Here is a 53,876-nt window from a genome sequence, read left to right on the forward strand (position 1 = left end):
AAAAGAAAGAAAGAAAGAAAGAAAGAAAGAAAGAAAGAAAGAAAGAAAGAAAGAAAGAGAAAGAAAGGAAGGAAGGAAGAAAGGAGGAAGGAAAGGAAGGAAGAAAGGAAGGAAGGAAGGAAGGAAGAGCAAGCAAACACTTGGCAGCATCAAGTGCTGGTGAGGGTGCAGAGCACCTGGAAGTCTCTTCTGTTGAGGTGGGAATTGAAAGGTGACACAGGTCCTCTGGAGAAGTGGCAGCGTCTTTTAATGCTACACATTCACTACCATGCAATTCAGTAATCCCACCCCCAGAGAAGTCAAAACTTACCTCACAGAAAAATCTGTGCACAACTATTTATACCAGCTTTATTCATGATCACCCAAAGCTGGAAACAACTGAATGTGTCTCAGCAGGTGAATGGATGAAGTGTGGACACCTGCACAAGGGGATACTGCTCAGTAACAAAAGGAACTAGCTCTCCATGTGTAACAACTTGGATGAAGCCATGGACACCCTCTGGGCGAAAGAGGCCAGTCTAAAAAGGCTCATGTTTTGTGACATTTCACAAAAGGCAAAACTTTAGAGATGGGGAAACAGATGCGAGTTTCCAGGAGTTTGCGGTGGCAGAAGGGTTTGACTCCACCAGGGAAGCCCGAAGGAAGTTTCTGGCATGATGAAATTATTTTGTGTCCTGATCATTTCTTTTTATTAGAAAAAAGTAAGTTTTGTGGTATGCATATAAATTAACCAAATTAAAATGAAAAGGAAAGAGTATAAGTTTTAAAAGTTTCAGAAGTGTTGTCAATATTGGCAACTAACATCTCAGCCTGTCCTTTTGATTTGCATTTTGGATCCTGTTTCTAAGCTGTCAGTTTACGTTCTGGGTTCAGATTCTGAATTCCAAGTTCTGTGTTTAGAATCTTGACTCCAAACGCAGATTCCAAATTCTGTAGTTGACGTCTCCCCACCGTTTGGTTGTCTGAGGCTAATTCTGTAGCACAGAGCTCAACAAACCATGACTCCTGGCGAAATCAAGCCCCCCACTTGTCTCTATGAATCCCCAAGGAAGACCAGTTTTTTATATTTTAGGTGGTTAGGTAAGCATCTTTATAATATCTTCAATTTGCCTCTTGACCCATAGAGCTTAAAATATTTACCATCCAGCCCCCAAGGCAACGTTGGCTGACCACACGCGCGGATTCCCTGAGTTCTGAGGGGTTCGGGTCTGCCTGTGGCCCTTCTGTTAGCAATGTGGGTCAGTTGGGCAGGGCGTAGGGTCCCTGGCCTAGATGCTCTTTCCTTGGTTATCTTAAATATGACACTCCATTACCTTCTGGCAAAAAAAAAGAGGACTCTCTGGTTTTCTTTCCTTGAAAAGTGACCTGGGTTTTTTTGTCTTCTGACCAAGTCATTTCTCTTCTTCTTCCAAGTCCACCAGTTTTGTTAATAGATGCCTCAGAGCCGGTCACTCTGGCTTGTGTTTCCAGCACTTGATGTCCTCTTTCCACGCGTGACTTCCAGTGAGGTGTCTTCTTTGGGACAGTTTCCCGGACTCCCAGAGTTGCAGAGGCTCCCCCAGGGGTACGTGGACCTGCCTCTTCCCCGCCTCTCCCACATTTGCAGTCACCGTGTGGACAGAGCATCGCTGTGGCTTCCCACATCTGTGCTTCCGTGTCAGCTTCCCCAAAGTTGGGGACTATTTTGAATCCCTTCCTGAGATCAGTCGTCTGGCTCCCAAAGGCTGACATTCCGCGCCCTCCCTTCTCAGCCGCTCTAGCCACGCTGCCCTTCCAAGGCTTCTACCGCTTGCTTCTCTCCAGCTCCTTTTACATCGTGGTTTCACCAATTTTCTAGTTCGGTCTTATGATGTGCCGGCTGAATTTAATGACACGCAACCTTCAGTGTGGGTTAGAAATTATCCCATGAGTCCATTCTAGTTTACTTCAAGAAGTAGAAAATGAACTGGTTGAATCCAATTAATATTACCAATGGTAATAAATCAGCTATGAGTGTGTGAACGACTAAATTGAGAGCCACTACAAATTGAAAGACACCTGCTTACATATTTCAATTATTTGCCTATTCTGTTTCTTTAGGGTTTGGCTCCGAATCTTTATTTACTCTTCTAATACCTACAGTTATTTCTATGCAAGTGTATTAAACTTACCAGTTGACTATTTAAATAACTAATGTAGCAAGGGTGCCTGGGTGGCTCAGTTGGTTGAACGTCCGACCTTTGATCTTGGCTCAGGTCATGATCCCAGGGTCTGAAATAGAGTCTCACATAGGGCTCTGCATTGACAGTGTGGAGCCTGCTTAGGATTCTCTCTCTCCCTCTCTCTCTCTCTGCCCTGTCCCCCTTGAATGAGTGTTCTCTCTCTCTTTCAAAAAAAATAAATATTTAAAACCAAACAACTGATGTGACATTTATTTAAGAAAACTAAATTAAATACATCTTTGTGTACAACCTGCCATTGGTCTGGTATGCTGTGAGTCCACACAAACATGAAGAAGGATGAAGGCCACCGGATAGGTAAGTGGGGAGGTGGATTCAGTGGAGGTCAGCAGAAGAATAATTTCAGGTACGAAGTCGGGGGTAGAAAGGATGAGGACAAATTCTCAGTTGGCACTTTGGTTTCGGGAGGTGCTGATGCCAGTCAGTGGGGGCCCGGTGGGTGAGTGCATCACCCTTGCACAGCTGGCCAAGGTGCCACCCACCTGACCCCAGTGCACCCGGATGAGCGCCTGGCTCTCCCGCGATGCTCAGATGCCGTCCTGCACGGTCCCCGGTGTAAACAGTTAACCCTGGTGTGGTGTAACCCTGTCTAAACCCTGCCTCCCGGATCGGGTCTATCCTGTGCGTATTCAAAACCACAACGTGCCCGGCACCTGTGTTCCTCTCCTGTTCCCGTCTCTTGTTTCCATGGCACGGCTCAGCTTGTGGCACACTGTAGCGTTTCCTGATGCCACGTTCCGGCCTCTGCTCAGTGGAAACAAAGCCCCACTGTGTGGCCAGCGCCTAGAACAGGCACTCGTGAACACCTGTTGAATAGGTGAATGAAGGCTCCTTCCACAGAAGGAACTGGCCTCACCCACCTGTCTTCCGTGGGTACAAGCAACCACAGAGTAGAGGTGTCAGGAAGCAAGGGGAGTCAGGGCTGGCGAACAGGCCGAAACCGCCAGGAGGGGCTCCAGGGCACAACTTTCTTGGAGGTCCTGTCCGCTCATTTCACGTCTCAGTCACTTTCCTCCGCAGGCCATGTCCTGCAGCACGAACCTCCTTAGTGTTCCAAGAAGACTGATGTGCTAGCATATCGAAAGCGTCTCAAACACCTGAGAGATGGGTGAGAATTCAGGTGGTGCCTGTGGGTCGGGCCGGGCCCCACGCATGGGCCAGGTGTCACGGCCTCACAGGGACTTCAAAGATTCGGGGAGAAAAGGGGCAACCGAGGCGCAAACAGGTGAGTCAGCCTCATTGTTCTGTGTAACTGAGACGTCAACTGGGTCCAAAGTAAAAATATTTATTTAATGAGCAAAAATGTGTGGCTAATTGGTTTTTAAAAGCATACTGCTTCCTGCTCCTTGAGACTGAAAAGGGACCTTTGAAAAAATATTTACAGGGACTGAGTTCTGAAAATGGTTTTTGGCAGTTAAATGAGTACAGAAAACAGTGTATAAGCCGCAGGAGACAACTCAGGCTTTTGCGGGCGTTGGAGGAAAGTGGAGTAAGGTGGCCCCACATGACCCTCCCTGCCCTCCAGGGGTCTCCATGGGAGGCGGTCTCCATTAGTGGGGAAGAGCTCAGGGCAGGAGGCAGAGCTGGGTTTGGATCTGAGCAAGTTTCATGGCTCCTTCCAGCCTCAGTTCGCTCCCCCGTAGAATGGGTGTGGGAGAGAGGATCTTCCATCTCGTAGCACCTTCATGGGATCCTCATGGCTGCTGACCAAGACAACACGGGCAACCTGCCTGGCCCAACACGGGGGAATCGACCCCTGACGGCCTGCTTCTCAGCCTCCTCTGAGGATGGCTCTGCCCTGTCCCGAGGTTGGTCCTATTGCCCAGTGTCCTGGGACACTTGTCAGGGGCGTGGTCTCCCCGCCCTGCCCGGGCTCTCCTGAGATGTGGGAGGAGGCAGACCCCGTGGAAATGTCTTCCTTCAACCCACCATACAACACAGACTGGACAAGAGCACCACGGAGCAGTGTCCTCGAAAATAAAGACAACTGACCATCTTGGGAGCTTAGGTAAGGCATTTCACACCTGCAAAAATCAACTTTCTGCGTATGAAGGGGCTGATGAAGGCAATTTCTGAGGTCATTTTGTATTTCGACTCCCGTGGCCGCTGTGAGCAATCACCACAGACTCATGGCTTAAAACAACACAAATCTACTCTCTCCTGCTGTGGGGCCTGATGTCTGAGGTCAAGTCACTGGTGGGGTTGTGCTCCCTGTGGAGGCTCCAGGGAGGGTACTTCCTGCCTCTTCCAGCTGCTAGTGCCCCAGGCGTCCCTGGGCTCCCCCTGGCCGTGTCCCTGTGACCTCCGCCTCCCTCGTCCCATGGGGGCCAGAGTGTGTTTCTCGCGTCTTCTCTTCTTTTACGTGATTGCATTTAGGGCCCTCCAGAAAATCCAGGACAAACTCCTCCCAAGATCCTTAAATTAATCTCATTGAGGCTCGAGAGATTTTACATGGATTTTGTTGGGGGGAGAGAAGAGTACTTCTAGTTTCATAAATGTTTTCCCAAAACAGCCTTTTCGGGTACCCACTATCAGCTAAACTATAAGCTCTTTGTAGGCAAGACCTTCCGCTTTGGTTTTGTTCTGGGCAGTACCCACAGTGATAAGTGGAGGCTTGGTCCCTGTTCTGGGAGTCTCGTCACTGTTTGTCTTAACTGTTGGTGATTATGCACGAAGGGCAGGAGGCCTGGATGTCGGAATTCTCGCTCACTTTGTAGCCGGGAAACCAGTCAATTGTTTCCGGTTTCTGCTTACCGGATGATAATGATGGCCCCGTCTGCTCCATCATCTACACAAACCGCCTGGACTTGGCCAGGTTGGAACTGAGCTCAACCCCAGAGCAGAGGGAGGGCCGTGCCCACCCCAGGCGTCTCTTCCTCTCTGACTGAGCCTCAGGTACAGGAGAGCCCCTTCCTCCCCACTCTGCTGGCAACACCCACCTCCACGCCCCGTCCGCCCCTCTTCTGGGAGCCTGTCTCTCTCCCCCAGGCAGAAAGGGAGCCCCTCCACATCCGCCTTGCGGAATATCATGTCTTGGGGACATCCTTGACTGCACACTCACCACCCGGCGCAGCCCGTGCCACGCGTGGCTCGCCCACCACAGCAGGGGGGGATGCGTTTGGCTGTAGCAGGGTCACTGCACACTGGGGTCTTCTCACAGCTAGAAGGCTCGGGGTAGCTGGGACTGGCATTGGTTTGGAGCCCAGGCTGGGAACCTGTGCAATGCCAATTTTCCCCTCATTGTCCCCAAATAACTGCTGCAACCCCAGGCATCACAACTGTGTTCAAGACAAGGAGGGGGGGTGGCGTGGCATGTGCCACCTACACTTATCCTTTTTTCCAGAAGATCAAAACTCTACCCCAAAATGCCATGGCAGCCTCCTGCTTACTTCTCGTCAGTCCGAAATGGAAATCGGCAAAATTGAAGAGGTAGGGAAGCGCCGGTTGCCTCAAAACCCTGCTAAGTTTTTAGCGACGGGGCAATCTGTGGTTCGGAGAGCGGCTTGCCCGGCCACACAAACTCGTGGGCCTGCCCACGGCGCCTGCTGGTTCACAGGCCGGCTGGCCTGCTAGAGACGGTCCCTGCCCCCAGCTGTGTCGCACAACAAGAACAGCATCTCGCAGACGGGTGTTCCCGCCCTCCATGCTGCCTGCTTTACGGTGGACGTAACACACGAGCCGCAAGAGTGGGCAGCACCTGACCTTTCTCCTTGTGTTTGCCAAGCTCTGCCACGTGATGACTCTCAGCCCAACAGGGAATCCCGCCCCGTGGGGATCTGCGGAGATCGGTGCAGGCTGGGGGTGGTCAGCTCTCTGGAGACGTTAGGGCTGGCTGACCTAGGCTCGTGGGCAAAGGACCAGGGTGGGGGGCAGGGGCTCCGTGTGGCCACACTCTGCCTGGTCCAAAGGAACCCTGAGCCCTGTGCTCACTAGAGTCTCAGAGGTAGAGAGCGGGCTGCGGGTCCCCAGACCCAACGGAGGTGGGGTGACACCTGAGGTCCATCCCTCACTTGTCCTGCATCTCTCCCTTAGCAGCCGAGTAGGTAGTGGGAGGGAAGGCAGGGGGTGGGCGCAGAGGCAGCTCCCACTGGGAAGACCCTAAGTCCACAGCAAGAAGATGCAGGGTGGTTATGGGATGCAGTGTGCCCATGGGATGCAGTGTGCCCGCAGTGGAGCTGGCTGTCCCAGATGGTGGGCAAGGTCCCTGATCTCTGGGTAAGGGCCAAGGCTCAGAGGACTGGGGAGCTTGCAGGCCTGTCCCTATGGTGCCACTGCTGCTTTGCCCCCATGCTGCTGTAGTGTGCAAACATAGGCCCAGTTGTCCCGTGTCCCCTTCCAGAAGGAGTTGGAAGTCCCCATCTTCCTGAGAAGTCTTTGGATTTTAGGTGTTGGCAACCACAGGACACCGGAGCCTCTGTTCCTCTCTCCCCCTCTGAAGCCCTGACCGGGACAGGGGTGGCTCGGGGACACAGGGCACCCAGCCCACGGACAGAGACTGCTGGATGGGGGGAGGCTCCCCGGGCTCTGTAGGCGGGGTGTAGAGGCAGGGGTTTCCACTGGACATGGACAGGAACGGGTCACACTCGGCCTCATGGGAGTTGAGCTGCGGCCAAGCATCTGGACAGAGATGCGGTTGCCGGCAGCAAAGCTGAGCTCGCCCCGCATGAGGGGTTCTGCTTGTGTCTCATCCAGGGCTTGCATTGCGTCTGACACCTAAAGTCGGTAGAATGTTTGCCGGCGCTCCGAGGTGAGACAAAACCCCCGCCCACGCTTCCCAGGGCTGGTGCATTTTCCTGCTCCAAGGACCTCACTCCCCCAGAGGAGGCCCCCTGGAGCTGCAGGCCTCCCCGGCAGAGGCCTGGACTCTCACCTTCCCGGAAATGAGGGGCAGAGTCACATGCCGTGAGTGCTTCCCAAAGACAAGTGGAGTCCACACAGCTGGACTTGCTCCCGGCCTGGAGCCGTGGCCACCCACGGCCCGTCCCCCTGCCTGCCTGGACAGCCCCCACAGCCTCCACCCTGCTGGCCACACGGCCCGGGGCCAGAGCAGAGGCAGCACCACCCGTTCCTCCGAGTTACGATTAGCCACGTACGAGGTTAGCATACTAACACGAGCCCCCCAAACTACCCTTGATAGTTGACCTTAAAACAGCCCAGAAGGGGCCTCACACCCCATCTCATTTTACTCCGAGGAGAGGGGTTAGTTGGCAAAATGATGCATGGACAATTCACAGGTAGCAATGCTGCTCTTGCTGTTGGAAATACGGCGGGGGGTGGGCTCTCGGTTTGTGGGTGAGCACGAGCCAGCCCTCGTCAGATGCTTCTTCAGGAGGAGGAGCTGGTGGGAGGTGGGGAGGACCGTGCCCGCTGGGCCGCCTGCCCCTCCCTCCCTCCCAGCGTGGCCCTCAGGAGACACCAGTAGCCACATCAGACCACAGGCACGTTCCATGAAGTCTCTGAATGAGGTGTGTTTGCAGGGCACCCGCTTTGTCTGGGTGGGGGGGTGTCTCCAGCCTGGCCAAGGGTGGGTTCCATCACCCGGCTGGGGAAGGCCGTGTGTGTGAGGGTATGTGACTGTGAGCGTGCAGGTGCACACGCGTGAGTCTAGTGGGCTCGCTAGAGACTGGCGAGGTGGGCTCATCCTCGCCGCACAAGAGCCCCTGTGTTTGCTGGACCTGGCACAAAACTGGCACAAAAGCACAGGTGTGGAGCCTGTGCCCTAAAACTGCACCCAGGTGGTCACTCTGTTTCCTTGCCAGTGAAACAACACGATGCTGGCTTACACCACAGGATGGAGAGGGGACACCTCATAGTAGGTAACAGAGCACTTCAGAGGCACACAGCGAGCACCCCTCAGCCACTCTGGTTCCCAGGGATGGGTAAGCTCCCCTGTCTTGAGGAAAGTGGGAAATCACCCCACATCGCAGGTCTCTTCCCACCCCCACCCCTTCCCTGGCAAGAACCGTGATTTAGGAAAAGTCCAGACATCCCAGGGCACCTCTCCAGCTGCCCAGCACAGTGGACATGGGCACATCCTCAGATTGGTCTGTCTCCTTCTCTGGCCTCATCTCTAGGGATGAACTGACCCCAAAGTTGCTGCCTACGGTTTGGGGATTGAGGCTGAGAGGCCCAGAAGCCTCCTTGGAATGTTCTAGAAAGCTGTGGAGGGCTGCAAGCAATGGAGAGCTCGGTGCACAGGGGGGCCCTCCACCCCTGTGTCCAGTGCCTAGCCACCCGGGCTCCCCCCAATTTCTCCATGCAGCCCCTTGCACTGGCCACGAACACGCTTTCTGGGTTTTAGTCTCCCTGGGTGGATTTAGTCTCCCTGAGCTGGATAAAGGCATCCCCAGAGTTGAAAGGCAGTTTCCTTGGGTCTCTGGACAGGCAGGTGCTGAGCTGGGACAGGGCTGTGTTCCCTCAGTGGTTTCCACACACCTGTTGGAGACTATTCCGTGAAACCCAGTTCAATGCAGTCAGGTGTGCCAGGACTCAGGACAGGATGCCATGGAGTTTCCTGCTGTCTCCCTGGGGGTGAGTGGGGGCTATGTGGGCCAGGGCTTAGGCAGTCCCTGCCTCCCCTTCTAGATCCTTCCTGCTCTATGGTTTCATGGTGCCAGCTCCAGGCTCCAACACTCCTGGCTCCATCCAAAGAGCCCCAAGAGGAACTTTGAAACAATACTCCACCAGACTTGTCAATGTAAGGAAATGGAAACAGGTGGAAGGTCCAGCAATGGAAGGTGGGTCAGATGAACCTGGGTTTGGTTTATGATCCGATGGTCCATTACAATGGATGTCTGGGGCAGCGGGCGGCTAGGTGGCTTAAGCATCGACTTCAGCTCAGGTCACGATCTCACGGTTCGTGATTTTAAGCCCCACGTCGGGCTTGCTGCTGTCCACACAGAGCCCGCTTCGGATCCTCTGTCCCCTCTGTCTCTCTGCCCCTCCCCTGCTCACGCTCTCTCTCTCTCAAAAATGAATAAACATTAAAAAATTTTTTAATGGAAGTTTAAGAAATGATGTTGAAGAATATTTAGTGATATAAAGAGTTCTTACAAAGTAAAAAATACACGTGTATATAATACGAGAACAGTCAGCATAGTCTCGTTTTTGTAAAATATACACAGGCTTGGAAAACACACTTGAAGGACACATGTGGAAACATTAACGGTGCTTTTCTCTGCGTGCTGGAATACTTAATCTTTGTTCTCCTGTATTTTGCATTTTTCCTCCAATGAATATGTGATACTTCAGGAAGCAGAAAACACGATTTTCCAAGCTTTCTTGATGCGTCCGTGACGGCAGAAACACTGCCTCTGTGGTGCTGTCCTGCAGGGTGTGCGCAGAGGTCCACTGTCCAGCCTCAGGACCCGTGAGCGGAGGAAGCAGTGGGTGTGTGGAGTGTGGGCCGCCCCGACCAGCCACTTCCCTCGGGCGGCGCCAGCTGAAGACTTTTGTTGGCCTTTCTTCGCTTCTGAAGCAGGACGTGGGTTCGCTGTTTGTCAGTGTCTTGCCTGCACAAAGTCCCCCTCAGCGGACCTGGTGCGGTGACCACACCCTGGCCCTGGGATGTGCCCAAACCCGTAGAGAGGGGAGCGCGGGCAGTACCTGGAATGGGACCTGTGTCAGAGTCCCAGGACAAGCCCGAAGTATTACCGAGTGTTCGCCAGTCTCAGTAAATGACTCGGCAGCACAAGGGCCCAGTGCGCGAGGTTGGAAGCTCTGCTCTGCTTAGCAGAGATGCGGTAGCCTGTACCCCACCACCCTGTGTACACCGCCCTACACCACCACCCCCCGGGCAGTGACATGCCACGTGACCTTGCCAAGGAGCCGGTCACATCTGGGGCGAGGGGCAGCAGAGGTGGTCCCATATACCAGGAGATGGAGAAGAGGGTGACTCCACGGTTCTGGCTGGTTGGGGCAGATGGGGCCGAGTCTTCCCTAAACCCTGCAGATCTCAAGTGCTCCTCCTGACGCTCAAAGGCCCTAGAGGGACTGACAGGCCACGAACCTCCGGGTCAGAGGGAGAGCCACAAGCTCGGACCCCAGATGTCACCGGCCGCCTCCGAGTGACCCTACGTGCGGGGTCTCCCGGTGGGTTAGGCTCCCCACGGCCTGGTAGGCTTTCCTGGGGAGGGCACTGCTCTCAGCGAGGGCAGAGCAGGTGAGCTCAGAGATGGAGGCCCGAATCACCTCGCCCCGCCCCTCGCCCCGCCCCTCGCGGCTCCGCGGCGGCCCCACTGCGCAGGCGCGGACACAGGTGCGTGCCGTTTGAAAGTATGGCGCCTGCGGGTCCGTGGCTGGTGCTGTGTGAAGAGAAGATCCGGGAGAAGAGCGGCCTGGCGCCTCACCGCGACCTGTGTGCGTGGCGGTGACGGCGGGCAGGCTGGGGGCGCGAGCTTCCCGCCGCGGGGTCGGCGGACGGGGTCCGGCCAGAGACGCGGCACCCGGACCGCGTCTTCCTGAACCGTCGAAGGCGGGTGTGAGGTGGTGGGGAAAATGGGGTGGGAGCGAGGGGACCCGAGTGGGGCCGGGGGGGCCGAGTGGGGCGCGGAGCCCGAGTGGGGTGGGGCCCGGAGTGGGGCGGGGGACCCCAGTGGGGTCGAGGGGGGCCCCAGTGGGGCGGGGGGCCCCCCCGGGGGGGAGGGGGGGCCGAGTGGGGCGCGGGGCCCGAGTGGGGTGGAGGGGCATTCTTTCACCCATAAATAAGGCGGTTCCAGGTTGGCTTTTAATAAAACCTTGAACCTGCGGTCTTCATTCCTGGGAAGACGTGCCCTCCGCCCCTGTTGCACAATTGTCCCCTGAGTTCTGGTCTCCCATCTCTCTGTGCTGCAGAGTTTTGTGTGTATATTCATGGGGGACATTGGTCGCTGGTTTTCTTTTTGTCCTGTTTTTCTCTGGTTTTGGCATCAAGGTAAAGCTGAGCACCTGAAATACGTTGGGAAGTGTTGCTTCCTCATGTGCATTCTAGAAGAGTTTGTGTAGATTTGGTGCTCTCTGAAACCATATAAGCTTTGAAGTTTTTTTTTTTTTTTTTTTTTTTTAATGTTTCTTTCTGAGGGGGGGAGGGAGAGGGACAGAGGATCAGAAGCAGGCTCTGCACTGACAGCAGTGTGCCCCATAGGGGCTGGAGCTCACAAACCCCCAGCTCATGATCTCAGCCGCCCAGGCGCCCCTATATTTGAAGCTTTTAAATTATACATTCAGTTTCTCTGTCTGTTGTAAAACTATCCTTATTATCAGTTTCTTCTTGGGTGAGTTATGGTTGGGATTTGTAAAATTGATTGTTTTCTAGAAGTTGTTGAACTTATGTGTGTAGAGTTGTTTACTCCCTTACCAGCCTCTTAAATGTTTTTGGGGTCTGTGGTGGTAACCCTTCTTCCATTCTTGATATTGGTCATTTCTGTCTTCGATTTTAGACTTGGTAAAGGTTTGTCGATTGTATTAACCTTTTCAGTGAGTCAGCTTTTGGTTTGGTGGGTTTTTCTCCATTGTTTCCTAGTTTCAAATTTTATTGATTCTGTTCTTTATTATTTCCTTTTGTCTGCTCACTTTGCATTTAGTTTTCTCTTGTAGATTCTTGAGGTGAGAGTTTAGATTACTGATTTTATACTTTATAATTTAGTGACAGAAGTTTTCCTCTAAGCACAGCTTTAGCTGCATTCACAAATTTTGTTATATGTTCATTTTCATTAAGTACAGTGCATTAAAGGTTTTCCTGGAGACGACTTCTCTTTGACCTGTGGATTGCTTGGGGGTGTGTTTTCTCATTGTGTGTTTGGAGATTTTCCTTTTTTCCCCTTCTTTTATTGATTCTAGTGTGATTCCATTATGGTGAGAGTACATACTCTATGATTTTAATTCTTTTAAATTTGTTGAGGTTTGTTTTGGGTCCAGGATCTGGTTTATATTGGTGAATGTTCCAAGTGCACCTGAAAAGAAAGTTGTTGGGTGGAGTATTATGTGAATATCAATTAGACCCTGTTGGCTGATGATGAGGTTTAGTTCTTCTGTATCTTTGTTGATTTTCTGTCTAGTGATTGTATTAGTTACTGGGAGGGAAGTGTTGAAGTCCATAACCGTAATTGTTGATTTCTCTGTTTCCCTTCATATGTTTTGACACTGTGCCTACATATTTAGGGTTTGACGTGACCCTTGTAACATATGTGCTGTTGCTCTTTGTCCCTGATGATTTTCTTTGTTGAGGCATGTAGTGTAGCCACTGCAGCTTACTTTTGATTAGTGTTTGCAGGGCATATCTTTCCCTTCTATTTACTGTGTAATCTTTAAACTTATCTATATCATTATATTTGCAGTGAGGTTCTTATAGGCAGCTTATAGTTGGTTCATTTTTATTTACTCTGCCAATCTCTTTTTTCTAGTGTATTTAGACCATTTACATTTAATGGAATTGTTAATATAGGATAGTCGGAAGTATGCCATTTTATTATTTGTTTTCTGTTCCTTCCCTGTTCCTGTCTTCTGCCGTTTGAGTATTTTTTTAGTGTTCCATTTTGACTTCTCTATTATATTTTTGAGCATATCTCTTTGTATACCTATTTTTAGTGGTTGCTCTATAAGTTACAATGTATTATGTAATTTAACACCGTCTACTTGTGTGGACATTTTACCCCTTCCAGTGAAATGTAGAAACCTTACCCAATGTGTCCTTTGGTTTTATTATCCTTTATAATTTAGTGACCTTAAATATTTTCTTTGCATACCTTGAGAACCACATTAATCACTTTTTTCTTTTACAGTCATCCAAAATTGTAAATAACTCAGGAGGAAACATTTTTACTTACATGCTTACCTGTTTCATTATTCCTTCATTTCTGATGACCTAGGTTTTCTTCTTTCATCCTTCCTATTTATTTGAAGAATTTTCTGTAGCAGTTGCCTTAGGGCAGGTGTCCTCATGACAGATTCTCTCTGTGTTTCTTCATTTGAAAATATCTTTATTTCACTTCAGTACCTAAGATTGTTTTTGCTGGGTACAGGTTTCATGGTTGAAAGTTCTTTTCTTTCAGCACATGGAAAATGTGGCTCTCCTTCCTTCAGGCCTCCTTGGTTCTGAAGGATAACCACCTGCTTTGTGAGTTGTTTTTTCTCTATGGGTAATGCCTTTTCTTTCTGGCTGTTTTCAAGATGCTTTCATTGTTTTTAATTTTTTTTAATATTTATTTATTTTTGAGAGAGACTGAGCGTGAGCAGGGGAGGGGCAGAGAGAGAGGGAGACACAGCTGTCAGCACAGAGCCTGATGTGGGGCTTGAACTCACAAACCACGAGATCATGACCTGAGCTGAAGTTGGACACTTAACCAACTGAGCCACTCAGATGCCCCTCTTCCACTGTTTTTAGATTGTAGAAGTTTATTTCTGATGTATCTGGGCATGGCTTTTTTTTTTTTTTTTTTTTTTGTCTTTATTCTGTTTGGGGTTTTCTCAGCTTCTTGAATATATAGCTTTATGTCTTTTGCCAAATTTGGTAAGTTTTCAGCCATTATTTCTGTAATTGCTAAACATTTTTCTTCTTAGTCATACTATCATTCTCTTCTTGGAACTCTAATTGGGACTGCATGGGGACTCATGACAGGAATGTTAGGTTTCTTTTTCCATGGGCCCCTGAGGCTCTGTTCATTCATTCTTTCTTTCTCCTCTTTTTTAAGTCTCTTTTCTCTCTGCTGGTCAGATAGGACAATTTTGACCAGTCTATCTTTGCATTCACTCTTTGAATTTTTTCTTTTGTTATCTCCATGCTGTTACTGAGCTGCTTCTGTGTGGTACTTTTGTTTTGGTTATTGTATTTTATGTTTCTGAAATTCCTATTTTTTTCTTCTTTATATCTTATGGGGTTTTTTTGCCAAGACTTCCTATCTTATCGTTTGTTTCAGGAGTGTTCATAATTGTTCATTAAAGTATTGCTTTAAAATTCTTGTTAAATAATTCTGCCCTGTCAGTGTTGGTGTTGATTGTTTTTCTATTTAAATTGAGATTTTTTCAGGTTTTGGTCATTTTTTTCTTGTGTCATGGACATTTTGGGTATTGAGAGACTTGTTTCTTATTTGAATCTTGTTACACATTATTGGCACTGAGCGGGCGCTGCCTTGTTCCTAAGGTAGTGGCCAGGCTCCTGTCACACACGCAGCCTCTGTAGATGGCTGTGGGCCGCCTCCTTGCAACCCAGGTGGTAACCAGCATCCTCTCAGTCTGTCCCAGGGCTGGCCACTGTGCAAGGTCAGGTGTGTGGTGTGTTTTTTTGGTGGTGGTTTTTTTTTTTTTTTTTTTTTGCTGGCTCTTGAGCTAGAGTGGGGCTGATTTCAGGAGTCCTTCCTCCACCACTGCCCCTTCCTGGTCCTTCTACCACGGGCAGCAGGCTTATCCTTACTTTTCAGTCAGTGTCCATGGTGTCTGTGTGTCACCAGCTTCTTTGGCACTCATATTGGGACATATGGGAGACAAAAAGGACCCCAAACCAGCACAGGGCCCTCACTGCTGGACTGTTTTCTTGAGGTCCCTAAACAGTTGGCCTTCTGTTCCCCACCCTCCAGATTTGTCTGGTGCTTGTTTCATATATTGTTTTCCAGGCACTTAGGTGTAGTACCTGAGTAGGAGTAGGGTGAAATGGGTCTACTCTGTCTTGTCTGGAAATGGAAGCCCACAAATCAATTTTAAATTTAATTAAGATGTGTTTTAAAACATAATTCTTCCTGGGAAAGTACTGGTGTGCTCAAACCCAAACTGTCTTTTTGATCACAGAAACTTATTTTTGTAGCAACGTTCATTTAATGGCTGCCATTCATTTAATGGCACGCAGAGGCGTATGGTGCATAGAGCACACACTGTGCCCTTGCATGTAACTGGCAGGGAGTTGTCACGTTAGCTCACCATTGGTTTTCAAATTGTGATCCCTGCATGGGGGCTCCACAGGTGACAGAGTGAAGCAGCCACAAGTCGAAGTGGGGGCCCAGTTGGGAAGATATTCCTGGTGGGAGAGTGTCTGAGGGGAGAAGCAGGGGGGTGGGGAGCAGGGCATGCGTGGGCATGGAGGCATTTTGGAGATAAACGTGAGCTGGAAGCTTGCATGCATTTCTCCTGTAGTATCAGTACTCAGACTTGGAGTTACATTGTTCTTGTGACTTTTCAGATTCTGAGGTTGCTGTAGCTCATTCTTTTTTTTTTTTTAAATTTTTTTTTTTAATGTTTTTTTTATTTTTGAGAGACAGACAGACAGACAGACACAGAATCCGAAGCAGGCTCCAGGCTCTGGCCTGTCAGCACGGAACCTGACTCGGGGCTCGAATTCACGGACCGTGAGATCATGACCTGAGCTGAAGTCGGCCGCTTAACTGGCTGAGCCACCCAGGCGACCCTGCTGTAGCTCATTCTTATTACAGTAATAAATTTTCACTGAAAAGGAAGGTGAAAATCTCATGATTTTTCTATTCTTAGCTGAACTTCAGTCATTATCTATTCCTGGAACTTACCAAGAAAAGATTACTCACCTAGGAAATTCTTTGATGAACTTAACTGGCCTAAAATCTTTAGACCTCTCACGCAACTCCTTGGTGAGTCTACAGGTAAGTTTTAGGTTTTTTTCTTGAAAGAAATTTTATTGCTGTCAGTAGCAGTGGAAAGTACATTTATAGTAACAATGCAGTATGTTTTATAACTTTGCTTATAATGTATGTAGACTGTACACTTAACAACAGTTGCAATATTGCGTTTTTTCTTGTGTTCGTTATGACCTGTAGATTTCATACACATCTCATTACACCTTTAAACTACTTTGACAACTGAAACTCATGTCTCCGATGAAGACAGCTGTATCTTTAAAGGCAATAAAATAAGGCCCGAAAGACTAGTGTTTGTGGGCTGGTCACTGTCCATCCCTGTCTCAGCTGTGTTTTTTTCCATCCACATTCTGCAATTCACATCTGGCCTCAGACCCTTAAGTGGCAGTGCCGTGTGTGCAGGGCATCCTGGGAAGCCCTTGGTCCTGGTGAGGGAGTGAGAAATCACCCAGGTGGTGGCGGGGGGGGGGGGGGGGGATTGTGTAAACACTGCCCACGACTTCCTGGAGAGGAGGCTTCTGCCTCACGTTATAGAGAGCGCTTGGAGCCTGGTTGGCGTCACCTGGGAGTTTCAGTCCAGATCACACCCGGGGCCGGCCCCTTGTTCAACCTCCCCGGGCTGTTTTCTAATCTGTAGAATTGGAGCAGTAACAGTTCTTAGTGTGCGGGGTTGTGTGCGGATTGAATGAAGTTGTGAGAACTCCGCAGATACGGGCTGTCCTCCGCGGTCTGCGCTGCTGCAGACGTGGCATCCCGAACCTGCACGGCACGGGGCGCCTTCCGTCTTTGTGCTCCTCCTGGCAGTGGCATGTGGTCGCTTGCGGGTGCCTCTGTTAGGTTGGTGTTGGTTCGTATTGTTTATTTTTCAAAGCATAAACTAATGCTGCATTCTGCCCCGTTGGCAGGGCATTCAGTACCTGACTGCGCTGGAAAGCCTCAGTCTCTACTACAACTGCATCTCCTCGTTAGCCGAAGTGCTTCAGCTCCACGCCTTGACGGAGCTTACAGACGTGGACTTCCGGCTGAACCCTGTGGTGAAGAACGAGTCTGATTACCGCCTTTTTGTCGTGCACATGCTCCCGAAGCTCAGGCAGCTGGGTAGGCTCCACAGCTGTGCTCACACCCTTGCTCATGGGAGCCCTAATAGGTGTTCTGTGCTCTCAGAAGTTGACTTTCTACTCCCCTGGTGGAGTCCCTGTGTCTCTCAGCGTGAGTCTTGTGGGAGCGCTGCCTGGGGGGATGGCCAGGAACTCTGGCCACAGACACCTGCCGGGGGGGCCATGAGCAGAGGTGTGGGCCAGGCTGCTCTGTCCCTTTCTGGCCCTCCACTTTCTAGGTGATTGGCTTGGACGTGTTCTCTGAACATCCGGTGCCATTTCTGTGTGTGACTCCCTGGGCTTCATCTCAGGCTCAGCCAGGCGGTTGGACTTTACCTTGTTTCACATCTGCCTAGAAAGTTGTAGGAAGAGAGGTTCGTGTGCCCTCCCCTCCCCCAGGTGATAGCGATGGGAGAGTGTGAGGTCCTGTTGGCAGGTGTAGCTACCCACTGGCTTAGTAGCCCATGTCCCTAAAAGAAACAGATCTTTGTGTCAGGCTTGCAGGCAGAGCTCCCAGGGTGCCCAGTGGTCATACCAGCTGGGAGGTTCATGCTTGGGGAAGCCATCCATAGCGGCACCTTCCCACCCACCTGCCCGGCTACCAGGAGTTGTCTTTGCCATGAGCGTTCTCGCCGGTGGCACTGCTGATGCTCCCCGTGTTGCACCTCCAGTGAGAGATCTGGAGTGTGAGCACCAGGGCACGCGGAGCATGAAGAAGGAGAAGGAGCCTTGTATGCTCAATCCTCCTCCTCCATGAAGGGAGCTAAGTGCTGGGTATTGGGGGTGTGGGAATGTCTGCTTGAAGGGCAGTGTTGTTCTGTGTCCCCAGTGATGACAGTGCATCCTCAATCCTGAGGGCCAGTGCACTGCTTGGTGAGGCTGAGGGGCAGTTGGGGTGTGCCTCCATTAAATGCTCTTTGGGAAGCAGCTTTGGAATTTAACCATTTGTGACGTTAGTTCTGTGGTAGGATGTGTGAAAAGTTGCACAGCATTGACTTTTAGTATTGGGAACCATCTGACTCTCAGGTTTTCTGGGGGAAGACCCAGCAGTAACAAGTGAGCAGAGGCCTTCTGGGGCTCAGGGCTCATGTGTGGGGACAGTTGAAACTCTGGATCTGAGGATGCACACCCTAGGCCCAGACACACAGCCACCACATTCACTCTTCAGCATGTTCAGGATTCTCATCCACGGAGACATCTCAGGTGTGCTCAGTGTGGTTCCAGAACCTCATCCAGCACTGAGAACATGCATAGAAAGGAGGTAGACGTGCCGAGAAAGACGTGCCTGTGTGTCAACTTGCATGTGTATTTCTTTTCCCACGGGCAGCAGCCGGCCTCCACAGTAGTGTCTGAGGAGTAGCTTTACGGGAGGAGGCCGACCCTCTTGGAATCGGTAGTTGTCATCTGGGAAACCAAGTGTAGCCACCAGAGCCCAGCATTCCTTTACTGGGTCTACCCAGTACTTAACAGGGGATGCTTGTGGCAGGACTGGCCCCAGGGGATGGAAGGTCCCTGAGCCAGGGGTGGCAGTGCTGGTCCCGTGCAGTGTGCTGCAGGGTGGGTGACGGGGACACCTTCATTCCCAAGGGAAGGGTGATGTGCTTCAAGGCTGCTAGGAGGTGCCCCTGTGGGGCTGGGTCGTTGGGGGCCTGTCACCTGCTTCTTGGTGGTGGTTGCTAGTTCTCTGGCATCTTCTCCCTAGATGATCGTCCCGTGAGAGAGAGCGAGCGGAAAGCATCCCAGTTGCATTTTGCATCAGAGGAATCACTGGACTCAAAGCAGAGCTTCCCAGCTGTTTTAAGAGTTGGAAGGTATGAACAAAAGTGGTATTTGAACATTGAGAGAAGCTGTTCAGACTTGCCTGTTGATAGAATGTTTACCTAAAAGATAGGAGCTTCTTTGTGTGCTGATTGCCACTTCAAGGGCAGACGTGCAAAGGAGGAAAGAAGAAATGCTCAGGTACCAACGGGGGCTCAAGGAAATGGTGGTGGGACGGGGGATTTCTCCCCCGTTGTCCACGTTTTCCATATTTATTTTATAATATTAAAATGTTTATTGGGGCGCCTGGGTGGCGCAGTCGGTTGGGCGTCCGACTTCAGCCAGGTCACTATCTCGCGGTCCGTGAGTTCGAGCCCCGCGTCGGGCTCTGGGCTGATGGCTCAGAGCCTGGAGCCTGTTTCCGATTCTGTGTCTCCCTCTCTCTCTGCCCCTCGCCCGTTCATGCTCTGTCTCTCTCTGTCCCCAAAATAAATAAACGTTGAAAAAAAAATGTTTATTAAAGTAGTAACATGTAGGGTCGCCTGGGTGGCTCAGTCGGTTGAGCATCCAACTTCGGCTTGGGTCATGATCTCACGGTTTGTGGGTTCGAGCCCCACGTCGGGCTCTGTGCTGACAGCTCAGAGCCTGGAGCCTGCTTTGGATACTGTTTCTCCCTCTGTCTCTTTCTCTGCCTGTTCCCCACTTGTGCTCTGTCTCTCCCTTAAAAATAAATTTAAAAATGTAAAAAATAAATAAATAAATAATTAAAAAAAAATAAAGTAGTAACATGTAAAGTCAAGTAGCGATAGGAAGTCACAGCATTTATCTCCTCCTTGGCCTGTCCCTCAGAGGCAGCCACTGCTTACTTTCGTGGTTGTTTCCTACTTGAGTTACTTTCTCATCTCCAGACAGTACAAACACACCACCTTTTATGCGTGTGAGCACTTTAAGCGGTAGCTGACTGCTGACTGTCACAGCCCCTTCCTCCCCAACCCCAGTGCTCACGGCCTGTGGAGTACGATCCTTCCCATGTTCTCTGTGGTCAGTGCTGGCGGTGCCATATGTAGTTGTGCCGTGGGAGTGGGATCCAATGCCTGCCCGTGCCCCACATCTGTGCCACCTCCCCGCGGCTGCATTGCTGCGTTTAACGTACACTGTGATGGTTGGTAGTACTTAAATGTGTCCTGAGACCATAAAATGTCTTCGGGGTTTGTGGGTTGATTTTTTAAAAAAAAATTTTTTAATGTCTCTTTATTTTTGAGAGAGAGCGAGACAGAGTGTAAGCAGGGGAGGGGCAGAGAGAAAGGGAGACACAGAATCCAAAGCAGGCTCCAGGCTCTGAGCTATCAGCACACAGAGCCCGACGTGGGGCTCGAACCTACAAACCACGAGATGTGACCTGAGCTGAAGTCAGACTCCCGACTGAGCCACCCAGGCACCCCTGTGGGTTGATTTTAAAGGGCAAAAATCAATACACTGTGTTTACATTGCTTATAATGTGCTAGAAATTACATGATCTTGTACACCATTTTGTTTTGTCTGAAGCTTTTAGTGGTTTTCTTTTTCTTGCATTATATGCTTTAGCTCATCCCTAAATTCTTGTAATGTAGGGGTTACCAATTCTTTTTTGAAAAGGGCCGGAGAGTGAATATTTTTGGTTCTGTGGACCGACCATATGATCTCTTCCTCAACTTTTGAACTCTGCCTTTGTAGCATGAAAGCAGCTATAGGCAATATTTAAATGGATGACTGTGTTCCAATAAAACTTTATTTACAAAAATAGGCAATGGGTTAGATTTGACCTTGTGGGCCATATTTTGCCAGTTTCTGTTCTGATTTCTCAAGATCGATTCCAAATCCTTGGGGTCTCCTGTTCCCTCAGATACCTACACTGTCGCCATCTTCTCCTCACTTCCCCATTAAAACTAGATTAATTACTGTGTAGACAGCTGCTCCCAGTACCCTGTGTAGTGGTCTGGATGTTTGTGGGCCCCCCCCCCCCCCCCCAATTCATGTGTTGAAATCCTAACCCCTAGATGACTGTGTTAGGAGGTCGGGCCTCTGAGAGGTGATTAAGTTATAAAGATGGAGACTCATGAATGGGTCTGGTGGCTGTTACAAAAAGAGTTTCCTAGCCCCTTTGTCCATGTGAGATTAGGAGTCTGGTAGTGTCAGACCTCTAACTTTGTTCTCCTTCAGTATTTTGTTCGTTTTCCTGGGTCTCTTGCTTTTCCGTGTAAACTATCGGTTTGTTGAGATTTTGACTGGGATTGCATTGAATCTGTAGATTGAGCTGGGGAGAGCTGACACCTTGACAATATTGAGTCTTCCTCTCTGTGAGCATAGAATGTCCATTCATTTAGTTCTTTGATTTCATTTATCAGAGGTTTGTAGCTTTCCTCAAACAGATCTTGTACATGTTTTGTTAGATTATATTTGATATGTCATTTTTTTGATGCTATTGTAAATGGCACTGCCTTTTTTTCATTTCAGATTCCAGTTGTTCATTACTGGTATGTAGTAAGTGGTTGACTTTTGTATATTAACCTTATGCATTAGTTTCCTAGAGCTGATGTAAAAGTACCACAAACGGGGTGGCTTAAAATAACAGAAATTTGTTGTTTCACAGTTGTTAAGGGTAGAAGTCTGAAATCAAGGTATTGGTGACTTGAGTCTTTGTGGAGGCTGTAAGGGAGAATCTATCCCATGATTCTCGTGGTTCTTCTGGCTTCTGATGGTTTGCTGGAAATCTTTGGTGTTCCTTGTCTTGCAGATGTATCTCTCCAGTCCTCTTTATATGGCTCTTCTCCCTGTGTCTTTTCATGTAATCTCCCCTTTTGCATGTTTGTTTCTGTGTCCCAGTTTCCCCAAAAGATACCAGTCGGGTTGGATTAGGGCCCACCCCAATCTCCTATTAACTTGATTACCTCTGTAAAGACCCCATTTCCAAATAAGGTCATGTTCTGAGGTATAGGGTATTGGGACTTCATATCTTTTGGTGGCGGGGGGAGGGGGGCGGGGGGTGGCAGGGAATACAATGCAACTTATAACTCCTTGTATTTTGCAGCCTTGCTGTATAACCACTTGTTAGATCCAGGAGGTTTTTTCCTTTCTTGTTTTTGGTTGATTCTTTGGGATTTTCTATAGACAATCATGTGTCTGTGAACAGAGAAAACTTTATCTCTTCCTTCTCAATCTGTATATATTTTATTTCCTTTTCTTATTGCATTAGTGGGACTTCCAATATGATGTTTAAAAGAAGGAATGAGAGGGGACACCTTTCCTTGTTCTGATCTTAGCAAAGAAGCATCTAGTTTCTCACCATTAAGGGGGATGTTAGCTGCAGGTTTTTGTAGATGTTCTTTATCCAGTCGAGGAGTTCCCTCTATTTGTAGTTTGCTCATCATTTTCATCAGGAATGGATGTGGGTTTTGTCAAATGCTTTTTCTGTATCTATTGATATGAGCATATGAGTTTTCTTTTTTAGTCTGTTGATGATTGCATTAATGTTCAAATGTTGACCTAGCCTTGCATATCTGGAATAAATCCCACTTGGTTGTGGTGAGTTAATTTTTTTTATACATTGTTGGATACAGTTTGCTAATATTTTGTTGAGGATTTTTGCATCTGTATTCATGAGAGATATTGGTCTATAGTTTTCTTGCATATTAAAATAAGGCTGGCCACATAGAATAAGTTAGGAAGTATTCTGTCTGCATCTGTCTTCTGGAAGAGATTATAGAGAATTGCTATAGTTTTTTTTTCTTTAAATGTTTGGTGGAATTCACCAGTGAACCCATCTGAACCTAGTTTCAGAGGACTATTAATTATTGATTTTGTGTCTTTAATATATATGTCCATTCAGGTTATCCATTTCTCCTTGTGTGAATTTTGTTAGATTAGTACGTTTCCAGGAACTGGTCTGATTAGATTATCAAATTTGTGGGTATAGAGTTCTTCATAGTATTCCTTTATTATCCTTTTGATGTCCATGGGGTCTGTCATTGTGACCCCTCTTTCACTTCTGACATTAGTAATTTGTCTCTCTTTTTTTTTTTTCTTAATTAACCTGGTATTGAGGTTTTTCAATTTTATTGATCTCTTTGAAGAACTAACTTTTGGTTTTTGTTGATTCTTCTGTGTTGATTTCCTGTTTTCAGTATCACTGATTTCTCTGATTTTTATTATTTCTTTTCTTCTGCTTTCTTTGGATTTAATTGGCTCTTTGTCTAATTTCCTAAGGTGGAAGGTTAGATTATTGATTTTAGATTTTACTATTTTTCTAATATATGCATTCAATGCTGTGAATTTCATTCTAAGTATTGCTTTCACTGCATCCCACAAATTTTGATAAGGTGTATTTTCATTGAATTTGAAATATTTTTAAATTTCTCTGGAGATTTCTTTTTTGACTCATGTCATACATTATTTAGGAGTTTGCTCCTTATTATGTTTTTTTAAATTTTTATTTTTGAGAGAGCCAGAGAGATCGATTGCATGCAGGGGAGAGGCAGAGAGAGGGAAGACAGAGAATCCCAAGCAGGCTCCATGCTGTCCGTGCAGAGCCTGGCACAGAGCTCGAACTCATGAACTGTGAGATCATGACCTGAGCTGAAATCAAGAATTGGACACTTAACTGACTGAGCTGTCCAGGCGCCCCAGGAATTTACTCTTTAATCTCCCAAGTATTTAGGATTTTCCATTTTTCTTCCTGTTATCAATTACTGGTAGTCTGAGAGCAGATACTCTATGAATTCTCCTCTTTTAAATTTGTGAAGGTTTGTTTTATGGCTCGCAGTGTGATTTATCTAAGTTGAATAGAAGCTTGAGAAGAATGTGTAATTCTGCTGTTGTTGGATGACGTGGTCTATAGACGTCGGTATATCCAGTTGATTGATGGTACTGTTGACTTCAGCTGTGTCCTTACTGATTTTCTGCCTGCCAGGTCTGTCCATTTCTGATATAGGAGTGCTGGAGTCTCCGGCTGTGGTGGTGGACTCATCTATTTCTCCTTGTAGTTCTGTCAGTTTTTGTCTCATGTATTTTGATGCTCTGTTGTTAGGTGTATACAGGTTAAGGGCTTTAAATTCCTCTTGTAGAATTGATCCCTTATCTTTATGTAATGCCCCTTGTATCCCTGTAACTTTCCTTGCTTTGACGTCAGCTCCATCTGAAATTAATGTAGCTGTTCCTGCATTCTCTCTGGTAGCATCAGGATGATGTATTTGTCATTGTCATTGTCCCTTTACTTTTGATCCATATATGCCTTTATATTTAAAATGGGTTTCTTGTAGACAGCATATAGTTGGATCTTGTTTTTTGATCCTTGTTGAATCTCTCTTAATTGGAACGTTTAGACCATTGATGTTTAAAGTGGTTATTGATACAGTTGGATTCATATCTACCGTATTCATTCCTGTTTTCTCTGTTCCTGTTCTGCTTTGTTTCTTCCTTTTGTGCTTCTAAACAAGCATGTTACACGATTCTATTTTCTCTCCTTTGTTAGCATCTCAGTTATATTTTTGCTTTTTTAGTGGTTGCCCTAGAGTATGAAGTAGACCTTTACAGCTAGTCCAAGTCCTCTTTCAAGTAACACTGCACTGCTTCCCGGGCAGTGGAAATACCTCATGCTAACAAAACATTCTTAACTCCACCCTCCTGTCCCTTGTATCGGTGCCATCATTGATTTCATTGATGAATAAGCTATAACTGCATGTAATACGTGGGCATCCATAATCAGATACTACATTGTTGCTGGTACTTCAGACTTTCATCTGTTAGATCAGTCCTCTTCCTTTCTTTTTTTTAATGCTTATTTATTTTTGAGAGAGAGAGAGGGAGAGAAAGAGATAGAGCGTGAGTTGGGGAGGGGCAGAGAGAAAAGGAGACACAGAATCTGAAACAGGCTCCAGGCTCTGAGCTGTCAGCACAGAGCCCAACATGGGGCTCGAACCCACGGACCGTGAGATCATGACCTGAGCCAAAGTCGGATGCTCAACCGACTGAGCCACCCAGGTGCCCCAGTGCCCTTCCTTTCTATGTAGATCTGAGTTTCTGACCTGCATCATTCTTTTCTCTAAAGAACTTCTTCTAACATTTCTCACACGGTAAGTCTACTGGCAACACATTGCAGCTTCTGTTTATCTGAGGAAGTCTTTATTTCTCCTCCACTTTTGAAGGATAATCTTGCAGGTTACCAAATTCTGGGCTGGTAGCTTTTTCTCTCAACAGTTGAAATGCTTCACTCTTTTGCTGCTTGTGTGGTGTCTGAGGAGAAGCCAGATGTAATTCCTATATTTCTTGCTCTATACATAAAGTGTTTTTCCCTTTGCCTTATTTCAGCCTTTTTTTACTTTTTCTTTGATTTTTTTTTTTTTCCAGTTTGAATACGATATTCCTTGATGTAAATTTTTGGTTGTTTACTCTGCCAGCGTTCTCTGAGCTTCCTGGATCTGTGGTTTGGTGTCTGACATTAATTTACAGAAATTTTCAGACTTTAAATATTTTCTCTGTTCCTTTTTTCTCTTCTCTTTCTGATGTTCTCAAGAAGCATGTGTTACACCTTTTGTGGTTTGTCCCTCATTTCTTGAGTATTCTCTTCTGGGTTTTTTCAATCTTTTTCTTTGTTTTTCAGTTTTGGAGGATTCTTTTGAGCTATCCTTGGGCTCAGACACTCTTCCCTTGGCTGTGTCCAGACTTCTGATGAGCCCGTCAGAGGCTTCTTCATTTCTCTTCTTTGGTCTCTAGTATGTCTTTTTGATTCTTAGAGAATTTCCAGCTCTCTGCTTAAATTTCCCACATGTTCTTGTATATTGTCTGCTTTCTTCATTAGACCTCAGTATTATTACTTGCAGTTGTTTTAAAGCCTAGTCTGGTAATGTTAGCAATTCTGCTATATCAGTTCTAATGCTTACTCTTCTTTTTCAAGATTGTTTGGCCATTTGGCGTCCCTTGAGGTCCCAGATGCATTTTATGATGTGTTTTTTCCATTTCTGCAAAAAACGTCACTGGGATTTTGATAGGGATTGCACTGGTTCTGTAGGTTGTTTTGGGGACTAGTGACATTTTAACAATGTTAAATCTTCCAGTCCATGAAGATGGGGTGTCTTTCCACTTATTTATGTCTTTAATTTTTTCCAGCAATATTCTGTAGCTTATCTAGTCCTTGACCATCTAGAGACTGAACTGTTATGGCGTTTAGAGCTCAGAGGGTCTTATAGGTGACCTAGTGGAACCCTGTGATCCATAGGTGACGTGGAGACCCCCAAGGCAGAAGTGTGTCAGGTGTCAGGTTTCTGTGGGCAGACCAGAAAAAGAACCCAAGACCCCTTCCCTCTGCAGTGAGCTGGAAAACTCTCAGAAAATAGTGAACAGTATTAACTTTTTAAAGTATGATCAGATATCACAGAGTCAGTGTTCATAGTAAGTGATTATTATCTTGAAGAGATTTCATAAGCTGCCTTGTTGGAAATGAATTCCCTTCATGTGTGTTCACCTTCACGTGCGGGGGGGGGTCACCATTGGTAGGTATGTCGTATCTAAAACACCTCATATTCAGTCAGTGTGGAGAGGTTTTCACTTAATGTAAAAATAGAAATTTCAAATACCATTCGCTTTAACTTTCTTGATCAAATGCATCACATCATGGATATGCTAGGAGGAGAACACACTAGGGGATTTCAGAACAGGAGCTTTCTGGAACTTTCATTCTTGAACAGACTTGACTGGGATGTTGGGATGCCATGGAGACATCACATGACCTTCTTTTCATCACCCAGCATCCTGGGAAGCCCTGTGCTGACTTCTGCAATAGAGGCACCCAGAGCCATTTTCTTCAGTGCACCAGCTCCTCCCCAGAGACCTTGTGGCCCCGCTGATAGAGCACGCATCTTCCTTCACAGGGTCTGCGTGGGCTGGAGCATGATGCTGGCTTGAACGACAGCACTGAGTTTGCTTTTCCTTGCAGACCACGCCACTCTAGGGCCACGTGCGCTGATCCCTCGGCCAAGAAATGCTTGGTAATGGACACAGATGATGAGGCGGTCCTGAACCTCATTGCTGAGTGCGAGTGGGACTTGAGCAACCCTCCCAGGAGCACAAGCTCCATCCAGAGGGGGCGAGAGGCCAACCTCCCTGGTTCCCAAGGTAGGCCGCTACTCTACCACCAAGGCCCAGTGGGCCAGCCTGTTGCGGGGTTCTGGTAATTACTGGCTTCCAGACACACAGTTGTGCTTTCCAGAAAACTCACCTTTAAGTACAGAATCTTCATGAAGGCTTTGTGAACTTGTAAATACCAGTAGTTTGGATTATAGACTTCTGACAGAAAATATCAGTATAATTGAGCGTATAGTTCTACGGCGTGGTTGTGGAAATTGTGTCCTTCCTCAGATCGACTTCAACTACACAGGAGACCCAAAAGGTCAAAGTAGACAGGGGGGTAGAGTGTCCTGTGGCTGGTGAGACTACTGTCCGTCTGTACCATGAGTGGGTGTTCCCTTAGCTTAGGAGACACTGAGCGCTCAGGCTGCCAGGTTCAGAACTTTAGACCGGACGAGGGTGTTGTGAAGTCTTTATAGCATGTGAGTTTCTTCAAGGGCTTTGCTCAGGGCCTCTGTTTTCCACCAGGGCTTGTGTCCGTGCTGTGGCTCTGCTTCTTTTCCCGTTAGGAGTTTCTGAGAGCTTTTCACGAAGACGGCAATAGGTTGAGGCATCAGTTGGGGCTGAAACCCCAGGACTCACCTGCTGGCGGAGGACATCTGCCCATTGGGTGTCCTCGCCGGCTCCGTGTTGTCAGTCTTGTCAGTTCCGGCTCCTCAGGCAGCGCGGTGGTGTTCCTTATGGTTCTAACACGTGCTTTCCTGAGGACTCTGATGGGCAGGTTTTCAGGGCCACTTGTCTGCTGAGACACTTCTGTTCCAGCCTCTTCCCCTCCCATTTTTCGCTTCTTAGTGCCAGGTCATAAGAGCTCGTTCTCTGTGGCTTTTTTCGTACAAGCCCTTTCTCAGATGCAGGCACCGCAGACTTCTCCTGTTCTGTGGCTTGCCGTTTCTTTGCCTAACGTGCTTGGAAGAGCAGAAGTTCTCAGTGGAGTCTGCCTGTCAATTCTGTTTTTTATATGGTTTGTGCTTTTTGGTGTCCCGTAAAGAAATCTTTGTCCACCCCGTGCTTGTGAAGAAACCGTCTTCTCACTACCATGGCACATCTGTTAACTCAGCCGACTCGAGTCTCTTTCTAGATTCTGTGTGGTGTTCTGTTGGTTGTCGAGTCTTTGTACCGGTACCAGCTGTGCAGTAAGTGCTGAGCTCAGGCGTCTGCGGCACCTGCTGCTGTCACTGCAGGGTTGGCTGCTCAGTCACCTTTTTCTTATTTAACTGTGTACTCTGTAGCTATCATACACTGTCATAAGGTTAAAATGTCATTTCTGATGAAATAAAGCTTCTAAAATGTTTTTTAATAAAATAGAATCCAGGCACCTGTTGAGTCCCCAGTCAGTACAGTACCAGTGTGGGGATTCCATAAAGAAAGGCCACGAGAAGAGGAGAAGCAGCTCTCGAGGGGGTGGCTCAGAAGAGAGGCCTCAGAACCAGTACTGTGGGGAGCTCCCACCGCAGTGTGGGCTGCACACACGCTTTGCCCCACGCCCAGGTAAGCAGTGTCACGCGCCCTCTGTCAGCTCCTTGGCGGTGCCTGTTTTCACCGTGTGCTGTCCCTGTGAAATCTCTCCTCCTGTCTTCGATATATTTGTGTGTTTGTGGAGCTCTCTGAGATGTCTTAGGAGAGAATCTCCTACACTGAAACGTGTAGCGGATCCGTGTTGTAGAGTCTAGTCGCTAAGTACCTGGCCCGTCTATCTATACACACATACACATCTTCTGAATACAGGGGTCCAGGTTACGACTGTAGCTACATTTTAAAAATTACAATGAGGGGCACCTGGGCGACTCAGTCAGTTAAGCATCCACCTCTTGATTTCGGCTCAGGTCGCTATCCCGGGGTCATGGATCAAGCCCCGCATCTGGCTCTGTACTGAGCATGGAACCTACTTGGGATTCTCTCCCTCTTTCCCCCTCTGCCCTGCTTGCACTCTCGCTCTCTCAAAAAAAAAAGAAAAAAAAAAAAGAAAAGAAGTAAATTGGGAGTGTTGTATGCACGTGTGTGGCAAAGTTGTCAGAAAACCTCCCAATATGAGCAAACCAGGCACATTCCTGAGGTTTGTTTGTGGGGCCTTTCGAAGCCAGCAGGTCGTGCCGGTGACGTGCCTGGCTTGCCTGTGGCCGCTGCCTAACGAAACATGGCAGACCGGCTGCTTTTACCCCTGAGGCCTCACGGTGGTGCCGTGGGGTGTGTGGGGCACGGGACGCCACGTTGTCAGCGCTCCTTATTTTACCTCTATTCACAAAGACCATGTGCTTGATGTTCTGGCCTCTCTTGATGTGTAGTCCCTGTGAACTTTCACAGAGTGACCACAGAAAAGCTGCCATGACAGAACAATGAAGGTTCATGTCTGCTTTGTCCAGATGCCCCCAGAGTTTGCATTTACCACATTTGTTCGGTTGTTCCCCTCCCCTCCCCACCATGTATGTGTGTATGGTATATATGTGTGTGCATCTTTGCGCGGGCACACGTGCTTATGTACGTATGTAACGTAGGGACGTATACGCATATGTATGTGTGCACATAGGCTGTCGTCGGCCTTTCTGGAACCTTCTCGGGGAAGGGTATCCTGTCACTCTTAACCACTCTAGTGTGGTTTCCTAAGTGCAACGACACTCTCCTGGATAACGAGCATTAACTCTGCAGAATGGGACATGAACCTTACCACAGACCTGCCACTTAACCCATAGACTCTGTTCATGTTTCACTAAATGTTCCATTGATGTTTTGTTTTTTTTCCAGTCCAGGATTTTGTCCAGGTGCACAGAGCATATCTAATTGTCACATCTCCTCAGACTCCTATGACCCAGAACAGTTTCTCAGTCTTTCCATCTTCTGTATCCTTGAGGCACTCAGACTTGACTTTACCCCCACTGTGACTTGCTCTGCTGATCCCTGGTGGACAGACTCCACCGTGCGTTTTAGGAGAGTGGGCTCATGCAGAGGCGGTGGGCTGGAAGGGGAGAAGGAAGAGCACAGGTCACAGGTTGAGGTGAGGTGGCACGGCAGCACTTGGGCTGTGTCTGTCCCTGGGGCAGGGGTGGGGGGAGGTGGTGTGAGTGGCTGCTGTGTGTTTGGGTTGTAGAGGGTGCACGGGAGGGTCTGCCCCAGAGGGTATGGCAGACCAGTCCCAGCAAGAGGCAGCGGTCAGGCAGACTTGGGGAGGTTCAGCAATGGACGTGTTGCTCAGGGAGCAGAGCGCTGGTGACCTCTGACCCAGCAGCTGGATGACTGTTGTCTCCTCAGGTCGTGAGCACTTGAGGCACAGGTTCGCTAGGGAAGTCCTTGGCTTGGTGAGCCCGAGGAGCCTTGGAGCTGTCGATGCCACGCGAGAACGCAGCAGCAAGAGCCCAGAGGAGAGGCCTGGGCTGGAGGGTGGCCTGGTGAGATGGGTGTGGCCGTGGGGCCTGAGGAGCCAGGCTGGCGTGCAGAGTCCAGAGTCCAGGCAGAGCTCGGTGCTGTGGTGCCTCGAGATGGCAGCAGGGAGGGGATGCAGGGAGAGCCTGCCCACGGAGCAAGGCCCTGTCTGCAGCACACGGGGGCCTGAGGGGCCAGGGAGAGCCTTCGTCTCCTCCCGGTGCCGGGCAGTGCTTGGTGAAAGCCCGCTTCAGGGACGTGGCCCAGTGGCCGTCCCAGTGGCAGGGAGGGTCTCAGGGACTGACATGTTAACAAAGTCTGCTACAGGGGCAAATTGTTCAGTCCTCTGTAATTCCCAGATTCTAAGTTTTTACTCACTTCTTTTTCTCATACGTGATTTTGTCAGGAACATAGTAGTTGGTTGATTGATTTGTTAAAGTTATTAGCTCAGTTTTATCACTTTTGGGTGGATTTTCCATATTTGTGCGCGTGCACATACACACATATGCGTGCACACACACCTTTTTAAATTACGGTACTGGTCACTGAGGCCAGAGAACTTGGTCTGCTGAGGGCTCTCTTCCGCTCTCCTTTACAGATTCCACAGACATTGAGGAGTCTACCCTTTCTCAGAAGTCAAGTTTGTCAGCCCAAAAGGTATTGAATCCGTTGCCTGCTCCTGAAAAGTACAGGAAGCGAAGAATGCCTGGTGGGAGATCTCAGGCACCTGCAGACCAGGAATGTCTGCACTGCCCAGAGAGGCCCAGTGTGCCCTCGAGCCCTGAGGAGAGTCTGAGCAGGCAGAGTGGCTCGGAGGGCAGGAGTATAAGGACCTTTCCTCACTCAGCGGTGTTGGAGCCCGAAGAGGAGAGGCCCCCCAGCGTGAGTGGCACCGGAGAGGTGAGTGGGAGAGGTGAGCAGGACCGGATGGAGAGGTGGGGGCTGCCAGGCCTGTGTGCCCCCTCTCCCTTCCCTGTGCTCACTGGCTCCCAGCTGGAGAAACTTCTACACGTGCTTCTCTCCAGCATTTGCTACCTTTTGATCTGGTGGAAATATACTCCCAGGCTTCCCACCACTTTCTGCCATGCTCCGTGCTTTGAGGCTGGAATGTGGGCACAGTTGAGGGGCAGTTGTGCTCTGCTTTTTGGCAAGGGTGCTTGTCTTAGAGGCGGAACCCATCATCTTGGCCAGGAGCCCCCAATGGCCCTGTTGTGAGGGTGTCCTGGACGTGCATCCTGTGGTTTTCCAAAGGACTTGGCCCTGGGTAGGGACTGAGGGTTCTGCCACCCTGCAAATGACCCAGAGCCACATGGGTGATGACTCTGTTGCCTTTGTCACTGGCTTTGTTGGAGATAGAGGCACAAAGTTGTGGGAACTGGGGCAGACGTTGGGCGGGCACGGGCTGTGGCAAGGGGGTCTGCCCTGTTGCTGGTCTGCCAGACAAACCCAGACAGTCGGGAGAGTGGGAGAGCGTCACAGTGGAGGGGGTCTGGGCCAGGGGAGAGAGAGGGTGCAGCAGAGTGAGGGACAAGATGCTGCTTGGTTAGGGAAATGATCTGGCTTCCTGTGGTCGGTCCTGAGTTGCAAAGAGGGAAAAAAAGTTAGGGGAGCTGTCACTTAACTGATCAAATTCTGCCTGCTGGGCTGACCATTACAGGGGTCACAGTTTGGCCTCCTGGCTGGTTGCCACACATGAGGGGCTGGCTTCTGGGCCGGTCGCTGCAGGTCTTGGGTCAGAGGGCCACTCTCACACAGGATGCGGCCACTGTTTGTTTATATGGCCAGTCTCTCACTGTCGGACTGAGAGAAGGAAGAGAAATGAGGATTTGCTTGAGTGGGGAACAGGCCCGGGCCTTTCCTGCCCCCTGGAGGCCTGGCCTCGCTCACCAAGGATGGACAGCGCCAGGTGCGAAGCTTCATCCAGAGAGCTCATGCACTCACCGAGGGGCTGGGACCTCACGGTGATCGGCCTCTCGCAGAGGACACTGCCCTGTGCTCCTCAGGTAGGAGACAGAAGCCTGAGTGAGTGCACCGGGGACATGGGCTCTGTCACCTGTGCCTGAGGACAGGTGTCCAGATAGTTTGATGGAGGATGGAAGTGTTGGTGCCAGACACTCACCAGGGCTATATGCTCTTACCCTTAGCTTTTTGGGGTGAGCAGCCAGGCCTTGGCATTTTCACGCTGCCCCTCCCCCAGTGTGACCTTGGTCAGTGCAGTGCTCGCTCACCAGGCCCTGTCCCTGGTGGACCTGGGGTGGGCGGTGGTGGCGGGACCTGAGCCCAGCCCATGTCCCGGCTCTTCCTGGACACCTGAGACCAGCCCGTGTCTTGGCTCTGGCCATCAGCCCAGAGACAGATGCAGGCTTCTATTCCCTCCCTCCCCAAACGCCCAGACGCTTGGAAAGTGGGCAGGAGGGCAGAACCATCTCCCTTTTCTTTGGTAATTGTTTAAAATTGGTGACGTAATTTCTAACGAGGAAAGGAGAGCTGTTGATGTGGTTGCTGACGCGGCACTGATGTGGCCAGGCCCTGGGTGGAGTCTTGGTGGTTTTGCCTGGCCGTCTTCTGCCCACATCGTCCTGGCCTGACCTCCGTCTGGTCTGGCATGTGGCCTCATACATTTGGGGGACCGTTCAGGCCGAGACTGACTCTAAAGGGTCTGCAGCCTCCAGGAGTCCCTGTGCACTGGTTCAGGAGGGCCCAGGACAGGCCATTGTGGGACTGGGGTTCCCACAGCCTTAGAGCTTAAATTATGATGTGGGTCTCATGACTGACATACTTGGTGTGACACCTGCTAGCGCGTCCTTTAGCTGTTCCTCCCGGTATGAGGATGCCACACGTCCGGGGGGCGGGGGGCAGGAAAGGGATCCCCATGTGCCACCCCTGTAGCATTGTGATGTTTGGACAGCCCCATCGTGCACACCTCTGCAGGACAAGGGCATCAGCATGAGGCATGCTGGCGTCAGAGGCTTTGCTTCACACAGTAACCACTGATTTTGGCATCTCAGCATCATGGCTTTGTCTCCGTGGCAGGTGTCTCCTGCCAACCTGTACTCAGCTCCGCCACCCGGGAAGAAGGCTGGCCTGGAAGCGGTGCTCCTGGAGGCGCTCCTCGACCTGGTGGACAGGTACTGGGGCGGCTGCAAGTCCCTGCACGGCAACGAGGTGTTCCGCGGTGAGTCAGGAGGACGGTCCGCTCAGACCCGTACTTGGGCCGCCCTCCGGGCAGCATTCTGTTTGCAGGTGCTATTTGCCTGCTGGGTTCTGAGCCCTGCACCTTGCTGGACCCTCCCCATTGGCTGTCACTGTCCCTGCCGCACTGCATGGAGCATCCTGACGCCCTCTTGAAGCGGCTCGGGACTTCCATGAGGTGTGAGGCACGAGGGGTGTCGTGCAGGACTGTGGCTGTTGGTTTTCCTACTGGTACTCTGCATCGTCACCTGGTTCTGTTGGAGGTGCTGTTCACATGTTGGGTTCTTGTTGCTCTGGTTTATGTGAAGGTTTGGAGAGATCACAAAGCTGTGCCGTCTCCTTCCGGCCCTCCGAACGTGTGCTCTTTTGTGCAGGGCCCTGGATTTGCTGAGCTTTCACTGAGGATGAGGCCCAGGAGGGTGGTCACTTCCCAGGGAGGGCTTGGCTTTGCTTCTGCTTGTGCCTGGGTGCAGGAGCACACGGGGTGCCCTTCATCCAGAGAGTGAGACGCCACACCCTGGGGTGGTTACTGTGTCTTTCTCCCGCAGCCCAGTGTGTGGCCTTCAGGGTCTCAGTTGGGGCAGGAGCTCGCTCGTCCTTCCTGCAGACCCTGGACCCTGCCCGGAGCTGAGCTATGTGCTTGGTATCATGGCCCTGGAGCTTCTAGAATCAGGACTGCCCAGGATGCTGGAGCCCCTGGATCCTGATCCTGTAAATCTTACCCACTTGCTCCCAGGCTAGGAGCAGGAGCAGGAGCAGGCAGTGCCATGGAAGAGAGCGTGGCAGGCCACTGGGACGTCCAGGCACACTGTCCAGTCGTGGCCTTCTCTTCAGGGGCACCTTTGCTTTAGAATAAAACTCTTCCTGTGTCCCCGCCTCCCATCCCACCTGTGAGTGGATGGGTGTGCAGACACCTGAGGGAGGTGGTGTCGCTGGCGTCCGTGTCCTTTTGCCAGTTGAGAGTTTGTGTTACTCCAGATGTGCTGGACACGTTCTGCTTATTCTTCGTGTTTTCAACGTAACTGCCACAATATCATTTGATTTTTACTCCTAGCTCAGGCAAGACAGATTTTATCATCGATGCAAGAGTTTACAGCAGCTCAGGACATCTCAGCAGCCGTGAGTGAAGAAATTAGCTTCCTTACTGTGGAAAAGAGATCTTTGCAAAAGCTCCTTGCTGAACAGCAGCAGCAGTACAGCATGAGGATGAGTGAGGTGGCGTCGGAACTCAGCAACATGCGGAAGGAGATGGTGAGCCACGCCCTTGGCGTCGTCTCTGTTCAATCACCCCTCTTCGTGGGGTGGAGGCCTTGCTTGGGGATGCGTTTCCCCTTGGCTGTTGTCAGGCCACAGGGGCAGGGGTCCCCTCCCCCGCCAGCCTCCCCACCCCCCAACTCCCTACATGGTTCCCGAGCCCTACACAGCAGGGCTTTGTGGATGACAGCATCCTGTCCTAGCCTCAACGTCCTAGCCCTGCCTGTCCTGCACAAGAGAGCACACATGGAGCTGGGCTTGAGGTGGAGTTTTTGTGGCCCTGGTGCTCCCTGGCTTGGGCACCCTGACCACTGGGGACCACTGGCGAGAGAGGCTCCAGTTAGCTGGGTGAGCCCGGGGTCCCTGCTGCTGTCCTGCCTGCATCAGTCAGCACAGGCCCACGACGTGCTTGCTTTTGGACCGGATGGACTTTGTCCACCAGGTGGCACCCAAGGGCAGGTAGAGCCAGTACAGCTTCCACCCCAGCGCCCGAGCCCAAGACTCCTGGCTGGGCAGGGCTGCCCCCGCCCTTCCTAACCTCACCGTGTAAGACCGTTACACACAAATGCCTATGTTAAAAAAGAAGAAAGATCTCAACAACCTAACTTTACACCTCAGGGAACTAGAAAAAGAAAAGCAAACTAAACCCAAAGTTAGCAACAGAAAAAAAGAAAGAAATTGTAAGCATCAGAGCAGAAATAAATAGAGAATTCGAAAAATAATGGGGAAAAAATACCAGAACTGAGATGGGTTTTGGAAAAAATATCCACAATCCACAAACCATTAGCTGGATTAAGAAAATGGAAGAAGACTCAAATCACAAGTGAAAGAGGAGACATCACAGTGAATGCCTCAGAAATAAAAAGGGTCCTAAGGACTGTTACCAGTGCTTATATGTGAGCACACTGGAGAACCTGGAAGAAATGGGTAAATTCCGAGAAACATGCAGCCTGCCAAGACTATATCAAGAAGAAGTAAAGCCTGGGCGCCTGGGTGGCTCAGTCAGTTGAGTGTCTGACTTCAGCTTGGGTTGTGATCTCGCAGTTCATGAGTTTGAGCCCCACATTGGGCTCTGTGCTGACAGCTCAGAGCCTGGAGCCTGCTTCAAATTCTGTGTCACCTTCTCTCTCTGCCCCTCCCCCACTCGCACTCTGTCTCTCTCACTCTCAAAAATGAATAAAAATTAAAAAAAAAAAAAAAAGCCTGAACAGACCAATAACAAATAAGGAAATTGGGCAATAATATAAAACCTCCCAATAACAACAACAACAAACAAAACCGAGACCTGATGGCTTCATGGCTTAATTTTATTGAACATTCACAGAAGAATTAATACTCCTTCTTAAACTCTTCCAGAAAATAGAAGTAAATACTTTTGTACTCACTTATGAAGCCAGCATCACCCTAATACCAAAAACACCACAAGAAAATAAAACAACAGGCTAATACCACTGATGAACATAATTTAAAAATCTGCAGTGAAATACTAGGAAGTCAAATTCAAGAAACAAATCAAAAAAGTATACACCATAACCAAGTGGGATTTCCCCCTGGAATGCAAGGTTGGTTTAACATATGCTAATTAAAACACCGCATAAACAGTTTGAAACATCAAAACCACGCAGTCATCTCAACAGATGGGAAAAAGCATTTGACCAAATTAACATCCATTCATTATAAAAAGTCTCAACAAAACAGATAACACAAGAAAGTTTCCTCAACACCATATAGGCCACTTATGATAAGGCCACAGCTAACATCATGATCAGTGGGAGAAAACCAAAAGCTTGCTTTCTAAGCTAAGACCCACTATCGGACACATATAGGACGTGCATATCCATGCACTGGAAGTAGTAGCAAGAGCATGCAGGAAAAGGAGACATCCAGATTGGAAAGGAAGAAGTAAGATTATCTGTTTGCAGAGGACAGGATTGTATGTGTAAAAAATCCTGAGGACTCAGAACAACAAAAACCTATTCGAACTAATCAATTCAGTAAAGTTGCAAGACATAAAATCAGTATAACAAATCAGTCGTGTTTCTTTACACCAACAGTCATCTGAAAAGGAAATGAAATAGTCTCATTTATGGCTGCATCAAAAAGGATAAAATACATAGGAATATATTTAACCAAGGAGGTTAAATATCTAAACACTGAAAACATTAAGACATGGATGAATGAATGGAGGGATATCCTATGTTCATGAATTGGAAGATTAATAGTGTTAAAAACCCCATGTTGCTGAAAGTTATGTACAGATTCAGTGCAATCTCTATAAAAATTCCAATGGCATTTTTCACAGACATAAAAAATTATAAAATTTGTGATTATTTTTCTTAAAATTTGTATTCTCCTTTTTCTAGTTCCACAAAAAGACCCATAATAGCCAAACCCATATTAAGAAAAAGGCATCACACTCCATGATTTCAAATTATATTATGAAGGAAGCTATAGTAATCAAAACAGTATGGTGTTGACATAAAAACAGACACACAGATCAATGGAACAGAATAGAGACCCCAGAAATAAATTCATACATAAATGGCCAACAAATTTTTGACAAGGACACCACGAATATATATGATGGGGAAAGGACAGTCTCTTCAATAAATGGTGCTGGAAAGACTGGATAGCTTCATGCAAAAGAATGCAGCCAGACCCTTAACACCATGCATAGAAGTCAATTCAAAATGGATTAAAGAGGGGTGCCTGGGTGGCACAGTCGGTTAAGCGTCCGACTTCAGCCAGGTCACGATCTCGCAGTCCGTGAGTTCGAGTCCCGCGTCGGGCTCTGGGCTGATGGCTCAGAGCCTGGAGCCTGTTTCCGATTCTGTGTCTCCCTCTCTCTCTCTGCCCCTCCCCCATTCATGCTCTGTCTCTCTCTGTCCCAAAAATAAATAAACGTTGAAAAAAAAAAAAAGAAAACAAAATGGATTAAAGATTGAAATGTAGGACTTGAAACTGTAGAACTTCTAGAAAAAAACAGAGAAAAGGCCCCTTGATAGGGTCTTGGTGATGATTTTTTCGATTTGACACCCAAAGTACAGGCAAGAAAAGCAAAAATCCACAAGTGGGACTACATCAAACTCAAAAGCTCCTGCACAGTACCAGTGAGGAGGCAGCCTATGGACTGGGAGAGAATGTTTGCAAACCATTTGTTTCATAATGGGCTAAATTCTAGAATATATAAATACCACAACTCCGTAGCAAAAAGAGAACCCAACTGAGAAATGGCTGGAGGCTCTGAATAGACATTTCTCCAAGGAAGACATTCAAATGGCCAACAGCTACACGAAAAGATGCCCAGCATCACTCATCATCAGGGAAAAGGAGATCAAAGCTACAAAGAGACGTCACCTGTCAGAAGCAGTTAGAATCAAAAAAACAAAACGTGTTGGCGAGGATATGGAGAAAAGGGAACCTCGTGCACTGTTGGAGGGAATACAAACTGGCACAGCGAGCATGGAAGACAGTATGGAGGCTCCCCCCAAATTAAAATAAGTCTGTGATATGACCCAGCAATCCCACTTTCAGGTATGTGACCACAGGAAGTGAAAGTAGTACCTCCAAGAGCGATCTGCACCCCCATGCTCACAGCAGCATTATCCACTGTGGCAAAGACATGGGAAACCGAACTGTCCGTCAGTGGATGAACAGATTAAAAAAAATGTGTACTTACAGCATGGACTATTACTCAGCCGTTAAAAGAAGGAAGTCTTGTCTTCAACAACATGGAGGGACCTGCAGGACAGTGTGCCCGGTGACCAGACAGAGCAAGAAATCAGCTGCATCGTCACACTTATAAGTGGAGTCTAAGAGTTGAATACATAGAAACGGAGTGGGAGATGATCACCAGGGGCGGGCAGGTGGGGGGACAGGGAGGTGGTGGTAAGGGGACATTTCCGTGGTTGTGCAGGATGACTAGGTCTGGGGCCACAGTTCCTATACTGCAGTGAATCTGGAAGTTTGCTATGAAAATAGCTTTGATGTGCTCACCAAGAAATGTTAACTGTGAGGAGAAGCTGCAGTAATCAGCTTGACTGTGGTAATCATTTCACCATCTATGTGTGTATCATCAAGTGCACACCTCAAATATATATGATTTTTACTTTAAAATGTCTGTCATGTGGGGCGCTTGGGGGGCTCAGTCAGTTAAATGTCTGACTCCTGATTTTAGCTCAGGTCATGATCTCATAGTTTGTGAGATTTAGCCCCACATGGGCAATCAGCACAGGGCCTGCTTGGGATTCTCTCCCTCTCTCTCTGCCCATCTTGTATGTTCTCAAATGCTCTCGTGCTGTCCTCTCAAAATAAATAAGTGTGTGTGTGTGTGTGTGTGTGGTGTGTGTGTGTGTGTAAATGAGTAAGATGTCTACTGTGCACTCAGCCGGGTGAAGTTGTTTACCTTGCTAAGTATTATGGTTGAGTTTTACTAGATGGACTGTGTTCAGGGGGCTCTTCTTGTAAAGAGTCAGTACTAACAGATTATGTCATGTGGTTGAGAGGGTGGGCTGGGACACAGCAGCCGGTCAGTCCTCGCAAGTTACGTAGCCCTCTGTGTGGTGTCCCTCACTGCTGCCTATGAGGTTACCCTAGAGGGCAGCACAGTCAGTAGCAAGGATTTATTGTCGACATCTCCTGTGGGTCAGGAGTCCCAGAGCAGCCGAGCTGTGTGTCTGACTCAGGGTCTTGCCATCACGTTGTCGATTGAGGGTTTGATGGAGGTGGGTAGCCCCTGCCGGACTTGCCTACAGCAGCCTTGGATCTGTGCACGAAGGCCTCTCTTCAGGCCGCCCGAGGCCCTCATGGCATGGCAGCTGCTCCTCGGGGCCAGGGAGTGGCCCGGTAGAAGGTCGTCCTTTGTTACCTGCTCTTGAGAGGGACGTGTCAGCACTTCTGCATAGTGCGTTGCTTGGGATCCAGTCAGTAGGTCCACCCACATGAGGGGAGGGCGCCCCGTGACGGCGGGAGCACCCCTGGGCCGTCTTGGCAGCTGCCCATCCAGCCTCGGCGTCAGCCGTGTCTTTCAGAAGATGGGACTGAGAATAGCCACAGGATTGCTGGGAGACAGGTCTCTGGAACACCTGATACCATCTATATGAGAAGCTGCCATTTCAGAGATCCCACACGAAGCTTTACTTTTAGAGAAAAAGATAAAAAATGGTGAAATGATACTGGCGGCCTCTGGTCTTTAGATGGATGCACTGTGGACATGTATGTGTGCACACAAGTGGTGACTGCATCCAGAAAGGACTGGAGCCCTGTGACCCTGAACCATAATCACTGCGTAGACATTCTTTTTGTTGGACAGTGTTGACCCCATGGGACGCGGCATGGCCGGTTAACCATGGAAACAAAAGGCCACGGCTTTTGGGTTTGGTGCAGATGAGTAGGTAGCCCGTCCCCTTACAGTGCTGAGTGTGGGACCAGTGGGATCCATGCAGACGGGCCCCTGGGGCCCGTTCCACAGTGATGCAGTCTAGTGTGGAAGTCGCACTCCTTCACCTCTGTGGACGGTCTGACTGACCCTGTCCTACAGGGTGACCTTGGCTGGGGGCAGTGAGAGGTCCTGCCTGGACAAGCAGTCTTGAACCATCAGGAAGCCCAAGAGCCCTGCTCAGTTGTTTCTGAGATTCACCCCATTGACCCCATCCCAGGGGAGGGGAGGCGTGGTCAGTGGAGCTCGGTCGGGAGACCTGTGGTGAGTCAGCCAGGAGGTACTTCTCACAGAGGAAGTCATTTGTTCCTGAAGGACCCATTGCTGACCCTGGTTTCCTCCCCGTTGTGAGGACGCTGGTTCCTCAGTCGTGTCTCCTCAGATCCCAGTGCCCGGGGAGCCGGTCTTGGCGAAAGCCCTGCCCCGAACCGGTCCAGCCTGGCTCTGGGCAGCAGTGTCGCACGTATCTGAGCGCCGTCTGTCCACTGTCCCTGCTTCAGCCCCCACTGAGACCGTCAGCACTGGGGCCCGGCCCCTGCCCTCTCAGAACTCCACGTGTTCGGGAGACGAGTCGTCGGACATAACTGGCCGTGTAACAGTTTCTGTAGTGCCCTAGCGTATGTGCACACAGAGGGGCCAGTGCGCTGGCTGGGCTGTTGGTGTGGAGAATGAGCGTAGCAGTTTCCTGAAAGGGCCCCTGTCACTTTGAGACAGACGCTCACTCCTCTGGTGGGGGTGCGCGTGCTGGTTTCTCTGCAGGCAAGGTGGCTTTGATGGGTCATATGCCACTAGCTCTCACAGTGGCCTCGGTCCCCTCTCCTCCCTTTTAACGTCCCGTGGCGTGCTGTGCTGGGCATTGCCTCTGTCTCCGGGTGCGAGGGGAGCCCACTCCGTCTGCAGCTCCCGCAGGCTTGATTCCATCCACTTACAGGCTGCAGGGAGGCCCTGCTTGGGGGTAGTGCGGAGCCCTGGGGTCTGCCTGCGCTCTTGTCCAAGAAGTGAGCCCAGAGGGACCACCTGGGGCTGGCACACTGCCCAGCCCTTGTTCCTGCTCCTTGAGAAGAGAGAGGGAGCCAGGCTGTGGTGACCGTGGAGCCTTCCTGGAGGAGGCAGGGCTCCGGCAGCCCGCACATCTCCTCTCCTGCTGAAGCACACCCTCCCCAGGGACTCCGGGGACACCACCTGCCCCCTCGTGAACTGTGCCACCCCTCTCACTGTCCCCTTTGAAGTACACTGTGCTGCTCAGCTGGGGGCAGTTGTGATTTCTCTTGTTCACATTGTGGTTTGTTGGCTGTGACATATAAAAGAAAACTAACGTCTGGTGATTTCCAAGGTTTAGTTTTCTATATACGTTTTACTGAATTTGACTCATCTGTCTTAAGTGTATTGTTCTGTGTCCTTAGGGTGACTTGAGACAGCATCTAGACAAATCTTTGGAGGAGAATAGTAGCCTAAAGGCTCTTTTGTTCAGCCTGAAAAAAGAAGTAAAAAATGCAGACACTGCAGCTACGTTAAACTTGCAGATTACTGGTGAGTTTGTGGTTTATTTGGTAACATTATTTGGTGAAGTGTAAGTGTTCAAACACTCATAGGTAGACTTCAGGTCCAGTAAATACTGTAAAATGTCCTGAGGGCTGAGAGACGCTCCCACTTGGTCTGAGCAGACCCCTAAAAGCTCGGATGTGGTCCGTGTTGTTGGCAATGCCGTGGACCGGGGAGCCCCCTGCCCGCCTCCCCGAGCATGCACACGGTCACTCCTCTGTCTCCTTGGCTCTTCCCAGCAGCATGGTGCTTTTCCTCTTTGTCACGTTTCTTCCAGAGCCAGGTCACTTTCATTTCCCTCTCTTCACTGTATTTCTATTTTGCCATTTTTACAAAAGTGCACTCGGTATTTCAAGGTCAGATTCTGGGGTTTCAGTGACGGGCTGGTGGTAGTTTGTGTCTTCCGTGAATCTCGTCTGGGTGCAAACCGCAAAGTCGCTGGGAGGTTTTAACTTCACTGAGGACTGCCCCACCGAGGTCCCCAGGGGTCCAGAAACTTTTCTTAAAGGGCCACGGAGCAGATGTCTCCGGGCTACGGCCCGTCACAGGCCCTCTCTGTGGGCTTGGTCCTGGGAGCGCAGCCACAGACAAGACCCTCGCTCTGGGCAGGCGTCTGTGACGTACCTACTCAGGCCTCTTCCGCTGTGTTTATCGGGCTGTTTCATGGCATGCTAAGAGTTCGTCATAGTCTCTTCTTTAATTTTCATGTAAAAACTTTCCACTTTTCACCTGTTTCCTGAGATGTCATTGTCCTGTTTCACTTGCTCAGCCTTCACTTCTCATGAAGCTTTCCTTTGCTGTGAGCTCGTGCCTGAGGCCAGCCGCCTCTTCTCTGACATTCCCATTTCTGACTAAGTTGTTCTTCCATTTCTTGTATCATTTCTTTTTTTTTTTTAAGGTCATTTATTTATTTTGAGAGAGACAGTGCGAGTTGGGGAGGGAGACAGAGAGTCCCCAGCAGGCTCCACACCGCCAGTGCACTGCCCGACGTGGGGCTCGAGCTCACAAACCGTGAGATCATGACCTGAGCTGAAACCAAGAGTCTGATGCTTGACCGACTGAGCCACCCAGGCACCCCTCTTATATCATTCCTTTCTGTCCTTAGCTCATTCTGAAATATCTAGTCCTGGTTTTGATGTGTCCCGAGTGTGGCTTCTTGTTGTCCGGGGGCAACAGCTGTGTGTGGGATCTGCCTTTAGTGCTCTGTGCTGTTCACTTGCACATGGAATTCGTCCTCTCAGTGTCCAGGAGTACAGCACGCAGCACGTCAAACTTCACAGAGAAGTTCAGCAGCCCCTTGGGGGACTCCCAGGCCTTGTTCACTCTCCCGCTTGCCTCTGGTGTCCTCTCCTGCACGACTTGGGCCCCCCCCAGCTGTTCCTCTGTGGTACGGCCCTGCTCTGGAAGGGACTGGGCAGGCCAGCCTTGAGAGCCCAGGGTTGCTGCAGTCCCTTCAGACCACACGGGGTCCTCTGGTCTGCCCTTGCCGCGGGAGGCCGAGCCTCTCGTGTCAGCCGCGGGTCCTCAGTTGCCCTGCAGGGATTTCTTGTGAAAATAGGGGACACTTAGCAGCTGCCCCCCTCCTGACTGCTGCTCCTCTCCCACAGATGAAGCCATGCATGGCTTGTGGCTCTCGTGTTTGGGTCTTGAGGCTGCCTCACCACCAGGTGCTGAAAGGTCGTCTGTGGGACTCCAGTTTTGTCATCTAGTTACTCTTGGTGCTAGACTACTATGGGGATTCTGGGGGATGCTGAAACTGTGCCTTCACTGTCCTCTTCCCACAATCCCTTCCACTCACCCTCTGGTGTAAGTGCAGGTGGATGTGGATGCTGAGGAGTGTCGTCCCATCGTAGTGCTTTTGGGAGCCTCTGCCTTTGCTGTGGGAGCCTGCTGTCCGTGTCCTCACCGAACCTCTTCCCGTACCTTCCCGCTCTGGCTCTCCTGTTGTCTCTGGACTTGTGTAGTTCCACAGCCATGTGTCTGTGTGTGGATTTATTTGGATCCTGGTTTTGGGGTTTGGGAGCCAAGAAATGATATATTTCTTCTCCTCACAAGTTGGAAGCCCAGAGACAGGAGTCACGTAGATGGAGTCCAAACACATAGTGTGTCACTGATGGGCCTGGGAGCGGAGGACACGTCAGAGACATGCGGCCACTGCGGGCCTCTTGTCGCTTGTCCCCAAAGCTTCAAGGCCTTCCCCAGGGCAGAGCTTGCTGCCTGGTGGAAGAAACACCCCTGAAGGCCCATTCCTGCCAGCACATAGATCAGTGGAATGAGCTTCCAGCTGGCACCAGGCCCACCTCTGTCTCCACTCTCCACCCTCCATGCGGGGTTGTGGTTCCATGGGTGTCCGGAGGGCAGAGGCCCAAGGCTTTAATCCCAAGGTGATTTTTGAGTTGCTTACAGAAACCGAACTTTTCCATGCTATATGTCTTTGGTGTCCCAATCCAGTTTAAACTCGAACTATTTTAGCTTTCAGTACATGAAACACTCAAACACATTCAATTTCACTAAATGATGCTACTTTTTTTCTCTTTCAGGACTTGAAACAAGTGTGAAGAGGCTCTCTGGTGAGATCGTGGAGTTGAAGCAGCATCTGGAGCACTACGACAAGGTCTGGGAGCTGACCCAGATGCTGCAGGAGAGCCACAGGTGCCTGGCCGGGGCGGCGGCAGGGGCAGGGGGAGGCAGGGCCGGCCCCAGTGATAGCAGGGTACACGGAGGAGCCACCTGGTGGCATCGCAGCAGGTGGGGTTCTGGGCCGCACGCGTCGCGGGTTGACTTAGAACTCCCCTGAGCTCCCCTTTCTTCAGGAAAAGCACGTCCCTTCTTGCTGCGGCGTCTGTGAGGGGTGGGTGAGAGCTGCTGAGAGACTCTGGGCTGTCCTGGTCCACCCGGCGTGGTTCCTGTCAGTTCTCCTAGAGCGCGGGGCCTCCCCCTTTACTCCCAGCTGTGTGCCGGGTGGTGAGAAGGGAGCAGGCAGTGTGGGGGCTGTCCAGGCGGAGCCTCAGTTTCTATCCAGAGAATCGTGTGCTGGGAAGCGGGTGCAGGGAGGAGGCATGCCGCTCACTGGGTGGTGTGAGGTGTACTTTGTGGAGGTGCAGAGCTTGAGCCCAACTCACCCCTACTCCCCCACCTTGGGCTGAGTCCCACACACCTCCCCCGGGCTCAAGTGCAGCACGGCCCTAGGTGGAGCCAGGCTGTGACACTGGGGGGTCAGCGGGCCCACCCCAAGCACGAGGTACAGAGGGGAAGGGGCTCCTGGGAGATGAGCTGGAGCATAGATGGAGCAGCGGACGGGAGCAAAAGGTAGCCGTTATGGGTGCGGGGGGGGGGGGGGACAGGCGAGGCAGGATGGCTCCCAGAACCCGATGGGCCCCCATCTGCAGCACTGTGGGCTGTGTGTGGATGGGGCTGCCGTGCAGCGGGTGGAAGTGGGGGGCAGTGGTGGTCCACGCTGACTTCATCCACTCTGGGCCTTAGCCTGGCCGGAGCAGACGGCTGGTGCCTGCACAGGAGGTCTGTCGTCGGGGGCATGTGTCTATGGGAAGATGGCCCCGCTCCCATCTACCCCTGGTCACTGCCGACTGGGGGGTGAGGGCGCTTCGCAGATGGCCGAGTGGGCAGTACAGGGCTGCTTCTTCCCTGAAGTCCTTCCAAAGGCAACCGTGGTCAACACTGTAAAACCAGGACTCTTCAGTTACGCTATCACTATGTCAGAATTATTCAGGGAGCCCCTTTACATTGGACCGGGAGATAGAAATATGTCAGTCTTTGGATCTGTTCCAGAATGAGAACATTGTTCTGCTAGCTGGGAAGATGATGATGGTTTTCTCAGAAAACAGGTGCGGCTGGAGTAGCGAGGCACCCCTCTGTCGTCCGTTGCCTTCGCCCGTCCGTCCGGGTGCTGAGCCTGCACGTGGCCTGGTGGCCGAGGGCTCGGGTCACGCGTAGCCTCACGTGGTCTGGAGGCCAGGGGCGGATGGCGGGAGCGGGATCCGGTGGGAGACGGGAAGGGGTTGGCTGCGGGGACCGGGGTGGACGGGGAGGGCCCCGGCCAGGTGAGGGAGGACGCTGCTGGAGAGGAGGCGGCAGGCAGTGCTCAGGCGTCGCTCCCCCGCGCCCTCCTCCAGCTCCCTGGTCGGCACCAACGAGTACCTCCTGCAGGAACTGAGCCAGGCGCACGCGCAGCACAAGGCCGAGGTCGAGCAGCTGCACTGGAGCTACAAGGAGCTCAAGAAGACGCTGGGCCTGTTCCCGCGCGGCAGCTGCTAGGCCGCGTCTGCGTCGCCTCCACGCACCTAGTAAACCGCGGAAGCTCTTTTCTACCTGGTACGATTGTGGGGCAGAGCTCTGCCTCCCGTTCATAATCAGCTGAAGTTTTGAAACGTGTTCAGGGCCTCCAGCTCGGTTTTGTAAAACACCCTGAAAAGATGGGATTGATCTGCCTGTAGGTGAGTCTGTGAACAAGGACATGTAGGGGTAGTGTTTGCAGGGAGGTGCTAACCAGGGTGGCTCCCTCTGACTCCACGCTGCTCCTGCTCCTGAGATTGCAAAAAAAAAAAAAAAAGATTAATCCAAGCCCTTCACATGTTTTGAGACAAGACATATTGATGTTTTTTGAGACCAGCATCATTAATTTTCCGTGAAATATCTTGAGATAAAATGCAGTATTTTTCTCCCTAAAGAGCGTGTGTGTGATCATTAAATAATTTTGTGTGACAAGATAAACTAACATTCTAAAAAGTGACTTTTTATAAATTGAGATTTTCTCACTGAATTCTTTCATGAAGCAAGCTAGGCGCAGGTGGGACAGATACGTTCCAAGATTTAATAAAAGTAACACCGTTTGGGGAAACATTAAAAATACCATTTTGTGACATCACTGCCTGACAGTGGAAGTATTTCCCCAGGCGCTCTCTTGCTTACAATTACAGCGCATTTCTGAAAATTAGAGCACACACGGACAAAATACTAGATTTTTAGTTTGGAAACTTCTTATGTAAATACTTGGCTTCTAGGTAAAACAAAGTACTTTTTTAAACCAAGCCTACTTAATTTATGGAGAAGAGCAGGCAGGCCTACAGGTGCCTGCGTGTGTCGTCGGGCTCTGCCACTGGCGGTCGGGGGTCGGGCGTTTCCCTCAGGAACCGGGGTGGCCTCCCCGGTTCCCTCCTGTCTGGTCGCGGCTGTGTCCTTTGGCATCAGTTTCTCTGCAACTTAGCAGGAAAGCATGTCTCGGCAAATACGGTTTTTGTGGGGGAGTGCAATTTCTTTCATCATACCGTTTTTTTAAATTTTTTGAAAAGATTTTAGCATTCAACCATTTTAGGCTTATTGGAAACGCTCCCCATGCTATTACTTTATGTTCCTCTTGTTTGGGTTTCGTTGAGCTTCTTAGACCTGTGAGTTTATAGTTTTCATCAAATCTGGGAAAGTTTTGCCACCATTTCTTCAACATGGTTATTCGATCCAGCTTCTGTCCCACCCTCCCTCCCGGACCCCAGTTACACCCAGACCACTTGGTAGCATCCCCACGGGTCCCCAGACTTCGGGTCTTTTTCCCCATCTTTCGTTCTTGCCCTCCGTTGGGGTCATTTCTGCTGCCTTGTCACAGGCCTCATCCATTCTGCAGTTGGGCCTGTGTAGATAATGGATTTTTAATTTCAGAAATTACATGTTTTTAGTTCTTAAATCCCATTTGGTTCTTATTAACTTTGTGTCCCATTATGTTCGTGTTTCACTTAACTCCTGAACCATGTTCTTAACGCCTTTGCTGCAGATAATTTCAGATGATTTCTAGAATGGTTACACTGGGGCGCCTGGGTGGCGCAGTCGGTTGGGCGTCCGACTTCAGCCAGGTCACGATCTCGCGGTCTGTGAGTTCAAGCCCCGCGTCGGGCTCTGGGCTGATGGCTCAGAGCCTGGAGCCTGTTTCCGATTCTGTGTCTCCCTCTCTCTCTGCCCCTCCCCCGTTCATGCTCTGTCTCTCTCTGTCCCAAAAATAAATAAACGTTGAAAAAAAAAAATTTAGAATGGTTACACTGATGCTCCGTTAGAAGTGTATTAGTTTCTGTCGGTCCATGTTTCCAGCACTTACTGTCAAAGATTTAATGTTTTCATTCTAGAGGGTGTGTGATGCCTAGTGTTTTTATAGATAGACTTTATCAGGTTAAAGAAGCTCCTTGTAGTGTTAATTTGCCAAGACATTTTTTATCGTGAATGGATGAATTTTATCACTTTTTCTGCAGCCATTGAAGATGATCATGTGGTTTTTCTCCTTTATTCTGTTCATATGGTTAATTACAGTAATTTGCTAATGTAAAAACAACCGAAATTTTCTGGGTTAAGCACAGCCTAGTAATGGTGGGTTTTCCTTTGCAAACATACTGTTGGATTTGGTTACTATTTTGTTTAGGATTTTGTATTCCGGGTACCCCACTTAATATCTGACATTTAATTATTGGAATTCTCTGGGTCTCCACTTCCTCATCTGTAGAAAGGGGTGATAAGTGCCTGCCCCCGCTGTCGTGAAGAGAAAATGGTAGCTAGAGTCTGGTCCCAGGACCCCGCTGACGCGGCACCGCATGGTATGGTTGTCGGCTGGGACGGCGACAGGAACCCGTCCTGTCCCCGCGGTGACGCCACCCACGGTCCTCCCTTACGGTACCGCTCTCCTCCGCGTTCACACCGCCACGCCATGCCCGTGACAGAAGTTCGGCTGGCTGTGCACCCTTCTCTGCTTTCTAGGAGAATTCAGGACAGGTTGTAACTCTCTCTTCCCTGAGTGTGCGATGGAACTTGCTGAGGAAGCCAGTTGGGCCCGAAATGCTCTTTGCGGGAGACTTCTGGCCACGGGTTTAGTTCCCTTAGCCCCTTCTCACAGAGCACCGTCCACCCCTCCGTTCGCCAGCCCCCCGCAGTGGGTCTGGGGCCATGTGGCTCATTCTGAGTGGGACAGAGAAGAGCTGCCGGGCCACCAGGGTGGCCGCCGTCCCCTCCGGAGCCTTGCCGGCGGTGCCACTGACCAGCGGGCCTGTTTCTCTCCTGGGGGCAGAGAGCCCTCCTTGACCTCGGCTGGACTCCGTGTGCGTAAGAAAGGAATGTCACCGTGTCAGCCACTAGGTTTGGGGGCTTTTCTACTTTGCCATTAGTTACTCGGCCTAAGCCCTGGGATGGCGCAGGCTGTCCCTTTCTTCCTGAGTTCTCCTAAGGGCTGTATCCCGAATTCGCTCATATTGCCTAATTGTCCAAGTTTTTGGCCTAACAGTCTTTTAATGGCATTTCCACGGCCTCAGCATCTGGAGCTGTGTCCCTAAGGCAGACCCGTTGGGGTGGTGGTTGCTTCAAGCAAGTCCTTGCCGTTCGGGGAAGGGAAGGGACGTGGGTGAGCGATGGCCACGGGTTGCCCCCGACCTCAGGCTCCACCTCCACTTTCAAGCCCAGGACGCGTTGGGGCGGCCCTGGCCGGTGACAGAGCAGGCAGAACACCAGGGCCAGCTGCGGGGCTCTGGCGGGGCCGGCAAGGCTTGGTCCGCACCTGCGTCCTCCCCCTGGCACCAGGGCCACCCTGTCCCCCTGGCCATGGTTCGTGCTGGTCCGTGGCGCCGCTGTCTCTCTCACTTCCTCTCCTGCACCACAGCTTCTGTTCCTTTCCATCTTTAGTGGAAATTACTGACACATTCGGCTCTAAAACCTTTTACTTTATCGCTTTTCTCTCTTCTTTTGCCACATCGCCTGACATAATCGATACGCTTTTGTTTCTTCTTGTTTTGTATTGTTTCTTCTGTGATTGTCCCCTTCTACACTGTAGCCATTTTCACCTCTGCTGGGTTTGGAAGCTCTGCGTTCTTTCTGGCATATTATCACAGCGGGTGTTCATCTAATCAGGGCTTCTGCTCCCCCTGGTAGTGTGCAGGAGCCATGGGCATGTACCTCCCTGGGCACCCTTTGGCTTCCATGTGATGGCTTTTAAGGGTTTTTTGGTTTTTGCTTTAGTGTTTTGTTTTGTTTTGTTTTGTTTTGTTTTTGAGAGAGACAGACAGAGAGAGAGCGAATCCCAACCAAGTAGGCTCCACCCCCAGCACAGAGCCTCACTCTGGGCTAGAACTCACGAACTGTGGGATCACGACCTGAGCTGAAATAAAGAGTCGGACACTTAACTGACTGGGCCACCCAGGCGCCCCAGTGTTCGAGTATTTTAGGGAAATATTTTTGCCCACAGAAAGCATTTATTCCCAGGGTTTTTGTATGGTTACTTACTGCCTATTTTTTGAGCCACTTCCCTGCAGACATTGTGTCTGTGGTCATGTTCTTGCTGCAGTTAGACTTAACTTTTGATGTCTGCTGGTACAGTTTTCCCTGTTGTGTCTTAGAACGAATGCCTTTATCCTCAGCTTTGAAAACTATCTCACAGAGGATTTCGTGTTGGTACTTACTCGAGGACATCATTGCTATGTCTGGGCCCCCACCCGGGGCTGCACCGGGGCGAGATTGGAACGAGCCTGGGACTACGAGGCAGGTGGCCTGGGGTCAGGCCAGGAGTCACCCCGTCTAAATGAGGAAGCAAAAGTCTCCTCCCTGCGGGGAGGTGACGTGAGACCCTGTGAGCTGTGGCTCCCTTCCCTCCCACAGCCCGTCCGTGTTAGAGGTCAGCACCTGTGTGTGACTGCTGGTGTAGGTGGTGCACCTGGAGGACAACAGATCCACATTTCAACACCTTTATTTATCACTTTACCAATTTGACACACAATGTTAACAGCGAACACAGGAGGAGCAGTATGCAGACAGACACGAGCCGTTTCGCTACAGGTTTGCAGGTCAGGCCTCGCAGGTCAGCTCTGACCGGGGACACCGTGCCTCACGCTCTGGGAGGGAGAGGAGGGCCACCCCGATCCCATACGTATCCCTGGTTGAGTGCGGCTTTGAGACGCCAGCAGACGTGCCTTTCTGAGTCAGAACACCCAAGACGTCGACTCTACTCTTCACCATCACACTGATAAAGTGATACACTCAGGACTCCCTAATGGTAACAAAACAGTGTAAAAATATATTGCATATATATATAAATTTATTTCCCTTTCCTGAAAAAAACTTAGTACAAACTAGTAGTATACGATCCCTTTCAAGTTTCTTTTAAGTTGTGCGGGTTTCCTTTGTGTTTGGCTTGGTTTGGGTTTTCAAGAGTCTAGAGGGAGAGAAAAAAACCTCTCGAAGCTCAGGGTGGCCACTGCCCAGCCCACCTGGGGCCATGCCCTCCACATGCCCAGGGACAGAGGCCATGCCCTGAACTACCAGGTTCCACAGTGTTCAGTAGTCAATCAGTGGAGGGGAGCTGTTCGGGGGTCAGTGTTTTAAGGACATTCTAGCCTATTGGTAACTTCACAGTACAGCTGAATTGTCAACCTGGCCTGCACGGAACAGGTGACGACGGGGCGTCCCATGTGGCGTGGGCTGCGGGATGGGGGAGCAGCCAGCTTGTGTATGGAGAGAGCTGGGCTGGGTCCCCAGGGCAGGGCCAGCACATGCTTTTCCCGTAAAGGGCCAGATGGTGAAAATTTTAGGTGTCCCCTCCTGCCACCACCACGCGACGTAGCGCAAAAGCAGCCACACGTCCTGCCCGACTGAGCACACGGGCACAGCTGGGCGCCAGAAAACTATTCACAGAGGCAGTCTGGGGTGGGGGCATGAGCCCGCTGCCGCAGGCCCTGTCCACCGAGCAGCCAGGGGGACGCCCGCGGCCTGTCCTGAGCGCCGAGCACGGGGACGCGGACGCAGAGCCACACCAACAGGAAGTGGTGCCCTCGAGCCGCCTGCGCGCACCGTTCCCCGGCTTCTCGCATCGGCTGTGATTTTCATCTGCCGCAAACGTAGGACTGGGGACACTAGAGGTGTGAAAATACTCCAGTATAAATACATATCTTCTGCGATAACATCCTAAACTTACATGATTTGAACTTCATTTTGGTAAAGCTGACTGTTACCGCCGCCTAGTTGCCTATCCTATCACGTTAAATAGAAATAAATAAGTGTTCTGGTGTGATCAGTGTTAAGCACCCTCCTCCAGTTCTCCTGACACTCAGATGCTGCCAGCCCTGCCCTCCCTGGCAGAAGGCGTCCTGTCTCCTCGTGCTGTGCGGTCTCTCGCTCACACACAGACGCCGGATTTCTGGGTAACTGCGGTTAGTAGAAGCTAATTGGCATTGCATATAACATGCAGCAAAGACACACACCCTGCCTGTGTGTTCTCCGTGTTCAGACCCCGATGGAGGAGCATGCGTGTGCGTGCGTGTGCGGGGGCCACACACATGCGGTGACACGTTTAGCAGATGATTTTAAGCTGATGGAATGGAGAGCGCTGAAGTCTCGCGATGGAGTCTTTGCTACCTCCCCCTCCTTCCTGACTGAGGGAACGTCCGGGCTTTGGGGACGGGTGCCGTCCGAAGAGGCTTTTGGGTTGGGCAGGGGAGGCAGGGGAGACTGTAGCCCCTGTGTGGCCAACCGGACCTCCCTGCTGTGGGACGGGGTGGACCGCCAAGGGGTCCCATTCACAAACCCCACAGGCAGGTGCTGTGAGAACAGTCAGGAGCGCACTGGGAAACGCTGGTCACAAGTAAGCAGCTCAGCTCCACCAGCCCGCGGCGCTGGTGCCTTCCGCTAAGAAGAGGGCTGCTGTGGGGAGGGCGTGACAGCAGGGGTCCCCGTGGGCAGGCAGATGTGTGGTTTCTCTTGCTTAGACCCCAGTCTCCCAGGGTGGTCCTGGGGAGGCTGTTTTGCCTGGAGACTCCGCTCTGGCACAGAAGGTGGCCTCTTGGGGGTGAGGGGGGCTGAGAAGGGCCGGTGGAAGGGGGGCTATGCATTCCCGGTACAGGCTGTGGCACGGGGACCCTCGTCCCTCTGCTCACTGGGGCATGCACACTGTGGGAGCCAAGGTCCTGCTGGACTCCAGTGTCCACGCTGTGTCATGGCTGTGCTAGTGGGGACCCAGGTGTTTAATGGCAGGAGGCGGAGCCCCACCGCCTCAGACGGTGCTCCCCAACATGGTGCCCAAGAGGATCTGGGAGGAGGTCTTGTTTGTGATCTGCTCGTTGTTGAGAAACATTTGTCGTGTTCAGAGTCGCCTTCCAACATTTCCCACGACCTCCCCTTGCCTCCAGATCCTCACCGCGGTCCAGCCGGGGGTCCTGTGTCCTGCTTGCTTGTCCCTCCTCCAGCACTCAGTCCTCGGTTTCTCCACCTTCCCCCACCATGGGGTGGAGAGGCCCGGCCGGGCAGCTCAGGATCGCCAAGGTAGAAACTAGAGACTGCAGTGAGCACAGGTGACTCAAGGCCTGCAACCATCTCTGATTTTACGCACTGGGAAGTCTCAGAACCTCGGGAGGAAGCTGCTGGCGAGGCCCCACCGTGGGGGTGAGGGGGAGGACCACATCCCTTCAGAGGGGCCATGCTGGATGGGAGCTCGAGCCCCGAGCCCCACCGCACAGACGAGGGACCATCCCTAGCTCTAGCGACGACCAGCATGCCCTTTGGGCACAGGGAGACGGGTGCGTGTGCCACCCCAGTGCCGGTCTATTTCAACCGCCTGTGCTGTGCGCCAGGGAGTGCCCCCAACCAGCCAGCTGCCACGGACACAGAACAGTGGCCAGGGTGGATGGGCTCCAAGAAGCATTTCCCTGAGGCTCCCGTGGGCTTTTCCCAGGACCAGCGCCAGGACCACACGGCCCCACCAGTCACTCGCCAGGCTTGGTGGCACTTCTGCAAGGGGACATGTCCCCATGAAGCCGCTGTGACAAGAGTCCCAATGCTCGGCTCCCCTGTCCAGACTCACGGAGAAACCAAATGCCAACAAATGCTGCTGGCCTCGGGGCCCTTTGTGGGCCTGCCTCTGTCGTGTGGTTTTCTGCATTTGCAGGGGTTGGGAGAGGTTAGGGAAGACTCATGCAGAGACTGAACCACGAACCTGAACAGCGAACAGGGAGCAGCCACGGGGACCCACAGCCCGGAGGCCCTGAGTGCAGAGTGGGGCCCCGGACAGAAGACAGCATCATGCCAGCAAAGCGACTGCACGGGAAGCCTCGGCCAGCAGGGTCTCCTGGCCTAGAGACACAAACGGCAGGAGAGAAAGGGGCAGAAACGGTATTCTGTCTTCGCTGACCCATTCTGGGAACAAATACGTTTCCAGTTTCTTCTTAGGAAAACACAATAAAGTGAACGGTCTTGTCCTTGGCTTCCGTTTTGACAACTTCAGACCGTGTTCCTCTGGTCCACTGAGGAGCCCCTTCCACTGGCTCACCTT

General features: G+C 50.5%; 1 protein-coding gene across 5 annotated transcripts; it reads left to right on the forward strand.

Moving 5' to 3' along the window:
* Positions 1-10,473: 10,473 nt before the first annotated feature.
* CEP72 (centrosomal protein 72) lies at positions 10,474-46,308 on the forward strand. 5 transcript variants are annotated; one of them, XM_040462402.1, is made up of 12 exons: positions 10,474-10,577; positions 15,669-15,796; positions 16,696-16,888; positions 18,590-18,698; positions 26,612-26,790; positions 28,108-28,290; positions 30,755-31,056; positions 33,190-33,331; positions 34,403-34,599; positions 41,443-41,569; positions 44,122-44,233; positions 45,715-46,308. In XM_040462402.1, exons 1-12 carry the CDS (start codon positions 10,496-10,498, stop codon positions 45,854-45,856), a joined length of 1,896 nt encoding a protein of 631 aa, XP_040318336.1. In that variant the 5' UTR covers positions 10,474-10,495; the 3' UTR covers positions 45,857-46,308. The 5 variants fall into 5 exon arrangements, 4 of the variants coding, with proteins under 4 accessions (XP_040318336.1, XP_040318338.1, XP_040318337.1 ...); XM_040462404.1 differs by lacking the exon at positions 10,474-10,577 and adding an exon at positions 10,633-10,703; XM_040462403.1 differs by lacking the exon at positions 10,474-10,577 and adding an exon at positions 13,773-14,458 and having other exon boundaries at positions 15,669-15,784.
* Positions 46,309-53,876: the final 7,568 nt, after the last annotated feature.

This window comes from Herpailurus yagouaroundi, unplaced genomic scaffold (assembly GCF_014898765.1).
Source record: "Herpailurus yagouaroundi ecotype Mexico unplaced genomic scaffold, PumYag 321, whole genome shotgun sequence".
Classification (NCBI taxonomy): Eukaryota; Metazoa; Chordata; class Mammalia; order Carnivora; family Felidae; genus Herpailurus; species Herpailurus yagouaroundi.

Bases quoted from the DNA above. Each gene is read 5' to 3' on its own strand.
- CEP72 (XM_040462401.1), top strand. From the start codon at position 14,374: ATGGCTGTGGGCCGCCTCCTTGCAACCCAGGTGGTAACCAGCATCCTC. The intron at 15,797-16,695 runs GTAAGTTTTAGG...CCCCGTTGGCAG, and splicing joins ACTCCTTGGTGAGTCTACAG to GGCATTCAGTACCTGACTGC. The intron at 16,889-18,589 runs GTAGGCTCCACA...TCTTCTCCCTAG, and splicing joins CCCGAAGCTCAGGCAGCTGG to ATGATCGTCCCGTGAGAGAG.